This window comes from Coffea eugenioides, chromosome 8 (assembly GCF_003713205.1).
Source record: "Coffea eugenioides isolate CCC68of chromosome 8, Ceug_1.0, whole genome shotgun sequence".
Lineage (NCBI taxonomy): Eukaryota > Viridiplantae > Streptophyta > Magnoliopsida > Gentianales > Rubiaceae > Coffea > Coffea eugenioides.
The window spans coordinates 12,714,625-12,786,713 of NC_040042.1; the positions used below are offsets into that span (position 1 = coordinate 12,714,625).

The following is a 72,089-nucleotide window of genomic DNA, read 5'->3' on the forward strand; positions in this document are numbered from 1 at the left end:
ATTTCAACCACAAACTCAAAATATAATCCATCAAACCATCTCTTTTAGCCATCACAAGTCACTAATTCACCATTATTGGAAACCCACAATGAATCTTAATACACACCAACCTTGATACCTCCAAAAGATAGTAGCTTAGTGGGTTCCTTCTCCAAATAACTCCCACCAAGACCTTGGAATCTCCTTAGTAACAACTTTTATGGAGTTGATTTGCAATTCCATCCGGTTTAAAACTCACGATTAAAGTAAGAAATTGGAGTGAAAGATGAAGGTTTTTCTCTCTCTCGTTGCTCTCCCCAGTTTCAGCCATGAGAAGGAAGAACATGGCTTGATTTTTGGTCAAATTTTGGTTTTAGTAAAGTTAAGGTAAGACTGGTCAAAAGTCCAATAGTGCAATAGATGGTGACACTTGTCACCTTTTTTTGATTTAAAACTTATCTTTTTTGTCTCTCTTCCCATCAAATAATCTAAAACATTGTAAAAATAATATCACTTGAATACAAAATTCCAACAAGTTGTCAAAAATATAATGCATTTACCACACTTGCGGATCCCACGTCCAAAATACGCTTTTAATTTCTCAAAAACTAACCGATACTAGAAAAATCATTTTAAAACTATCTTTGCTCATAAACTTTATCTGGGGAATTTTTCTAATCAAGAAAATGTAGAAAAGGCGGGCGATTAAAAAAAAATAAACCCTAGAAAATTAGAAAATTTTCGGGTTCTCAAACTCATTTTTTTCGGGGCGTCACAATCTCCCCTCCTTAAAAGAATGTCGTCCTCGACATTCCCTCTTGTACCAATCAAGTCGAGACATCCCGCAAGAATCACTAATATTGCAAACCAAACCCACAGTCCGGCATCCTAAACTTCAAGCCTAGCATACACTACAGAGATCTGAAGCCTAAGCTCTGATACCACCTGTGACGACCCCACCTCCCCCTAAGGCGAACCAAAGGGTTCGGCGGGCCGCCTGCCCAGCTCTCGTCGGGACTCAGTCGTTCACTACAATCCTCAAATGAATTACAAGAATAAACCTCAAATATTACAATATAAATCTCCAATATACATCAAATTCTTCAAAAATTACATGTCACAAATGCAGCGGAAACAATTCCCAACGATATATAAAATGATTCCAAATCCAAACTGTACAAGATATATGCCATCCAGCCACGTGAATAAGTACTACAAGCCTTCCTTCGCCTTGAGCCCTGTGGAGGGGAATAAAATATTTTTGGGTTGAGCTAGAAGCTCAGCGAGTAACCAGGAAAATCATTAAACAAATATATTTCACAATAATGCATTTCGATCATTTCGATGATGTCATGATTCAAAGATCAAATGTACGTTTATTGCTCTTGTGAGCTAGTGAAATCATTGCACTTGAACACTCAACGCTCAAATAGATCATTTAACATTAACATTGAGAGGGAGCCCCTTTTTGAGCTCCAGATAAACATGAACATGAACCATAAACAAGGTGGAGACGTTGGTGTCCAGCACAAAACTTTCCCAGAACTCATTGAAGCCAAATCATGTCCCATGAATCCACAATGCCAAGCACGCATGAATATCAATCGAATAAATAAATGCAAGAAACCATTCACAAGTACTTTGGAAATGTTTAGGGTCACTCACACCCAAATGGCTCAGAAATCAATCCATCATGTATCATTGCCTTGCTTCAAACCAAGTCTTAGATCACAAAACTCAATGCAAATATAATTCCTTTAAACGTTCGGAACAGACTTCCCCTAAATTTGCTTACTTTTCCAGCGCATGGCTTCAATGATTTCCTCATTCCAACTCAAGTATACACACCAACTAAAGTTCATCAATAGCCATTCAGGCAAGTCCAAGTATACTAGTACAAGTCAGCTAAGGGAAAAGTCCCGGAAAAATGAAAGTTTAGCTCAAACCCAGAAAAACAGTTTTGGACGTCCATTCTTGCGGTAATGGTATCACCCAGGGCGCCTAAGATTTTGTCGGATGAGTTGCAAACCCACACCGTTTCAAGCCTAAGAGATAGGGCTATAATATTGCAGAAGGTCACTCAACCCAGTTTCGAGTGTAACCAGGTCAAAAATGCAAGAAACTATACCAGAATCACAAAAACAGATTCGCAGAACGCATTCTAGCGGAAACATCATAACTCAGGCTCTACAAGTCCAAATCCAGAAATTCCAAAGCCATCTGAAAGCTAAGAAACAGGGCTACAAATCATTAGAAGACCTCAACAGCCAATTCGAAAGCAATCACAGCCAAAACAACCAATTACAGGCGCAATTCTTACATTCGGGTAAAACCAGAACAGCAATAGTAATTTCGACTTTTCTCACTCTACACAACTCCGATTGACTTGAAATTTTGTAGAAACCTCTAAAATGTCATTCCCTACAACTTTTATGTTTTGAGGTAAGGCCAATTCGGCCTCTATCTAGGACCAAAAATTTCGGACAGAATGAAGAACCAAGAACCCTAATTTTCCAGATTTCTTCCAAAACAGAATTTACTTGCAATCTTCCACTTTTTCCACCTTCTAGAATCATTATATACCATTTCCAATCATCATATATAGCCACACAATCATGTTCATATTAAAACAGAAAAATCCCCAAAAATAATAAAAGTTCATCCATTCAACCACAACTCAAAATATAATCCATCAAACCATCTCTTTAGCCATCACAAGTCACTAATTCACCATTATTGGAAACAAACAATGAATCTTTACACACCATACCTTGATACCTCACAAAAGAAAGAGCTTAGTGGTTCCTTCTCCAAAATAACTCCACCAAGACCTTGGAATCTCCTTAGTAACCAACTTTTTTTATGGAGTGATTTGCAATCCATCGGTTTTAAAACTCAAGATTGAAGTAAGAAATTGAGTGAACAGATGAAGGTTTTTTCCTCTCTCTCTTGCCTCCTCCAAGTTTCAGCCATGAGAAAGGAAAGAATGGCTTTGATTTTTGGTCAAATTTTTGTTTTAGTAAAGTTAAGGTAGAATGTCAAAGTCCAATTAGTGAATAGGATGGTGACCCTTTCCACTTTTGACATTTAAAAACTATCTTTTTGTCTCTCGCATACAAATATATTAACACACTTGTAAAATAATATCACTTAATACAAAATTTTCCAAAAGTTTGTCAAAAATATAATGCATTTTACCACACTTGCGGTCCCACGTCCACAAAATACGCTTTTTAATTTCTCTCAAAAACTAACCGATTACTAGAAAAATCATTTTTAAACCTATCTTTGCTATAAACTTTTTCTGGGGAATTTTTCTAATCAAGAAATGTAAGAAAAGGCGGGCGATTAAAAAAAATAAATCCTAGAAAATTAGAAAATTTTCGGGTTCTCAAACTCATTTTTTTCGGGGCGTCACAATCTCCCTTCCTTAAAAGAATGTTGTCCTCGACATTCCCTCTTGTACCAATCAAGTCGAGACATCCCGCAAGAATCACTAATATTGCAAACCAAACCCACAGTCCGGCATCCTAAACTTCAAGCCTAGGATACACTACAGAGATCTGAAGCCTAAGCTCTGATACCACCTGTGACGACCCCACCTCCCCCTAAGGCGAACCAAAGGGTTCGGCGGGCCGTCTGCCCAACTCTCGCCGGGACTCAGTCGTTCACTACAATCCTCAAATGAATTACAAGAATAAACCTCAAATATTACAATATAAATCTCCAATATACATCAAATTCTCCAAAAATTACATGTCACAAATGCAGCGGAAACAATTCCCAACGATATATAAAATGATTCCAAATCCAAACTGTACAAGATATATGCCATCCAGCCACGTGAATAAGTACTACAAGCCTTCCTTCGCCTTGAGCCCTGTAGAGGGGAATAAAATATTTTTGGGTTGAGCTAGAAGCTCAGCGAGTAACCAGGAAAATCATTAAACAAATATATTTCACAATAATGCATTTCGATCATTTCGATGATGTCATGATTCAAAGATCAAATGTATGTTTATTGCTCTTGTGAGCTAGTGAAATCATTGCACTTGAACACTCAACGCTCAAATAGATCATTTAACATTAACATTGAGAGGGAGCCCCTTTTTGAGCTCCAGATAAACATGAACATGAACCATAAACAAGGTGGAGACGTTGTTGTCCAGCACAAGACTTTCCCAGAACTCATTGAAGCCAAATCATGTCATGAATCCACATGCAAGCACGCATGATATGCAATCGAATAAATAATGCAAGAAACATTTCACAAGTACTTTGGAAATAGTTTAGGGTCACTCACCTCAATGGCTCAGAAATCATCCATCATGTATCATTGCCTTGCTCAAACCCAAGTCTTAGATCACAAACTCAATGCAAACAAATCCTTTAAAAGTTCGGACAGCACTTCCCCTAAATTTGCTTACTTTTCCAGCCGTCATGGCTTCATGATTTTCTCATTCCAACCCAAAGGTACACACACAACAACAAGTTCATCCAATAGCCATTCAGCAAGTTCCAAGTAGTACTAGTACAAGTCAAGCTAGGGAAAAGTCCGGAAATGAAAGTTTAGCTCAAAACCAGAAAAACAGTTTTGACGTCATTTTGCGGTAATGGTATCAAAGGCGCTAAGATTTGTCGGATGAAGGTGCAAACCCACCGTTTCGAAGCTAAGAGATAGGGCTACAATATTGCAGAAGGTCACTCAACCCAGTTTCGAGTGTAACCAGGTCAAAAATGCAAGAAACTATACCAGAATCACAAAAACAGATTCGCAGAACGCATTCTAGCGGAAACATCATAACTCAGGCTCTACAAGTCCAAATCTAGAAATTCAAAAGCCATCTGAAATCTAAGAAACAGGGCTACAAATAATTTGAAGACCTCAATAACTAATTCGAAAGCAATCACAGCCAAAACAACCAATTACAGGCGCAATTCTTACATTCGGGTAAAACCAGAACAGCAATAGTAATTTTGACTTTTCTCACTCTACACAACTCCGATTGACTTGAAATTTTTTAGGAACCTCTAAAATGTCATTCCCTACAACTTTCATGTTTTGAGGTAAGGCCAATTCGGCCTCTATCTAGGACCAAAAATTTCGGACAGAATGAAAAACCAAGAACCCTAATTTTCCAGATTTCTTCCAAAACAGAATTTACTTGCAATCTTCCACTTTTTCCACCTTCTAGAATCATTATATACCATTTTCAATCATCATATATAGCCACACAATCATGTTCATATTAAAACAGAAAAATCCCCAAAAATAATAAAAGTTCATCCATTCAACCACAACTCAAAATATAATCCATCAAACCATCTCTTTAGCCATCACAAGTCACTAATTCACCATTATTGGAAACAAACAATGAATCTTTACACACCATACCTTGATACCTCACAAAAGATAGTAGCTTAGTGGTTCCTTCTCCAAAATAACTCCACCAAGACCTTGGAATCTCCTTAGTAACCAACTTTTATGGAGTGATTTGCAATTCCATCGGTTAAAACTCAAGATTGAAGTAAGAAATTGCAGTGAAAGATGAAGGTTTTTCTCTCTCTCTTGCTCTCCAAGTTTCAGCCATGAGAAGGAAGAAATGGCTTGATTTTTGGTCAAATTTTGGTTTTAGTAAAGTTAAGGTAAGATGGTCAAAAGTCCAATAGTGAATAGGATGGTGACATTTGTCACCTTTTGATTTAAAACTTATCTTTTTGTCTCTCCAATACAAATATCTTAACACATTGTAAAATAATATCACTTAATACAAAATTCCAACAAGTTGTCAAAAATATAATGCATTTACCACACTTGCGGGTTTCACGTCCAAAATACGCTTTTAATTTCTCAAAAACTAACCGATACTAGAAAAATCATTTTAAAACTATCTTTGCTCATAAACTTTATCTGGGGAATTTTTCTAATCAAGAAAATGTAGAAAAGGCGGGCGATTAAAAAAAAATAAACCCTAGAAAATTAGAAAATTTTCGGGTTCTCAAACTCATTTTTTTCGGGGCGTCACAGAGTCTCATGTTCAGGTATACATATTCATCTGGATTTTATAAATTCATTAAATCCACTCTTGAAATGGTCTAGAGAGTTCCGTAGCATGTAATTATGCTCTTCACTTCCATGTTATTGTGTAGGTGGAAGTCAATTCACATATCTTGTTATTCATTCGTAGGAACTATTATCGTATAATTTTTCCAATCATGTGCTTGTTGGATATCATCTCAAGTTTTAAATTGAAGAGTATCGTTAACATTGCTTGCATGAATCTTGAGACTATTTTGTTGATATTGTGCATATATCTGATCCCTTATACTAAAAGGAAAATGAATGTGATAATGCAACTCTTAATAGATCTTTCTATGGTAAATGCGGACTAATATTGCTTTAGTAGTTTCTTTATTGAATTACTTATCAATGCTTGGAGATGATATACGTAACTTGTCACACACTTCTATTACCAAGAGTTTGAACTGTTAGTGATTGTATTAAATGTTGACATGGTATGGCAGGGATTATATAATAATTTTTTTCCTTTTTTTATTTAAAAATGGATGTGCTGATTGTCTGATGAGATCATCACAGAAACTTGCTTGCACTTTTTCTCTGGTCTTTATTTATTTTGTGTTATTATTTACATATTTGTTTGGGTTGTTGTTTTTCATTTTTCTCTATTAATATGTGAAAGAAGATGGAATCCCTCTATACTTATGCATGAAAAAAAAAGACACAAATTTACGTGAAAGATATGTGCCATTAATCTTTAATTGTGAGAGTAAAATTTTTGCACTAACTCTGCATAATGCATATAATTTATTTTTAAACTGAAATCATTCATTAACACTTGAAAGAAGCTAAATTGATTGTAACTTGAGATTTGCTTGTGTTGTCCATCACTTACTACTACAACACAAAATCCCTTTCCCTATGACTTCATCTTCAACAGCGATCAAAGTTTTGGGGTAATCATAGTTCCTTTTTCTTCTACCACTTTTGACTTTGATATGTGTTTCCTGTTTTTTTTTAAAGGTCTACACCAAGAAGCTTCTAAGAACTAACAAGGCACTAACTAGAATGGCTGAGTACGTAGAGAATCATTGCAAAAAGGAGGAGAAAATGTAGGTCATAATTGGAAGGCTCCCTATTATGGTGAGGTCTGAGTTATGTTGGATGAATGAAGTCGAAAATGATGATTGCAAATTTGACCATGGTGGATATTTCATTATCAAGGGTGTTGAAATGTGATAACCTCGTTTTGTTCTTGTTGAGTAAAGCGGTTGTAAGTTTGTCTATGCTTGTTGTTCAAAACAGGCAATTTCCCTCCGTGACCAACTATTTGAAATGTTAAATCTAGTTTACCAAATAGTAGAAATGCTAAAATGGATAAATGGTTGTAGTTTTCCTTAAATGTTCAGTGGATTAAAATAATCCTATCCAATTACAAACATTTTATAATTGAAATACAAACAACTAGTTTTTGTCCTCCAACCAAAGTTGACATGGACAACAAGCTGACACTCTATAAACTATCCACGGACACTTTCAGTGTTTCAGTGTTGTTTATAAACTATCCAAAGTTTCAGTGTTGTTTATCTCAAGGATGTAATGCTGACAAGGCTGACACTCTAACACACCTAGACCAACTATAAGTCTTAATTCTCAAGAGCCACTTCCTCACTGATCGTAATCCAGACCCTTCCCAAGTCATCAACCTTAAACCACTCTTACTTTACACTAATTTGTCTGTTATAATTATCTTTTCCTCTTTTTCCCTCTTTTCAGTGAGTCGATTCCATTCTTTTTTTGATAATTTAATTTTTATAAATGACATGGATATCCCATCTAAATCCACCAAATTAACTGGGTTGAAATGGTAGTCCACTTAAAGTCATTAAGTGTTTTTGATCATCCGAATCCATTTTAAGCTTTGTTTGTGTGGATGGATAAGTGGATATGGATTCAAATTGCCACCTCTGTTAAAAAGTCTGAACAAAAGAGTGTATCGAAAGCAAGTGAAAAAGGTGAGATGAAGGTAGCTGCAATTTACAAAATTAATTATTTAAGCTTGTGAAGGGTTGGAACGAGAATCTGTACTACTGCATGGAATGCGGTCATCCTCATTATTGTGGTCGCAACGGATCCTCTGTACCATACCCTGTCTCACACCCTATCCCACCCCTTCTAAACTTGCCAAGTGTCCTATTATAAACCAAATCCTGAAACAACCCAACTCGAACCATGTTTAATTAATTAACCGATTAATCGGGCTGAGAAACTTAATCACTATAACCAAAATCGATTAAAATAAAAACCCAAAAAACAAAATTAAAGATTAAACAAGGCACAAAAAAAAACCCCACAAGGCCACGAAATCAGAATCCCATCAGATTTCACTCCTCCTCAAAAGCTTTATCGCAACGCAGCAGGCCACAGATTTACACTTTCGTCATCTCGGAACTAAAGCCTTTTCTCCTAAACTAAAGCTAGTCTTCAACGGAACAAGGTACGTAGGTGAATTTTCCTTCAAATAAGTACTCTTCATATGCAATGTTTTCTCCCAAATAAGTACTCTTCATATGCAACGAATTGCGTTATTCATGTGCCGCTTCATATGCAACGAATTGCGTTATTCATGTAAACATCAGCACAAGCCTCTGAAGTCAACCTGAAGCCTCTGAACTCAAAGAATGTATGCAAAGGGATTGATGGGTTCCTTCAAATACTTACTCTTTTCCTCAGTCGTTAAGTTTCGGGATTTCTTTTTTTGGGTCTCTGTTGATTGAAGATCTATTTGCTTAAGATGTTTTTTGTTCAAAAATTTTTGTGCTTTTTGTGTTTGTATTGTACCTGTTGATGCGTCTTGTTGCTTTTTATATGTCAAATAAAAGATGAGACATTTGTGGTGGCTTTCACACGGCGCACGATTCCATGTTAACTTGTAAATTTAATTAGGGTCATTGTGTAGATATTCTGCAGAAGCTAGCTCAAGAATCGCAGTGTAGGGCGTGGAATGTTAATCCATTGGCGTAAAAATTCTGAATTTTTTGTCCTGTTTAGTTTTTTTGGGTTGCCTTTTTCTTGTTAAGTTAGATGGTTATGAGATGATCTGTTGGTGTAAACGGATCTCTATGCACTACAATGGTTGGCAGACTATGGCTTACGTTTTCCCATTGCTTTCTCGATCATTGGTTAGTAAGAATTGCCTTTATGGTTTTCCCAGTAATCCATGAATACCAAATCTGACCCTTTGTGTCTAATAAGTTAATTTAGGTGACTAGAATTTTTAGTTTGAAACTTTAATTATGTCTTTCTTCGTGTAATGCATCTTGCAGTGACTAGCATGCAAATTTTTTTTTGCTTTTCATTTCCTGCTTTTGTTCATTTATGAGTGACTTATGCGAACAGAACATTACAGGAATAGCAACATTAAAATAATATGAGTCAAACAATAGTTGTAAACAAGAATAAGTGCAAACCGTATAGTTTTTCCACCGGGATGTGTTGAAGAAGAGTAGGGCAGTAAACCAAGAAACACAATCAAGCTATTTCTCTATACATTAAGTTGGAACAAAAAGGTAAGAAACACTTAAAAGTGCATTAAAGAGGACCTTCAATAGTAAATTCCTGAGTAATGATACTGTACCATAGAATGCATGCATGAATAGACTATGAAGCAAGACCGGTAGCATGAGATCATAAACGATAGATTGAACAGTTGTTAATCATCCAGAAAGGTTATATACACAGTAAATGGACAAAAGTATTCCACTTTATGAAGGAAAAATCTGTCAAGCACAAATTAGACTATAATCTGAAATGCTTTTTCGTAGTCTGAACCGAAGACATGAATTATTTATTTATAGATGGTAATTTATTTAATGACAAAGGAGAAAATATCTATCCAGGCTTTTAACTATTACAAAAACAAATTAAGAATTTGGTTAATAAGAAGAATATTAAATATAGAATCACCAAAGGGGGTAACAAATTATGTATTTGTATTCGGTAATTTGATTTCAATAGTAAAAAAATATGTATACAGACTTATAGGGTATGCATAATAAGTAAGTGGGATGGGCTAAATCCACATCCCTGCATACTAAATTCACACCCTATACTATTATTAGACAATTATGTCCTTAACTTTTATACACTAAATCATCACTCTATAGTATTTAATTATGTCCTTAACAATTCTTCGTGTAATGCATCTTGCAGTGACTAGCATGCAAATTTCTTTCTGCTTTTCATTTCCTGTGGTCCATGATACAGGTCATTTGTTGGGTTTTAGGGGAATATGGAGAATTATTTGCCAACTCATGAAGTCTAATCATGTCATAAATTGGACTTAGGAGATGTTGACTTGCAGGAAATAAATGATAATACCTTACCTCTTTGTATTACTGATGGCAATCTAGGAAATCAAATTTTTCTTCCTTTGGCTATACCAGATGACTTGGTCCCGAAACTTGGCATGGAATTCGATACTGAAATAGCAGCCAAAAATTTTTATCAAAAATATACTAAAGCATCTGGTTTTGGAACTCGATTGAGTAAGGGACATAAAGACAAAAATAGTGATTTGATGTTGGACAGGGTTTTTTGCTACTCTCGTGAAGGAAAAAAGCCAAAAGACAAACGCAATATGATTGTTAAGTGTCCTCGTCCAGAAACAAGATGTGATTGTAGTGCAAGGATGAAAATTAGCTGTAGACAAGGTGGAAAATACCGTGTTGTGCAATTTGTTGCTGAACATAATCATGAGCTATCAACTCCAAGCAAAACTCATTTATTCAGATCTCATAGACACGTGACAATGGCACACGAAGCTGAAATAGATATGGCCCGAAGTTGCGGAATTACACCAAAACAATCGATTGAACTGATGTCGAAACAAGTTGGTGGACGAGAACTAATGTTTCTTATTTATATTAATTTTTTCTAGTATTATACTTTTACAAGTTTATAGCTATTTTTATAATGAAGGGTGGTCTTCTATTTCTTATTTTTTGGGTAGACGTTAGACCCTAACTTCTACCAAGGCTATGATTTGATGTCTTCAAGTTCAATAGCACACTAGTAGCGTCAATGAGTTTTGTCCAAGTAAAAAAAAATCTTGATTAATTACTTAATCTTATATTCATCCTTCATAATCAGGAGTTATTATTCTGGATATGAAATTAGGAGTTATTATTGGCACTTCCGTTGACATTTTTTATTATTTGAGCTAGACAAAAATATTCATCCTTCATGGAGTTCACTATCACTCCCTTGCTATCAAACTGTGATTAAAATGAAATGTAGGGATGTTTTTATATTTTACATGTAGAAAAGTCAAGTGGAGTGAACAATTCTATAAAAGATGACTTTGATAATCTGGTGCAAGTTGATCTACCGAACGAAAAAACTGCTGACAATAACCTTTTTCTGCTTTTCATAATCAGATCATCCAAATTTGATGTATTTAGGGTTGGTATATGTATATGGGATCAAGAATAATGCACTGTATGCACTGTGAAGAGTTTGTCTGCATATATTAGTTTGATAAGTTACACTTATAATTCAATACATTTGCTAACTTAGCATTTGTTTTTTGTAGGCACAAGAACTGGGAAATAATGATGATAGTGATCAACAAGTTGCTAAAGATGAATGATCAGTGCAAAAATCTTGGATGGTGTGAAGTTATACATTTATACACCTCGGAATCTATCTACTATTTTCTTTCTGTTCCCTTGTAGAAGAGGGATCATAGATTTTTATACACATCATTCCATATTTTGTTTTCCTCTTTCTGAGGTTTGAGCACAATGAAATTGATGATTATGCTGCCAAAATTCAAATAGTGCTAAAAGTCGTAGAGAAAATGAACTAGAATGAAAAAATTGCTATACAAAATTTATATTGACGTGCAAGACATAATGAACTAGAATTGCGGAATCAAACCGTAATGTTATGTTTTAAAGCCACAAAAGCAAGCCATGGAGACCAAAGCCAATAATTTTCAACTTTGACATGAAATAACGTCTTAGCTACACTTAATCAGGCAAGGGGAATATCCACAACACCTTCCCAGGTATTTGGGATTTCACTTATCATCTTACAATCAAAGCAAAAGGCTGACGATCGCACACACAATTAACTTGAGTCTGCATAGCTCTAGTCTATTTATTTCCTCTCAAAGATACTGCAACAATATATGCTTAAAACACGCGAACACTGAAGAGAAGCATGCCAACCCCTTATTCAGTAATAGTAGTAGATCGAAATAACATGAACCCCTAGAATGCAATCTCTGAAGCAGAATTTACTTCTGAAGTCTCTAGAATGCAAAAGCAAGACATTGTAAATCAAACCAATCGTAACATGCTCTAGAATGCAATCTCTGAAGCAGAATTTACTTCTGAAGTCTCTAGAATGCAAAAGCAAGACATTGTAAATCAAACCAATCGTAACAAGCTCTAGAATGCAATCTTTGAAGCAGAAACACAAGGAGAGGCTTTGTGCTGGTCAGACACTGCAATACAGCATTGGCATAACAACTGCACAGTAAAATGAAAGAAATCTTGAATATACTTGACAAATAATAAAAAACCCTATGAAATTTGTTTCAGTACATTATTGCATTAAGAGTCTGTACATTTCCTATATCTATAAAATTTTTCTAGATCTATTGATATGTAAAAGCACAAGAAAAGCAGGAAAAATTTTGAAGAAATACCTGTTTCCACAATTTATAAGACCTCTTGGAGACATGTTGAAAACTTCATACTGAAAGAACTTCACAAAATCTTCATACGGAAATAGCATCTGTGAAATAAAAGAAAAAAATATATCCATAAACTTTCATGAATGACTACCCCCAGAATACATCATTTAGATTCATCAATCAAGCAGCTTAAGAACTGGCAAACAAAATCTTTGCTGAAATGTTTCAAACAGATGCATTACTCCTATTTAATATTTTTGCTCTATCTGTTTAAATGATAATAGAACTGCTCCTATAATTCAGACCTTAACTTTCTTATGCTGGTCAGAATTTACTTCTGAAGTCTCTAGTCTCTCAAGTTTTGAAGGCTTCATGAAGCCAATCATCTTCATAATTCCCATGCCAGTAACCCCATTACTTCCTTGTGAAGGGCCAGCATCCTTTGTTCGATTAATTTCTGTTTCATAACCATTTGTTAAGTAAACATCACAGATCAGTAGGGACAAATCAGAAAATGATGCTTCTTTCAGACTTACTAGACTCATAACAATTACTCTTAAGCCTCAGAAGAGAACAGCTAGATACATTTTTTAGGAATAAAACTAAGAACAATTAGATATATCTTTCCAAATCCTTTATTTTAAATCACTGTAATTTTGTTATGCATTCTAGCAAAACTTGTTCAGTAAGAATTATAGAATACCGCAATTAACCGCAGTTTTATATTCTTACAGTATATGCAGATACAAATTACTTGCAAATGTGCTCAAAACCAACACTAAGATCATACCAGTACCAAACAGACTTGCACCGTTTACAACGAGTTGTACTTTGACCAAAGCATCCTGCACAGAGAAACTTTCTGAATTGTTTGGCAAGCATAACACAGGGACAACAGTAGTAGCAGTCATTGCTTCAACTCCAAGAGATTCTTCAGCTGCCTGTTGAGTAAGCAAGCTAACCCTCTTTTTTTTCGTTGACTTGCTCCATTTTCCTAGCAAGATATATGTAACCAGGGGAAGCACAACAAAGACCAGAAACAAAGCTGGTATATCAGTTTCCCTTGGCTCAAGCATGTCCTCACCAAAACAATCATGTCCCGTTTTCCTCTAAAACCTCTTTGGCATGGCAGATCGCACTTAACTATATGTAAGAATTATAGAAACAACACAGAGATTAGCTAAGTAGACAACATCATCAACTTCATCATTCAACTCAATTGACTAATCTGCTGCACATCATTATATAAGTGAGTATCAACCAACCATCACAGTTAAAGGCTATGACAGCTATAATTTGAGAACAGATTTCAGAAAGGAGTCACAATAAATCTGAATGACAGAATAATGGGCTTAGAAAACTGCGGGAAAACAAAGGCAAGAAAAACCTACGGAAAAAATGATTCATGACGCCTAGGCATTTGATCGAACAGGTGGGGAGCTTCATCCAATTGCCCATTGATCACTCATAATCTGAAGTGTGGGCTCCGAAGAATGACCACAAAATTGGGGTTCCCAATGTTTCTCCACGCTATTAGAGATGCGCCAACCTTGGGATGCTTTACTCCTAACCCCTCAAGGTTCCGAGATGGAGCATAACCTGAGTCTGGGTAAAACGTAGGCGATTTTTGTGCTTTCACACGCCCATCAGAATCCCATCAGATTTCCTTCCACTTCGTGACGGAGGACATAACATATGATCATCGGCCGAAATCATGCCACCAGGCATTTGAATTGTGAGTGATCTCTGATGAGCTGATGAGTGATATTTGCGATGAAGCTTTTGAGAAGGAGTGAAATCTGATGGGATTCTGATTTCGTGGCCTTGTGGGGTTTTTTTTTTGTGCCTTGTTTAATCTTTAATTTTATTTTTGATTTTTTATTTTAATCGATTTTGGTTATAGTGATTAAGTTTCTCAGCCCGATTAATCGGTTAATTAATTGAACATGGTTCGATTTGGGTTGTTTCAGGATTTGGTTTATAAAAGGACACTTGGCAAATTTAGAAGAGTGGGATAGGGTGTGAGACAGGGTGTGGTACAGAGGATCCGTTGCGCTATTGTGGTTTACTGGTTCGTATTAAAGTAAAACAGGTATTCTGTTTGTAGAAAGTATTAAGAGCATGCTAAACCTTGCTTGCTCGTATAAGGCTATCTGCTTGTTTTGTTTTTGTTAAATAAACTTTACTAATGTATTTTTTGATTAGAATAGGGTTTTTCTAGTTTCTAATTGTAGACACCAAATTTTTAATTTAATTTTATTTATTATTATTTTTATTTTTAGTTATTATTTATTTTTAGTCTCTTATTTTTATTTTTAAGACATTTTCAATATTAAATTTCAGAAAAAGAAAATTTCCAAAAAAAAATCTTTTTAATCATTTCCTTATTATTATCGTTAATTTAAAAAATTTAAAAAAATTAAATTAAAAAAAGGGAACAAGCTCACGCACCCTGAGATGCACACGATCCAAGCCCCTCCTCAATTTTATATCAGAAAACATGCGTAGAAAAATTCCAGCTCCCTTTCCATTTTTGTTTCCTCCATTTCTTTCTATCATTTTTCTTCACCACTGGATCACTTGATCCATTCCACTTGGCTCTCATCTACCACCCGAGAAGAACCTGGAAAGTGAGAATAATCTAATGGTTGAGGGAGAGGCGTTAAGCTGACATTGTTTATGGACCATTAAGATGAGGTTTAAGGGTTAAAAGGGGATATAAAAGGAAAGCTAAGGGTTCAGGAGAAGGGGGCTAGTGGACGGCTGAAGGAAAGAACGGCGGATGAAAAGAATCTGGGGAACGGCTGGAGAGAGTTGAGGGGGCTGATGGCTAAAATGAACAATCAAGTGACGGCTGAAAAAGAGAAAGCTTTGAGAGTGGGAGAGGGCATGCAAGAGAGAAAACTGGTAGAGAGATTTTCGGTGGTTTGAGAGAGAAAACCAGAAAGAGCTAGAGAGAAAGGAAAGAAAGGGAGCAAGGAGGATCTGTTAGGGAAGGATCTGGGAAGAATCAGAGGAACAAGGGTTGGAAGAGAGATTCGAAAGAGAGAAAGAATGAAAAGCTGCAATTTTTTCAACAAAGGCTGATTATAAGCCATGTTTCAGATCGAATATCTCTTCAGTCTTTGATTATGTCAAGAAATTTTCAAGTTCTGCACCAACTAGGAGGTAAGGGAAGAAGGTTTCGTTCAGAAATCGTTAGCAGAAGACATTGATAAAGCCTTCGAATTTGCCCCCCAAAGACCGCTGCTTAACTTCGCTGGTACGGGTTCGGAGCCGTAACGGGACAACTTCAGCAGCTCTTTCACGGCGTTTCTTGCCCTGATTGCGATTCAAAGAGCTACATCAGGTACTCCTCTACACTGATGCCTTAGTTCCTTTCATCTTCATTTATTTTTGGGTCATGATTTTGAGTTGCTTGTTCGTTGTTATTGTTCGCTCTTCTGTTTCTATTCCGAAGTAACTGGACGAGCATTCTTCCATGTTTCATCCATGTTGTGATCCCTTTGTTAATGTCCATTGCATGCTGGAAGTCAGCCTTTTCAGTCCCATATTTACTTGACGAGTTGTATCGAAGTAGATTAACATAGGAATTATGGAGTTAATATTGCAATTCATGAGCTGATGTCCATTTTTGCTGCTCTTTGACCTGAGTTGCATAGTTTAGGCTTGCAGTGGTGTCTACAAATCCTTTTCCTTACTTCGGTTGCTGGTGTTTTAGCTCGTTTATGGTTCTTGACTTGCTTGCTGATTGATTGGGATGGTCTGTCTACTTTATCACAAGTTTCACTCCTTTCTTTGTTGCATTTCTGGTCCAGTTGCTTTGATTGAGTCTTCTAGGATAGATGATCATGTTAACGGCAATGGTATGAAGTCCTTGTAATTGTTTTTGGTTGTTAAACTAGTAGAAATCTGTTTGAGCTTGTGCACGCCAACACAGTTCGGCTAAAGTAAAAGAAAGCAGCAAAGGAAATTGCAGAAACTCTTCTCTTGCGTGATTTGCATGGAATTTGCATGCAAAATAGCTTTCAAAAATTGCACTTTGCTCCCTTTAGCTCCCATCTATGCCGCAAAGGCCCAATTATGTTCTGATTTCTTGCAATTAAGTCCTTGCTTGCTTAAATTCTTGTTTGTCTTTTATGATTGTTTTGTTAATTAAAGTGGTGCCTTGACCTTTTTATTGTTTTGAAAATAATTTTATCTTTATTTGATTACCATTGCAAGGGAGGTAACCTCTATCCCTTTCATTTTATTTTATTTTTTAATTTCTTTTTTTTCCTACGTGCTCCTACGTGTTTTGTGTGAATATGCATGCTTTAATTCGCTTTTCATTTTTATTAATGGTTTAATTGCTTGCTTCGCTTTCCTTTTATTTTGCTTTCTTTAATTAGCAAGTCATTTGAGGGCATTTGAATCCCAATTTGTAATAGTTAGGATATTATTTTCTAAGTCTTCCCCCCTTAGATTGTATTAGGCATCCCCTTTTGTAATAGATAGGGCTTGTGTGCTATGTGTTTGTGGATGCCTATATGCTATGTGTTTAGTTGCTTTCCCTAGGTTTCTGCATCTAGATAAGCATGCTTATGTGCTACGTGCTATGTGAAACTATGTGCTTTGCATGTCTAGTTGCTTTAATATTATATCTGATTATGTCGATGGAATGTACGTTACCGTGGTTAGTCCAATGCTAGTCATGCTCTTCCCCTCGAGTTCTTACAAGTCCAATGCTTGTGAGAGAACGTTAGTAGAGGGCTAGTCCAATGCTAATAGGGCCGCCCCTCGCTAGTACATACTCGCATGCCTTCACTACATTTCATTCATTTTTTTTTCCTTTTAGTATTTTACACTTTGCATGAACCCTTACCCTCTTTCCACACGGACTTTGCATTTCATTCTAGTTATTAGGGTCATCTGCTTGATTAGGTTAAGGAGTTACTCTTTTGGTAAGAGAAACAGACGAGTATGGCTACACATAGCCTTAGCACGCTTGTTTTCTTTCTAACCAAAAGGCAAATCAAAAGTCACGATTTAGGGTCTCCCCGTACCCGTTTTTTTTGCATTCCTTTAGGGCTCATGCATTGCCAAGGCACATTACCATTTGCACACTCCCACTTTACACTATCACTTTTTCATTATCACTTCACACACTCTCACTTTATACATTCTCACTCCGCACACTACCACTTTACCAACTATTACTTTTCACTCTCACTTCACTTTACACTCTCTCACATCTACACATTTACACTTTTACATACTCATTTGCACACCCGCACCTTACACACTCCCTCATTTGTATACGTGCATACTCATTTGCACCCTTGCACTTTACACACCCATTCACACACTTGCACTTTGCACATTTGCACTTGGCACTCGCTTTTACACTCAAAGACATTTTCGCACACACTCATTTTTTTCTCATGATTATTCGAGCATTCATTTGGATTTATTCGTGACCTCTTTGAGGGTTCACCATTGGCTATCACAATTCATGTGATTAGGACCAATCGAGCCTCAAAAAAGACATTTTGTCCCATTCAAACCAAACATTAGATTTAGGTTTGCATTCATGTTAGACACATCCAAAATGCAATACATCTCTTGGGTAAAATTAGGAAAATTGTCACTAAGTCACGCAACTAACTTAGACTAGGGTAAAAGGGTGCCTTAGACTTCGTCTTTGCCTTCCCTTTTATCAACCGTGACCTCCGAACTCGTCTCTTTGATTTTCGTAGACTAGGAGTCATCTAAAAAGGTTTTACTTTATTTTTTCAAAAACTACTTTTTTTGGGTGACTTGGTACCCCAACTCAATACCAAGTGGCGACTCCTACTTTTCTGTTTAAAAACCTTTTTAGATTATCATTTTGGCCAAACCGTCGCATTTAAATGTCCCATGGCCTTTTCCTTTATTTATCACACTTCACATATTTCACGCACATTTTAAATACCACATCACTGATTTTTGAACACATCACTCGTTTTTTAAAAAAAATGGGGCGCGACAGCTTGACGACTCTACTGGGGACTTCCTAAGTGGGTTCAAGCACTTGATTTAGTTATTCTTTTCCTCTTCTACCCTTTTCATGTATCGCATTTGGATGTTTAGGGTTGCATTTTTTTTTTAGGATTTTTGCATTTTTGCGGGTATCAACTCACTCCCTTACCCATTTGCGTACGATTGATTTGATGGATGGATGGTTTATTTATATGATCCCGCGCTTTGCATTGCATTTGGGTAGGGGGATATTACCCTAGAGTCTCGCGTCGGTTCTTGATCCCTCCCCTAAAAAATAAGAAGCACTTCATACGTGCATGTATAGTTTTATTTACCCTATTTTTTCTTTTTTCCGTGGGCGTTTCCCACACCACCCTGTAGGATTAGGATCGATTTCCTTGGGTAGGCGGATGGTGTGCTCTACGCCCATAGCGATGTCTAAGGGATCACTCAAGCCACCGACCAAAGGCCCTAGGATTGATGACCCTTTGCCTTTAGGTCTGAAGGCTTGGGAACCTGGAGACCTATCGAGTCTAGATGCATTAGTAAGCCAATATCTCATGCATCCATGATAGTTTACCTAGGGTAGAGTCTGCCTTACCTTATAAGGGACACTATTCATGAGAGGAGGGATCCAACCCCTCTTTTCCTTTTATTGCTTTCTTTCTTTGTATTGCTTTGTTACAATGTATTATGTGTATTTGTCTGATTGAACTAACTTTTCTTGGTTTTTGTCTCTATTGTATTCATAAGCCCTAGAAAATAAGAGGTCTGGCATGATTCTTTTTTAGGACCTACCCTTATAGATAGGCTATTGCACGTTTAGAAATTCTGGTATATTTCATTCGTAAATTAATAATGGCATATCATTTTAGGCCTACCCTGACATATAAAGGATTCCTTAGGTCACGTTTTCATTTAAATTGCATATTTTATTGCTTTAATAAACTGGCATCATGCATCCACCTTAGAGGGAATGCATTTAGGAGATCCTGTGTTAGGAATAAGCCACCTCGTGTCTCGGATACTTAATCTAAGGAGACTTGCACGTTTACATTTTGTATCATCCAAAGGGGTAGTGCACGAGGTAAGATAAGATCCGATCCCTTTCGCGAGGATGACATTGAGAAGGATAGAATAATTTTTGGAACATTAGAATATGGGCATCTAACAATCATTTTTTGGCCATTTCAAACATATTTGGTAAAATTCCCTTGCGTGAAAGACAGTAATTTGAAGAAATTCACAAAATAATTCCTCATTGTCGAGACGATAAATAGATCAAGGCCAAATCTTGATTTTAGAAGGTTCGTAGATTAATGCATTGTAATAAATTTTTTGAAACTATCGATGGGTAGATAATTTAATCGATTTTTTTTGAATAAATCATCAATTTCATTCAATTCATTTGATCAATTTACCCTTTTTAGGGTGATCCGGTCGATTTTGAATAAATCATCAATTTCATTCAATTCATTTGACCAATTTACCCTTTTTATGGTGATCCGGTCGATTTTTGAATAAATCATCAATTTCATTCAATTCATTTGACCAATTTATCCTTTTTAGCGTGATCCTGTTGATTTTGAATAAATCATCGCTTTCATTCAATTCATTTGACCAATTTACCCTTTTTAGGGTGATCCGGTCGATTTTGAATAAATCCTCAATTTCATTCAATTCATTTGACCAGTTTACCCTTTTTTAAGGTGATCTAGTCATTTTTGAATAAATCTTCAAGTTCATTCAATCTATTCGATTAAGTGTGTCTATTTTTAGAGCAATCCAGCAAAGTTTATCAATTTCATTCGATCCATTTGACCAATTAGGGTTTCTATGTCAAATTTAGAACTGGAACAGCTAGTTGTTTTTAAGAAAATCACCCATTACATTCATTTCATTTAGATAGATTAGGGTTTCGACCCATGTTAAAAAAAATATCCAATATCAAGTTAGTCAAAATTAAATTGATTTGTACGAATTCCTGTGCCAACCAAAACCATTCCTTCATTTAGAGGTTTCCTGCTGTTCAATTGGTCCAAAATTTTCAAATTACTTTCTAATCAAATGTCAATAAGTTGATCGGATCCATCAAGTATGGTATAGTGCCTACCTCAGAGGATTACATCATGTTAGGCTTACCCTTGGCACTAAAAGGGTCCCTCAATAGGACATGCATCCGATTTTTTTTGGATATTTACTAACTCTTATCTTTTTCTTTTTCTTTATTTTTGTTGGAAGAGCTAAGCGAGGGCTAAATCTAAAGGAAATTCCTTTCAAAATTTTCAGGTAATATTTAAACATAGCTTCTCGTCGAAACCCATCATAACACGATCTCGCAGTCAAGCCCAAAAGAGTCGTGTAAACATGAGTGCACAACCTGAGCCAATGGAGAAAACTCCTACAATAACCCAACCTGAGACTACAAGTTTGGGAGCTCAACTGACTGAGATGATTGCTAGATTCAATGAGATGTCTATGGAGATGGCAGCCCAGAGGCAACTAATCGACCAACTCATCAACAGTGGCGTTCAGCTTGAACCAATACCTGCCAAACAACTTGAGCTTGAACCTCCACCCCCTACCCAAGCTGCTTTCAATCCATCTTTCACTGTTCCACCTCCAATGATTACAAGACCCCAGATCCAGGCTGCCTTCAATCCATCTATCATTGGTCCACTTGAAGAAACCTTTAATTACACTGTTGCAAATCCATCATACTCTTACCCCCTAATCCTTCATTCAATCCTTGTCATGCTCAAATTATACCACCCCAAATTACTTCCAATATTCCCCCTGAGCCATAGACATTATATCAAGCCATTGCAGAGCCTTTCCTATTAGACAACGCTACCCAAGCAAACTAGAGATAGGGGAATCTTCTGCTCATGTTGACATGAAATTGCTCAAGCGCCTCGATCGTTTCGATGAATTCATAAGGAAAAATCAGGGTTTAAGCAAGCAAGGAATGTTGGACTATGATGAGTTTTGCCTTTTTCCTGATGTACAATTGCCTGTGGGGTTCAAAATCCCGAAATTTAACAAGTATGATGGGACAGGTAATTCCAAAACACACCTCCAACTGTTTGCTAACAAGTTGGGAAGACCCGTAGATGACGAGAATCTGCCTCTAAGGCTGTTCCCGGAAAGCCTAGAGGGGGATGCACTCGATTGGTATTCCAATTTGAAACCTGAGGAAGTGAAGACCTGGCTTGACTTGTCTAATGCTTTCGTGAGGCAGTACGTGTACAATTGTGAGCTGGCTCCAACGCGAACCAAACTGGAAGGAATGAAGAGGAGACCATCTGAGGACCACAAAACTTATGCTAAGAGATGGAGGAAAATAGCTGCAAAAGTCGAGCCACCAATGACTGAGGACGAAATTATTCGCACCTTCATTAAGGTACATGATCCTCCGTACTTTGAGGAAATTTTCTGCATGACTGGATGCTCATTTGCTGCTATTGTCAATAAGTTTGAAGAATACGATGACTTCGTAAGAGCTGGAAAGATCGTTAATGTTTCTGCCCTCAAATCGCAATTGGATGCTCTGCAAGGACAAGAGAGTAGTGGGAAAAAGACACCATTCAAAAAGAAAGAGGGGGAAGCTGCCTGTATTTGGGACCGAAACCCTACACCGAGACCTAGATTTCAACACAGCCCAACATATTCACCACCTTATCCCTACTATCCAAGTTCTCACCCTGTCTACAACATCAATATTACCTACCCCGACCTCGCCCAAGTTACGCCAACCCGCCTACAGCCCCTTTCCAAATATTTCAACCAAATTGTCAACAAACTCACCATTGTCCTCCTTATAACCAGAGATTTTCCCCACCAAGCAGGCCCACCTATAACTATCCCCAATCCACTGAAACCTACAATCAAAACCGTACCCGAACATTCACCAACCTAGACAGGCCTTTGGACCAGTTGTATGAGCAGTTGAAGGCTGCCGGTAAAATAGGCGTGATTTCCCCTCTAACTTACCCTTATGGCATGCCTGCTGGGTACAATCCACAAGCTATTTGTGCTTATCATTCGGGAGCACCTGGCCACCCAACCGTCGATTGTAAAGCACTTAAGCACAAAGTCCAAAATATAATCGAGGCAGGGGAAATAGTGCTAAGAAAAAAGGGTGAACAATGACCCAGCATAAGTACAAATCCTTTTCCTGAACACAAGGACACCTTTGAGGCATCCACTTCCAACGAAGAAATTTAAAAATCTTGAAGGAGTTTTGCACAATTGGATTGCCGAGTATCTTCCCTCTCGAAGAGAATTTCGATAAATCTGGGGATTGTCATTTGCTAAAATTCATGAAAATGGTCACTTTTTTGTGTAAATAGTTTTATCAAGTTTAATCAAGTTTTGGCTAAAATAACTTTTTTACATTATCAAGTTCCTGTGTTATTTTTTGAATTTTTCAATAGTGTGCATAGTTACATCTTTTCATCATTTCATTTGGTTGATACCATTTTATATTGGTTGATTGTTTATTGTTTTAATTTCCTTCTAAATTCTTTCAGATGGCTAAAAATAAAATTATTTGACCCTTTGGATATCACTGCCCTGGAATCCGAAGATGGCAATTTCTATATCACTCACGACTTGGAAATTATGGAATCTGAAATTCAAAACGAGAGTGATAATGAGGAAGTATCTGATTCTTTTTCAAAAGTCTTGAACAATAAGAGGAGAAATCCAAACCGAACCTAGAAGAGACGGATATTTTTAATATTGGCACCAAGACTGAGGTCAAAGAAATAAAGATCAATATACATCTGAATGAAAAACAGAAAAAGAAATCCCTTCATTGCGGTTCTAATGGAAGCCAAGTTAGAAGAAGCTGATTGGTTAAAGCAAAGATTTTTAACAATTGGCTCTGATTGATGAAAAGTGTCTGAATGCTATATGTTGTGGCCAATGCTACCAAAAACGCATGGCCTGTGCTTACAACAAAAAGGTCCACCGGTGATCCTTTGAAGAAGAAGATAAAGTGCTAAAGCGAATTTTGCCAATACAAGATGAAGCCAAAGGCAAATTTGCTCCAAACTGGCAAGGCCCATTTGTCGTTCAAAATGTGCTACTAGGTGGAGCATTTATTTTAGTAGAGATGGATGGACAGACATTCCCTCAACCTATCGACTTAGACATGTGTAAGAAGTTCTTTATTTGATTATGCAAATTTCTTTTAGAACTCACGCAAGGGACGAGACAAAAAAGTCAGGCCATCTTCCTTTCCAATCAAAACATTTCATCCCTAGTCATCCCCTTTTAAGCTATCAGAACAATAATTTTTATTTGATAGCCTCTGAGAATTGCAAACCCCACACTGGGGCAAATTTATTTTGAAAGAGAGATGATCAAAAAGAAAAGAAAAACCCCACACTGGGGCAAATTTATTTTGATGAAAGAGAGATGATCAAAAGGGAAAAAAAAACCCCACACTGGGACAAATTTATTTTAAAAGAGAGATGATAAAAAAAAAAGAAAGAAAGAAGAAAGCAAAAACCCCACACTGGGGCAAATTTAGTTTTTTAAAGAAAAATTACAAAAGTGAGGAAAATGCAATGAAGAAAATGCAAAGAGAGAAAATCCAATCAAACCGGGGCAAATTTTCCTCAGTTTCGTTCAAAAAATTGGAAATGATTTCAAAATAATGCAATCTCAGATTATTTCACCCCTCTCGTCAAAAAATTTTCTTTCAAGCCTCAATTTTTCTTGAAAACACCCCACCTGATCGCATTACAAAAGCCCAAAATCCTGGTTTTCGTCACTTACCGTATTTCTATTGGGAAGTTCGCTAATCAATTAGCAAGTGATGTCCATAATGCCTTCACCTAATCTTATAAGGGAAGCGCATTTTACTGATGCCAGCAATTTTCAACTTACATTCCGGAGTTCATCATGGTCGAGATTTTCCATTGTTCTTTAGGTGAAAACCCGAAAGGGCACCTCAAAAAAAAAGAAGAAGAAAAGAACAGAAAAAAAGGAAAAAAGAAGGAAAAAGAAGAAAAAGAAAAAGAAAAGCAAAACAAAAACAAAAAAGGGTGGGGGCAACCTTGGTGAAAATCCGAAAAGGGTGCCAAGGTAGTTTTTGCAGCAAGCAAGCACGAGGAGGAATAGCTGGTGACTCGGTTCATTTGGATTTCTCTTCGTGTCATAATACTTCTGCTAATATTGAATTCCGGAACAAAGATATCCAGAGATTCGAATATGACATTTGTTGGCCAAAAACTGTGTTACTTTGTAAAAAAAATTTTAAAAAATAATAATATATCTTTTCGGCAAGATACATTCTTATGAAGCTCATTTTTTTTCAATTGCTTGTATTCATAGCATTTTGTAGGTTTGAAGCACAGTTGGTGGTATTTGCATTTTTTTTTTGCATAATTCATTTCGGCATGACGTGTGAAATTATCTTACCTGCATCATTTTTAATCATTGAATTTTTATGAATAACAATCCCCATGATTTACTCGAAGCATACTTGGATCCCGTCCACTTTCGGAAATGGTTAAGATCCAGTAAAGCCGGATGCGCAGGTTTTATCATATGGCAAAATGTATATCTGGTTAGCCTAGAAAAGGCCACGGCAAAAGTTGACAAAGACATCAAATGACTCATATTTGCACGATTCTCAAAGGGAAAGGGATCAAATAATGGAGGCAATTTCTTGGTTGTTTCTCTTTTGCAGAAGAGTTTCATACATGGATGAAAACAACCACGCCTTACACTGGAGTCGGTATCGGAAAGAGTTCTCCAGTGAACAAATGCAGACAAGTTCGATCAGAAGGTGCTACAATATGGCATTGCAGAATCAACTATGGACTTAGATTGCAAAAACTCAACCTCTACTGGGGCAAAATTTTGGGCTATTGTCAGATAAGTATACTGGAATGTCCCACGTTTAAATTTCTCGTTTGGGTCAGTCCCATGTTTAAATTCTCGTTCGGGCCAGTCTCATGTTTAAATTTTCGTTCGGGCCAGTCCCATGTTTAAATTCTCGTTCGGGCTAGTCCCATGTTTAAATTATCGTTCGAGTCAGTCCCATGTTTAATTTCTTGTTCGGGTCAGTCCCATGATTAAATTTCTCGTTCGGGTCAGTCCCATGTTTAAATTTTTCGTTCGAGTCAGTCCCATGTTAAATTTCTTGTTCGAGTTAGTCCCGTTTAAATTTCTTGTTCGGGTTAGTCCCGTTTTAAATTTGTTGTTTAAGTCAATCCCATTTTAAATTTATAGGTCGGATCAATCCCGTTTTAAATTTTCCTTCTGGGTCAGTCCCATTTTAAAATTTTGTTAAAGGGGTCAGTCCTTATTTAAAATATGTCAGTCGTTCGAGTAGTTTGCAGCAAAATAACCACAGGTGAGCATTTGGTGTCTACGTCTTTGTCTCGAGTTTCTGAGCATTTAGTGTCTACGTCTTTGTCTCGAGTTTCTTCGAAATTTAGACAAAAATGGGCAAACTATAGACACCAAATTTTTAATTTAGTTTTATTTACTATTATTTTTATTTTTAGTATTATTTATTTTTAGTCTCTTATTTTTATTTTTAAGACATTTTCAGTATTAAATTTCAGAAAAAGAAAATTTCCAAAAAAAAGTCTTTTTAATCATTTCCTTATTATTATCGTTAAATAAAAAAATTAAAAAAATTAAATTAAAAAAAGGGAACAAGCTCACGCACCCTGAGATGCACACGATCCAAGCCCCTCCTCAATTTTATATCAGAAAACATGCGTAGAAAAATTCCAGCTCCCTTTCCATTTTTGTTTCCTCCATTTCTTTCTATCATTTTTCATCACCACCGGATCACTTGATCCATTCCACTTGGCTCTCATCTACCACCCGAGAAGAACCTGGAAAGTGAGAATAATCTAATGGCTGAGGGAGAGGCGTTAAGCTGACATTGTTTATGGACCATTAAGATGAGGTTTAAGGGTTAAAAGGGGATATAAAAGGAAAGCTAAGGGTTCAGGAGAAGAGGGCTAGTGGACGGCTAAAGGAAAGAACGGCGGATGAAAAGAATCTGGGGAATGGCTAGAGAGAGTTGAGGGGGCTGACGGCTAAAAAGAACAATCAAGTGACGGCTGAAAAAGAGAAAGCTTTGAGAGTGGGAGAGGGCGAGCAAGAGAGAAAACTGGTAGAGATTTTCGGTGGTTTGAGAGAGAAAACCAGAAAGAGCTAGAGAGAAAGGAAAGAAAGGGAGCAAGGAGGATCTGTTAGGGAAGGATCTGGGAAGAATCAGAGGAACAAGGGTTGGAAGAGAGAGTCAAAAGAGAGAAAGAATGAAAAGCTGCAATTTTTTCAACAAAGGCTGATTATAAGCCATGTTTCAGATCGAATATCTCTTCAGTCTTTGATTATTTCAAGAAATTTTCAAGTTCTGCACCAACTAGGAGGTAAGGGAAGAAGGTTTCGTTCAGAAATCGTTAGTAGAAGACATTGATAAAGCCTTCGAATTTGCCCCCAAAGACCGCTGCTTGACTTCGCTGGTACGGGTTCGGAACCGCAACGGGACAACTTCAGCAGCTCTTTCACGGCATTTCTTGTCCTGATTTCGATTCAAAAAGGTACATCAGGTACTCCTCTAAACTGATGCCTTAGTTCCTTTCATCTTCATTTATTTTTGGGTCGTGATTTTGAGTTGCATGTTCGTTGTTATTGTTCGCTCTTCTGTTTCTATTTCAAAGTAGCTGGACGAGCACTCTTCCATGTTTCATCCATGTTGTGATCCCTTTGTTAATGTCCATTGCATGTTGGAAGTCAGCCTTTTCAGTCCCATATTTACTTGACGAGTTGTATCGAAGTAGATTAACATAGGAATTATGGAGTTAATATTGCAATTCATGAGCTGATGTCCATTTTTGCTGCTCTTTGACCTGAGTTGAATAGTTTAGGCTTGCAGTGGTGTCGACAAATCCTTTTCCTTACTTCGGTTGTTGGGGTTTTAGCTCGTTTATGGTTCTTGACTTGCTTGCTGAGTGATTGGGATGGTCTGTCTACTTTATCACAAGTTTCACTCCTTTCTTTGTTGCATTTCTGGTCCAGTTGCTTTGATTGAGTCTTCTAGGATAGATGATCGTGTTAACGGCAATGGTATGAAGTCCTTGTAATTGTGTTTGGTTGTTAAACTAGTAGAAATCTGTTTGAGCTTGTGCACGCCAACACAGTTTGGCTAAAGTAAAAGAAAGCAGCAAAGGAAATTGCAGAAACTCTTCTCTTGCGTGATTTGCATGCAAAATAGCTTTCAAAAATTGCACTTTGCTCCCTTTAGCTCCCATCTATGCCGCAAAGGCCCAATTATGTTCTGATTTCTTGCAATTAAGTCCTTGCTTGCTTAAATTCTTGTTCGTCTTTTATGATTGTTTTGTTAATTAAAGTGGTGCCTTGACCTTTTATTGTTTTGAAAATAATTTTCTCTTCATTTGATTACCATTGCAAGGGAGGTAACCTCTATCCCTTTAATTTTATTTTATTTTTTAATTTCTTTTTTTCCTACGTGCTCCTACGTGTTTTGTGTGAATATGCATGCTTTAATTCGCTTTTCATTTTTATTAATGGTTTAATTGCTTGCTTCGCTTTCCTTTTATTTTGCTTTCTTTAATTAGCAAGTCATTTGAGGGCATTTGAATCCCAATTTGTAATAGTTAGGATATTATTTTCTAAGTCTTCCCCCCTTAGATTGTATTAGGCATCCCCTTTTGTAATTGTAGGGCTTGTATGTTATGTGTTTGTGGGTGCCTATATGCTATGTGTTTAGTTGCTTTCCCTAGGTTTCTGCATCTAGATAAGCATGCTTATGTGCTACGTGCTATGTGAAATTATGTGCTTTGCATGTCTAGTTGTTTTAATATTATATCTGATTATGTCGATGGAATGTACGTTACCGTGGCTAGTCCAATGCTAGTCATGCTCTTTCCCTCGAGTTCTTACAAGTCCAATGCTTGTGAGAGAACGTTAGTAGAGGGCTAGTCCAATGCTAGACCCAATAGGGCCGCCCCACGCTAGTACATACTCGCATGCCTTCACTACATTTCATTCATTTTTTTTTCCTTTTAGTATTTTACACTTTGCATGAACCCTTACCCTCTTTCCACATTGACTTTGTATTTCATTCTAGTTATTAGGGTCATCTGCTTGATTAGGTTTGGGAGTTACCCTTTTGGTACGAGAAATAGACGAGTATGGCTACACATAGCCTTAGCACGCTTGTTTTCTTTCTAACCAAAAGGCAAATCAAAAGTCACGATTTAGGGTCTCCCCGTACCCGTTTTGCTTGCATTCCTTTAGGGCTCATGCATTGCCAAGGCACATTACCATTTGTACACTCCCACTTTACACTATCACTTTTTCATTATCACTTCACACACTCTCACTTTATACATTCTCACTCCGCACACTACCACTTTACCAACTATCACTTTTCACTCTCACTTCACTTTACACTCTCTCACATCTACACATTTACACTTTTACATACTCATTTGCATACCCGTACCTTACACACTCCCTCATTTGTATACGTGCATACTCATTTGAAACCTTGCACTTTACACACCCATTCACACACTTGCACTTTGCACATTTGCACCTGGCACTCGCTTTTACACTCAAAGACATTTTCGCACACACTCATTTTTTTTCTCATGATTATTCGAGCATTCATTTGCATTTATTCGTGACCTCTTTGAGGGTTCACCATTGGCTATCACAATTCATGTGATTAGGACCAATCGAGGCTCAAAAGAGACATTTTGTCGCATTCAAACCAAACATTAGATTTAGGTTTGCATTCATGTTAGACACATCCAAAATGCAATACATCTCTTGGGTAAAATTAGGAAAATTGTTACTAAGTCACGCAACTAGCTTAGGCTAGGGTAAAAGGGTGCCTTAGACTTCGTCTTTGCCTTCCCTTTTGTCAACCGTGACCTCCGAATTCGTCTCTTTGATTTTCGTAAACTAGGAGTCATCTAAAAAGGTTTTACTTCATTTTTTCAAAAACTAATTTTTTTTGGGTGACTTGGTACACCCCAACTCAATACCAAGTGGCGACTCCTACTTTTCTGTTTAAAAACCTTTTTAGATTATCATTTTGGCCAAACCGTCGCATTTGAAGGTCCTATGGCTTTTTCCTTTATTTCTCACACTTCACATATTTCACGCACATTTTAAATACCACATCACTGATTTTTGAACACATCACTCGTTTTTTAAAAAAAATGGGGTGCGACACTAATGCAATCAAGAAATTAAATTCTACGGACGTACCTAGAATTGTTTCTTGGTCAGGGAAATAGTTAACAAACGTACTGTAACTATCAAGACGGTAAGAAAAATGTGATTGTCATCGCATATTTAGTAAATATAACCTATTTTTAATTAATAAATGAAACAATTATTGCATCGATGAGCAGTTGTATGAATCATTTGTAGAGTTATATCTTTAATAGAGTTTGTTTATTCTTGATTTAAATTTAATTTTCTTTCATTTAATTATTTTAATTTTTGTTGAGTATTTATTTTAATTTCAATCATCCACACCCCTGTCGTGCCCAATTTTTTAATGAAAAATAAAATTAAAAATTACCGGTTTATAAAAATGAGAATAATTTTGATTTATTTTTGAGTGAAAATAAATTTTGATTTTTAGAGAATAATTAAAGAAAAAGGGCCTAAAATTGGATCTAAAAGTGCGACGATTTTGACCCAAAATAATAGTTTAAAAGGGGTTTTTTTAATGAAAAATAGGAGTCGCCACTTGGTATTGAGTTAAGGTGTACCAAATCACCTAAAATGAATTTAGATAAAAATAGAGAAAACCCTTTTTAAACGACTCCAAATTTTTGAAAATCAAAGAAAAGTATTCGAGAGTCACTTTTGAAGAAAGGGAAGGCAATGATAAAATCTAAGTTACCCTTTCAATCTAGCCAAGACTAGTTGCGTGATTTAGTCAAAAATTTTCTTCATTTAATCTAAAAATTTATCATATTTGGATGTCGCTATATGAATGCAAACCTAGACCTAATGGCTATCGGGAGGGTCAATATGTCTCTTCGAAACTTGATTGGTGCAAATCGCATTAATTACGACGCTCAAAAGTGATTTTTTGAAGAGGTCACGAATATACAACAATGAGACTTGAAAAAATAGAAAAAAATATAATATACAAATATACGTGACCTAAGGGAATGCATTATAATGGGTATGGGGAACTAAGATTCGTGATTTTAATTTTTCTTTTAATAGAGGGAATACGAGCGTGCTAAGGTTAGAGAGTCATACTCGTCCATATCCCATATTCGAGGGGCAATTCTTATTTAATCAAGCAAATGATCTAAACTAGTTCTAATTTTCTTAGATGAAATGTAAGTCTAATCTCATGTCTCACACATAGGGATAAGAGAGATATATATATATATATATAGGGAAAATATGGGATAAGGGGTATACATATAGGGGAAATATCATGCAAAAATGGTAAGAATCTTAAAAATGAAAAAAATGCATGAAATGTAATGATTTGTCATACAAACATGTTTTATCGTGTGAACAGTTCCTAAGGATCTAGCGTTGGACTAGCTCATGTCTATAAGTTCTCACTAGCGTTGGACTAGTGAGAAATCGAAACAAAGGGCCACAATTAGCGTTGAACTAGTGTGGTAACATCACACATTAATTATAACTAAACTAATCATATAAAATATAATAAAAGCAAATAAATACATAATATCACATAAAACACGTAGCTCATAAGTATGATATCTAGATGCAAGACCCTAAAAAAATGAGTAACACGTAACACACAAGCATGCAAAACACACAAAGCAAATAGAGACCTAACTATTACATTTGAGGGACCTAACTACAATCTAAAGGGGAAGGAATAAAATAATAAAATAACTACCTTACTATTACATATTCTATCTAAATACATATCTTGAACCCCCTTACTATTCCAATTTGGCATCTAAATGCCTCTCAAATAATCAAACATTAAATTAAAAAATTTTTTAAAAATAAAGTGAATAAATAAATAAAATAAAATAAAAATTCAAAAAATGCAATTACACACATAAAATCACATAGCAGCACATAAGAGAATTTAAAGATAATACAAGAGGATACCTCCCTTTGAAATAGTAGCTAATGGGGGATTGGATTGCCCTATTTAACTCCAAAATTAACAAAAATCATCAATGCACTAATTTAATTAACAAATAAAAGCAATAACATGTAAAGAAATGAAATTGATTAATTAAAACATTCAAATGACAGTAAACAACCTATATTCAAGAAAATTAAGACAAGCAGGGGTTAATTTATAATTATCATAAAGATTAGGGGTCAAAATTAAAGAAAAATAAAGTTTAGGGACCTATTTGCTATTACATTAGAGACTTAGTTTAAAGAAATCAAAGTTTTTAGGGACATAGTATAATTAAGCAAAAGAACATGGACTGTTCTGCAATTTCGTAACCAGATTTCTTGCGCACACAGGCCTTTGGGCCATTTCTCTTATTTCTTTGGGCCGAAAACCCTCCCCAGCCCAACCGAAAACCAAAGCTAAAGGAACGGGCCAGTCAACCATTCTAACCCCAAAATAATCCTGTGACGCCCCCACTTCTCCCTAAGGCGAACCAAAGGGTATCCGCGGGACGCCTGCCTAGCTCTCGCCAGGACTCAAGCAATTCCATTCAAGCTTATTACCGGACCACACAATACGAGTCAATAACTTAGATACAATAAATGCGGAAGCGTTCAAGTTTAATAAAAGTCATCCGTTATCCAACCAACACATCGGGTGTTCAACAACCATCATAAATCTCAAATATACATCATGCCCCAAAAGTTACATTCGGATTCCAAAATACAACCCAAAAGCCAAGACATAGTCAAAAGTAATAGAAACCCTAAACAAAAGTGTATCAGGAAGGTTTCTTCGATACCTCGCCAAGTTCAATCCTGTTAAGGAAAACAAATCTACAGGGTGAGCAAAACGCTCGTGAGACCAAGAACACACATGCAGGTACATAGCTCAGGTAACAAGCCCAAGTAACAATTCAAGTAGTAATTTGAAAGTAATTAATAATGCCAACAAAATGTAACCAAAAACAATTCAAAGATATGGTAGCTCTCAAGAGCTAAGTTCCACATTTTGCCGATGTCATTCGTATATCTCCCCGCGATGACTCTCCGTCAACCACTTACTTCTTATCCGTAGTTCATATCCGTAGTTCACCACTTACTTCTTATCCGTCCACCATACACCGCTTTGGGCCCGCACGACATTTATAAGTCGATACTTCACGAGTATGCCAAGCGAGATCTCTCAATAGATCAAGCTTATCATGTGAATCTCGTGGCTCACCGAGGTTCCCGACCAAGCCCATTCCGGCTCGAGTTCCAAGGTTGGCCTATGAGTTTGGGCGTCCCCCATGTATCATGTAAGTGTCGAGGAGATTCACTCCAACGACGTATGCAGTCATAGCATACTATGTCATGTATTCAAGCATTTGACAGGTTTAAACATGCATTTCAGGTCATATAAACCAGGCAAAGCATGTTAGGCATGAGTTATTTGTTTCAAATGAGAACGAGTGCGATTAAGTACACACTCGACTCCTTTTTTTTTTCAAAACCAAATAGGCTAAGCATGTAATTAGGTAAGTCAAGCATGAATCAAGTCTATAGAGTTCAAGTAGTCATACACTTGACACTCACCAAGATATGTAAGCAAGTAGGTTGGATTGAGAGTTCAAACTTCCACGGTAGGGTCCTCTTGGAGGTCCTCGTGCGTGCCTGAGTATCGAATAGTAGACAATTTCTATAAGTCCCCAAGTGGCGAGAAAGATTGAACACGAGTAGGGTTCAGAAATATTTTGAAAATTTCGGTTAAACTTGTCTTTGAAGTTGGAATCTCAAAAGGGTGCAGGACTCGAGTAAAATTGGATTATTATTCTCGAAATCATTGGATGGAAACGAGTACGTGCGAATAAATCTCGAAACAAGTGACCGAAATTGAAAGTGGACTGGCCACGTCACAATCCGGCCAGAATCTGGCCGGATTCAAGGCCGGATTTTAGAAAAATGCTTCCCACGCGGATTTCTTTTGAAATTCCAGAATTCTCGATTTTTGGTAAAATTTTTGAAAAATCATAACTTCTTTTCTACTAGTCAAAAATTGATAAACTTGGTACCGTTGGAATCGTCTTTGAAATTACTAAAAGTTCCTCGACAACACTGTTCCATGAATCTAAATGGAAGGTATTCAAAAATGAGCTTAAAGTTGCTGTTCCAGATCACCCAGAATTGAGCCGGGGTTGGTTTTTTGCTAACTTTGGAAATTCGGCAGAATTCATCGTTGCAAACCAGCCCTTGAAATTTATAGCTCAATTAGAGGTGCAAGTAAGGTTTAGGACAGAATAAGCGGATCGAGAATCGGAGTTTCTTGCACCAAGATATGGTTGCTCAAAGTTGGGAAAAATTCAAGACTGGAGAAGAATTTTCCAGATTTGAACTTCCAACATTGGAAGTTTAGTTAGGTATCGAAACGAACTTGGATTGGTACCAAAATTTTCAGTATTTTACTCTTATATGAAGGGTATCTCTCTATCAAGTTTCACAGAAAAATACCTTCGGGAAGGCAGTCAACAAACCAACTGAAGTTTGGAAAAATTCTTAAGGCAATCTGCCTTTAATCCTTTTCTTTCCAAATCCAATCGTTTGGCTAAGAAAATCCTCCAATCATGATTCATATGTGAAAGGAAAGTCTAAGGGACATTCATGGTACATTTGGTAGGTATTTAACACCAAGAATTTCATTTAGTAAGACCACAACAAGTCTCATCTCAAATCTGTCCAAAACTAAGTTTTTAGCAGTTTTTTCTCAGTCGACTTAACTCAGAATTGAGCATGGGTTACGGCGTTGAAAAATACATTCATAGAGATAAAGATTCTCAGAAGAAAATGTTTCAAAATTTGTCGAACAACCAGCTCGAAATTGAGCCTCAATTTGCTGCCTCTACAAATCATTCCAACAGAATGGAGAAACAGGACAGCTATCTTAAAACGAATGGTTTGGCTCCTACACATAGAATCAGAAGGTACATTTTATACCGTTGGAAAGGTATGGATATCTAGTTTCAAATACCACCAACGGCACTTGATTTCGACTTCAGAGGACAAAGTTATGGTCGAAATACTACTGCTGGACAAGGTTATCCGAAAACAGTTTTCCAGCTTGACTAGTTCACAAATAAATTCATTTGCCCAACCAAACGTTAATGTTTTCCAATGAAAATTTTTACACATCTACTGCAACATATAAACATCAGGTTCAAGCCATTAGATCATCAAAAATTGGCCTTATCATGGCCGAACAAAACAGGGGCAATTTCCGAAATTTTTTTCATGGCCTCAACTTTTGAGTTTCAAACAATAATACTCCATAAATCTATCATTTTAACCACTAAACTACCACTATAAACAGCATCAATCACCATATCAGCCATCAAGACAGAGGTGGGAGTTCATAGAACCCACCTTCCATTTTTTGAACAACAACGACAACCCATATGTAAATTCAAGCTCATAAGTGTAATCCTACTCTTATAAACTAAGTTTAGAGTGTTAGATCACTATATACCTCTTTGGTGCTTCCTTGGTGCTTAAGACCAGAATTTCGGCCCTCCTTGAAGCTCCAAGAAACCGTGAAAGCTCCTCCCTTTTGAAGCTCAAAGTGTTGTCCAAGTGTAGAGATAAGTGTATGTGAAGTTTGGTGTGAATCTATGAAGGTTTGGTGGTGATTTGAGTGAGTTTTTGTAGAGGAAATGTTGAAAGTTTTCGGTTGTTCCCTTGCTGACTGCTAGCCGTCCATGGAGCTTGAAGAAATGATATGTTTTGCTGATTCTATTGCGTACAAGGAACGCTGATCGTCTAATATTTTAAGTACGTAAAAATCAATTGCAACTAGTGCGCCTACGCGCGCATTTTGTGTTCGATTTCTCTTAAATTTATTGTACTAGTGCACTAAACCTCTTGGGCACCTATATTCATATAAATATTATTCATTCTTAATTGTCCCAAAATAATGGTCCAAGGTCCCTCAATTAAGCGCGCACGTGAAAACACGTATATCCAATTTAGGCGCGATAAAAATGAAACTTTCGAGAAATTCTTATAACGATCGTACCACTAACTATCACATGAGTATTTAAACCTAAATTTACCTATTTTAGGACCATTGTATATGTCTCAAATTTTTGAGCTTATTGTACTCCCAATTGGCTAAATTTTTCAGACACGTTTTCACTTTTCCACTAATCAAGCTTTTAAGAAAATAATTTTTGAAACGAGACACTTTAAAAATATAACGAAACGATAAAACTATGTACTTAGGTCTAATAAGGCTAGAAAATATTATTCGTGGCAAAAATTCAAATAAATAATTAATTAAGCCAAAATTAGGGATTTTAAATAATAAAATTTTCGAGTCCTCACATCCTCTCCCCCTTAAGAAATTTCGTCCTCGAAATTTACCTTGATTGGTGAACAGGCCTGGATACTTTTCTCGAATTGCTTCTTCGACCTCCCAAGTTGCTTCCTCCAACCCATGGTTCTTCCAGAGGACTTTTACTAATGGTATCTGTTTATTTCTCAATTCCTTCACCTTCCTATCCAGAAGCTTAACCGGTTTCTCCTCATAAGTTAAGATCTCATCAATCTCAATACTCTCTGGTTGTAAGACATGTGATGGGTCTGGGTGATACCTTTTAAGCATAGATACATGGAACACATTATGAATTCGAGATAAACTCGGCGGTAATTCCAATTTATAGGCTACACTCCCCACACGTTGGATAATCTTGTAAGGTCCTACAAACCTTGGCTATAACTTCTTTCCTTTTCCAGACATCAACCTTGCTTTCAAGGGCGTGATTTTGAGAAATACCAAATCTCCAGCAGTAAATTCCAAATCTTTTCTCCGATTATCGGCATAACTCTTTTGGCGGCTCTGGGCAGCCTGAATTCTCTGACGTACCAACTTTACCTTTTCATTAGCTTCCTCAATCCAAGGTACTGTGGTCGGGTCTAAGATTTTTCGTTCACCTATTTCGTCCCAACAAATTGGAGACCTACATTTCCGACCATAAAGTGCCTCATACGGGGCCATCTGAATAGAAGAGTGGAAACTATTGTTGTAGGCAAATTCCACTAAAGTCAAAAACTTACTCCAATTTTCTCCAAAGTTCAGAACACAAGTCCTTAACATGTCCTCAAGTGTTTGAATTGTCCTCTCCGATTGTCCATCAGTCTGAGGATGATAAGTGGTACTAAAGTTCAACTTAGTCCCCAATACCTCTTGCATCTTTTACCAGAATTTCGAAACAAATCTCAGATCCCTGTCGGACACGATACTCACGGGTATTCCATGCAACCTAATGATCTCATCCAAATACAACCTGGCCAACTTCTCCAACGGGTACTTCATGTTAATCGGCAGAAAATGGGCCGACTTGGTCAATCTATCCACTATTATCCAAATCGCATCATAGTCTCTCTGTGTTCTTGGTAATCCCGATACAAAATCCATAGTGATATTCTCCCATTTCCACTCAGGTATTTCTAGAGGTTGTAAAAGTCCTGATGGTTTCTGATGTTCGGCTTTAATCTGTTGACAAATTAAACATGTTTGGACAAATTGGGTAATTTCCCTCTTCATGTTCTCCCACCAATACAGACTCTTTAGGTTTTGGTACATTTTATTCCCTCCTGGATGTACCGTAAACTTTGATCGGTGTGCCTCTTCTAAGATTTCCTTTCTAAACCCTTCATTCTTTGGCACAACTACCCGATTCCGAAATCTCAACATTTCATCTGACCCCAGATTAAAATCTGTCTTGTCTTCCATTTTAACCTTTTCCGCCCATTTTTGCACTTCCGTGTCCTTTTCTTGAAATTCCTTAATACGTTCCAATAAAGTGGAAGTTACTATAATATTCCCCAAAATTACCTTCCTTCGTTCCAATCGAGGATTCCAGTAGCTCACTTCTTCCAATAATTGAAACTCCTTAATCATCAATCCAGCCATTTGCACTTGACGGCTCAAAGCATTGGCCACTACATTGGCCTTCCCAGGATGGTACTTGATCGTACAGTCATAGTCTTCCAAAAATTTCATCCATCTTCGTTGCCTTAAATTCAGTTCCTTCTGTGAAAATAAGTATTTAAGACTTTTGTGGTCTGTAAAAACCTCAAATGTCACTCCGTACAGATAATGCCTCCATTTCTTCAAAACAAAGACCACAGCTGCTAACTCTAAATCATGAGTCGGGTAATTCCCTTCATGCGGTTTCAACTTCCTAGAGGCATATGCTATCACTTTGTCATTTTGCATCAAAACACATCCCAAACCTTCCTTAGAGGCATCCATGTAAACCACAAAACTATCCTTTCCGTTTGGCAAAGCTAACACAGGTGCCCTTGTTAACCTTCTTTTCAATTCCTAAAAACTTTCCTCACACTTAGGACTCCATATAAACTTCCCATTTTTCTTGGTCAATTCAGTCATGGGTCCAGCAATTTTTAAAAAATCCTGAATGAATCTCCGGTAATACCCTGCTAATCCAATAAAACTCCGAATCTCAGTAGGGTTTTCCGATCGTTTCCATTTCGAAACAGCTTCAACTTTAGCTGGATCCACTTTAATCCCATCCTTAGAAATTATGTGTCTCAAGAAAGTCACTTTTTTTAACCAAAACTCACACTTGCTAAATTTAGCATACAATTGGTGTTCCCTTAAGGTTTACAAAACAACCCTCAAGTGTTTCTCATGGTCTTTCACATTCTTAGAATACACCAATATGTCATCAATAAAGACCACCACAAATTGGTTTAGATAAGGTTTAAAGACCTTATGCATTAAGTCCATAAAAGCAGCAGGAGCATTTGTTAACCCAAATGGCATCACGGCAAATTCAAAATACCCATATCTCGAGTTAAAAGCAGTCTTGGGTATGTCCTTCTCCAAAATTCTCAACTGATAATAACCCTGTATCAAATTCAATTTCGAGAACACTACAGCCCCTTGCAATTGGTCAAATAATTCATCAATGTGGGGCAGTGGGTATTTATTCTTAATTGTAACATCATTCAAGCCTCTATAGTCTATACACAGCCTCAAACTACCGTCTTTTTTCTTAACAAATAAAACTGGAGCTCCCCACGGCGAATCACTTTCCCGTACAAAACCTCGTTCTAACAAATCTTGTAATTACAATTTCAACTCCTTCAATTCGGCTGTGGCCATTCGATATGGCGTCCTAGAAATAGGGGCTACTCCTGGAGTTACATCAATCTTAAAGGCTATTTCCCGTTCCGGGGGTATGGACTCCAATTCTTCAGGAAAAACATCAGGAAAGTCTTTCACTACAGGCATGTCCTCCAAATTCACCTTATCACTAGGGGTGTTAATAAGAAAAGCCAAATATCTTTGAGCTCCTTTACTTAATAATTTTCTAACCCGAATTCCTGAAATAAGTGCAGACGAAGCTAATTTACCCCTTACATCCAATTTCAGGGTTGCTTCTCCTGGAATACGCAACTCCTCAACCTTCGTCCTACAGTCTAGCTGGGTATTATAACGGGTTAACCAATCCATCCCCAAGATTATATCGTATCCCTTAATCGTTAATCCCATCAAATCAGCCAATAATTTTCGTTCCCCAATCCAGACTTCACAATCTTGATACACCAAGTTAGCAATTAGACTTTGATCCCCAATAGGCGTTTTAACCTCAAGATCATATGGTAATTTAATTGGTTTCATGTCTATCCCACTCATGAAATTAGGGTTTACAAAAGAATGTGTAGCACCTGGATCAATTAAAACCCTAGCTAAACGGTGAAAGATTGGAATTGTACCTTCTACCACCTCAGTTGCCTCAGGAACTTGTTGATAATCCAGTGCGTAAACCCTGGCCGGTACTTTCGGTCGACTCCCTCCGGCACTGGTTTGCTTAGAGGCTGACTTTTCTGGTCTTTGGGTATCACCTCCCGTCTTCATTTTGTTCGGACAGTTCGCGAGCTGATGCTCGGTACTACCGCAAGCCAGGCACTTCCCAGACTTCCTCCAACAGTCATTTTCAGAATGGTTGGGTTTTCCGCAGTAACCACACGAAACTTGAGGGGTCACCACTGAACCACTAGAAGGCGCCCTTCTTGCCTGTGTCAGTCTGCTACGACCTCCTCTAGATAAAGCTCCTCTCGAAGGTCCAGCAGTCCTTGGTCCTCCCACTTTTTTTCCCATTTTGGAAGGCTGCACACTTTTACTAGCTTGTCCAGAAGCATGGCTAGAAAAGTTTCTCTTTCTACAGTGGAAGTCTCTCACTTGAAATCTTGCACTCTCAACCCTTTGTGCCTTCTCTAAAGCCTCAGTAAACGTAGAGATTTGGGCTGCGGCCAGGCCCTCTTATATCTCCACATTAAGTCCCTGAACAAACCGTCTAATCCTTTTTCGCTCATTGGTCACCAGTTCGGGAGCGTACTTTGAAAGCTTAGTAAATTTTCTTTCATATTCCGCTACACTAAGAGTTCCCTGTTTCAACTTAATAAATTCATCCTCCCTCTTCTCTTGGATTAAGGGCGGAAGAAACTTTTCATTAAATTCTCTTGTGAAGTTTTTCCAAATCCAAGGGGTTTGAATTCTCTCCCATTTTCCTTTTATCAGATCCCACCAAGCACGGGCTACTCCCTCAAATTGGAAAGCAGCGAAATTCACTCGTCTATCCTCAGTGTAGTCTAAAGCAGCGAAAATGTTGGTCATCCTTTCCAACCAATTCTCCGCCATCTCAGGATCAGATTCGCCAAGAAACTTAGGCGGGTTAAATTTCAAGAACCTCTCTAAGGCTCTATCCTCTCCTCTTCCCTGACCCCCAGGTTGGTTGAACGGTCCAGGGTCTTGTCTATCAGCCAAACGCTCTAGGATATCAGTCATCCTATTAATGGCAGTAGCCACTTGATTACCCTCAATATTTTCCTGACCTTAGATCGGTGCAGTTGCCGATCCCTGGTCACCCGTTTGAGGTTGGGCCTGTCTAGTCCTTCGCCCATGACCTCGACCACGGTCTCGACCACCTCTTAGTCCTTCCATGACCTAGGCGTGCTTAGTGCAAGAATTAAATAAATTATGCAATACAAAATAGAAAGCAGGAACCAATCAAGAAAACATTGGAATTAACAATAATTTAAATTAATTAGCATATCAGTTCATACAATTAGCAAGTCATGGGGTAATCACAAAAATATAGCACATAGGTGCCACAAGAGTACTTTTAGTCACAGAAGACTAAAGTAAAACAAGTGCTTCCAAAAATAAGCCACATAGTCATGCAAAATACAATGGTCTCAGCACTTAGCATCACCCCTGCTAATTCTAACTATACTAGTCAAAAGAGTCAAAAGAGTGGTCAAACTGTCTAGACCTAATCCACAGTAGGACTATCAGGAGGAATCTCCTCCTCTGGATCCTCCTCCTCAGGACTAGGAGTTACCTCCATCGCATCCTCCACTAGCCTAATGGCATCAACTACGATATCGGAAGCCCTACTACGGACCTCTTCTCTCAACCTAGTAAGCTGAGCCCTAGTGCTCCGGAGCTCCTCATTAACCACAGCAGATGTGGCCACCTCGCCCTCAATCACCTCCTCGAGCTCGGCAATCCGCTCACCTTGAGCGCTAACCATCTGTCGAAGCTCGTCCACCTCTGCCTGAAGATCCCTATTAAGATCCACTAGCTGACGACGCTCGTCGTCCAGAGCAAGCACAAGGTGGTTCGGGTAAGCAAAAGTAACCCTACACGCACATCGGGGATATCTGTTAGATGGGGAGTAGCGTACTCGAGCTCCCCCAGCCAAAGCTCGATAGTAGATAGGCCTAGGAGGCGCTATATGACCATTCGCATGGCCATTCCCGTCAGCTGCCGGAAGTCCATTTCCGTTTTCCATCCCTGCAAAATAATAGCACTTTTCGGGTTAGAAATATAAATCGCTATCTAGTTCGGATATCCTGTAATGCATGCTTACCTAATCACTAATTCGTCTCCCAGTATCATTCTTGGTAAAACTAACTTAGTTGCTAGTTGCCCCGAGTATCATTTTAGGTATGACTAAATCATCCCATATCGAGTCTTAAGGGTAGAGTATTTAATATGTTCCCCATATAGATCTCTAATCTAGTGCTCTGATACCAACTGTGACGTCCCCACTTCTCCCTAAGGCGAACCAAAGGGTATCCGCGGGACGCCTGCCTAACTCTCGCCAAGACTCAAGCAATTCCATTCAAACTTATTACCGGACCACACAATACGAGTCAATAACTTAAATACAATAAATGCGGAAGCGTTCATATTTAATAAAAGTCATCCGTTATCCAACCCGCACATCGGGTGTTCAACAACCATCATAAATCCCAAATATACATCATGCTCCAAAAGTAACATTCGGATTCCAAAATACAACCCAAATGCCAAGACATAGTCAAAAGTAATAGAAACCCTAAACAAAAGTGTATCAGGAAGGTTTCTTCGATACCTCGCCAAGTTCAATCCTGTTAAGGAAAACAAATATACAGGGTAAGCAAAACGCTCGTGAGGCCAAGAACACACATGCAGGCACATAGCTCAGGTAACAAACCCAAGTAACAATTCAAGTAATAATTTGAAAGTAATTAATAATGCCAACAAAATGTAACCAAAAATAATTCAAGGATATGGTAGCTCTCAGGAGCTAAGTTTCACATTTTGCCGATGTCATTCGTATATCTCTCCGCGATGACTCTCCGTCAACCGGGTGGATATTTCATATCCGTAATTCACCACTTACTTCTTATCCGTCCACCATACACCGCTTCGGGCCCGCACGACATTTATAAGGCGATACTTCACGAGTATGCCAAGCGAGATCTCTCAATAGATCAAGCTTATCATGTGAATCTCATGGCTCACCGAGGTTCCCGACCAAACCCATGCCGGCTCGAGTTCCAAGGTCGGCCTATGAGTTTAGGCGTCCCCCATGTATCATGTAAGTGTCGAGGAGATTCACTCCAACGACGTATGCAGTCATAACATACTATGTCATGTATTCAAGCATTTGACAGGTTTAAACATGCATTTCAGGTCATATAAACCAGGCAAAGCATGTTAGGCATGAGTCATTTATTTCAAATGAGAACGAGTGCGATTAAGTACACACTCGACTCCTTTTTTTTTCAAAACCAAATAGGCTAAGCATGTAATCAGGTAAGTCAAGCATGAATCAAGTCTATAGAGTTCAAGTAGTCATACACTTGACACTCACCAAGATATGCAAGCAAGTAGGTTGGATTGAGAGTTCAAACTTCCACGGTAGGGTCCTCTTGGAGGTCTTCGTGCGTGCCTGAGTATCGAATAGTAGAGAATTTTTATAAGTCCCCAAGTGGCAAGAAAGATTGAACACGAGTAGGGTTCAGAAATATTTTGAAAATTTCGGTTAAACTTGTCTTTGAAGTTGGATTCTTAAAAGGGTGCAGGACTCGAGTAAAATTGGATTATTATTCTCGAAATCATTGGATGGAAACGAGTACGTGCGAATAAATCTCGAAACGAGTGACCGAAATTGAAAGTGGACTGGCCACGTCACAATCCGGCCGGAATCTGGCCGGATTCAAGGCCGGATTCTAGAAAAATGCTTCTCACGCGGATTTCTTTTGAAATTCCAGAATTCTCGATTTTTAGTAAAATCTTTGAAAAATCATAACTTCTTTTCTACTAATCAAAAATTGATAAACTTGGTACCGTTGGAATCATTTTTGAAATTACTAAAAGTTCCTAGAAGACACTGTTCCATGAATCTAAATGGAAGGTATTCAAAAATGAGCTTAAAGTTGCTGTTCCAGATCACCCAGAATTGAGTCGGGGTTGGTTTTTCGCTAACTTTGGAAATTCGGCAGAATTTACTCGTTGCAAACCAGCCCTTGAAATTTATAGTTCAATTAGAGGTGCAGGTAAGGTTTAGGACAAAAAAGCGGATTGAGAATTGGAGTTTCGAGCACCAAGATATGGTAGCTCAAAGATGGGAAAAATTCAAGACTGGAGAAGAATTTCCAGATTTGAACTTCCAACATTGGAAGTTTAGTTAGGTATCGAAACGAACTTGGATTGGTACCAAAATTGGCAGTATTTTACTATTATATGAAGGGTATCTCTCTATCAAGTTTCACAGAAAAATACCTTCGGGAAGGCAGTCAACGAACCAACTAAAGTTTGGAAAAATTCTTAAGGCAATCTGCCTTTAATCCTTTTCTTTCCAAATCCAATCGTTTGGCTAAGAAAATCCTCCAATCATGATTCATATATGAAAGGAAAGTCTAAGGGACATTCATGGTATATTTGGTAGGTGTTTAACACCAAGAATTTCATTTAGTAAGACCACAACAAGTCTCATCTCAAATCTGTCCAAAACTAAGTTTTTCCAAAACAGAGCAGTGTTCTTGTTTTGATCACAACTCAGTCGACTTAACTCAGAATCGAGCATGGTTTATGGCGTTGGAAAATAAATTCATAGGGCTAAAGATTCTCAGAAGAAAATGTTCCGAAATTTGGCGAACAACCAGCTCGAAATTGAGCCTCAAGTTGCTGCCTCTACAAATCATTCCAACAGAATGGAGAAACAGGACAGCTATCTTAAAACGAATGGTACGGCTCCTACACATGGAATCAGAAGTTTTATTTTATACCGTTGGAAAGGTATGGATGTCTAGTTTCAAATGCCATCAACAGCACTCGATTTTGACGTCGGAGGACAAAGTTATGGTCAAAATACTACCGCTGGACAGGATTATCCGAAAACAATTTTCCAGCTTGACTAGTTCACAAATAAATTCATTTGCCCAACCAAACGTTAATGTTTTCCAATGAAAATTTTTACACATCTACTACAACCTATAAACATCAGGTTCAAGCCATTAGATCATCAAAAATTGGCCTTATCATGGCCGAACAAAACAGGGGCAGTTTCTGAAATTTTTGTCATGGCCTCAACTTTTGAGTTTCCAACAATAATACTCCATAAATCTATCATTTTAACCACTAAACTACCACTATAAACAGCATCAATCACCTTATCAGCCATCAAGACAGAGGTGGGAGTTCATAGAGCCCACCTTTCATTTTTTCAACAACAACAACAACCCATATGCAAATTCAAGCTCATAAGTGTAATCCTACTCTTATAAACTAAGTTTAGAGTGTTAGATTACTATATACCTCCTTGGTGCTTAAGACCAGAATTTCGGCCCTCCTTGAAGCTCCAAGAAACCGTGAAAGCTCCTCCCTTTTGAAGCTCAAGGTGTTGTCGAAGTGTAGAGCTAAGTGTATGTGAAGTTTGATGTGAATCTATGAAGGTTTGGTGGTGATTTGAGTGAGTTTTTGTAGAGGAAATGTTGAAAGTTTTCGGTTGCTCCCTTGCTGACTGCTAGCCGTCCATGGAGCTTGAAGAAATGATATGTTTTGCTGATTCTATTGCGTACAAGGAACGCTGATCGTCTAATATTTTAAGTACGTAAAAATAAATTGCAACTAGTGCGCCTACGCGCGCATTTTGTGTTCGATTTCTCTTAAGTTTATTGCACTAGTGCACTAAACCTCTAGGGCACCTATATTCATATAAATATTATTCATTCTTAATTGTTCCAAAATAATGGTCCAAGGTCCCTCAATTAAGCGCGCACGTGAAAACACGTATATCCAATTTAGGCGCGATAAAAATGAAACCTTCGAGAAATTCTTATAACGATCGTACCACTAACTATCACATGAGTATTTAAATCTAAATTTACCTATTTTAGGACCATTGTATATGTCTCAAATTTTTAAGTTTATTGTACTCCCAATTGGCTAAAGTTTTCAGACACGTTTTCACTTTTCTACTAATCAAGCTTTTAAGAAAATAATTTTTGAAACGAGACACTTTAAAAAATATAACGAAACGATAAAACTATGTACTTAGGTCTAATAAGGCTAGAAAATATTATTCGTAGCAAAAATCTAAATAAATAATTAATTAAGCCAAAATTAGGGATTTTAAATATTAAAATTTTCGAGTCCTCACAAATCCAACAAACTGATGGGCTTTAACCCTCTAGCCCAAGACAAACCCAAAGAAAAAAATACCTAACTCAATTCCAAATGACCCAAACAACTAATCAAATCCAATTCCCCTTTTATTTTACCAAAACCCAACAAACTAATGGGTGAACTAAAAATGTTAAAGTCTAATTTCATCCCAAAATCCAGAATTAATTAACTAAAAAGCACACTTAAAACATAGAAAAGAAGATTTAAGCTTAAAAGGGGTCCTGGAAGAAACCGCCACTTGGTTTGCTTAAATTTAACTCGGACGCCAGCGTGAATCATGGTAGGGCCACGGGTGGTGGACTGCTGCGTGATTGTCAGGGGAAATTGATTTTTGCTTTTTACAAAGAATTCGGAGAACAGGATGTGTTGGAGGCAGAAAGTATGGCATTACTGTTTAGTCTACAGTTGTGTTTACAAAGGGGGTTTCGTCCTTCGTTGGTAGAGGTGGATTCCAAGGCCTTGGTGCAGTTGGTTGTCTCTGGGGTAATTGCTAAGTGGCTATTATGTAATATTTTGAGGAAAGTTAGAGGTCTTCTGGAGGGCTTTTCGGCCTCCATCTCACATATTTTCCGTGAGGCAAACTCACCTGCAGATAGGTTAGCGGCTATTGGGGCAATAGGTGTACGGGTTTATGACCATGTTCAACAACTGCCGGCGATCGTTCGGGCTTCTCTTATTCTTGACTCGCGTGGGGTGTCGGGTGTTCGATGGTTAAATGAGAAGGGATAGGTTGTGCACTAAGTGTAGACTTAAATTTGGGGAGGTTGATCCCTCTACCATTTTGTAATTTTTGTTTGCAATAAAACTTGGGGCTGTCATCCCTCCCCCGTGTACGGGGTTTGCTAAAAAAAAAAAAAGCTTAAAAGGGGTAAAAATGATTTATTTGCAGAAGTTTTTGGGCTGTAGTGGGATTATCTGGGAGTTGGGGGGTTAAAATGAAATTTTTAAAAAATTCATGCAACAACCCACGATGCATCTTCTTCATTCTTTCTACTGCAACTTTCCTTCGCAACTTTCTTTTCTTTTAGTTGACCAACTACCCGAAGCCAACATGAGGCTAACAAGATCATGCAATTCATGGGCTTTATCTCCATCATCCAACATCAAAGATTCACCAACAAAACAAGAAATATTTGGCAAGGAAATCATCCAAAACTCAGCATAGGAAAGGGAGAAGAATAGCTCATCAAACCAGCAACACAAATTTGATTGTTCATGTATCACGGGTTTAAATCTTTGTAAGACACGTGTTAAATCAGCAAGGACATGAGTTATGGTTACCTGACTGCCTTATAGGGTTGAAATCGGAAACGGAAATCTGTAGGAAGATGAGCAAGTTCCACCAAATATGAAAACCCAGGTTGCAGCTTTCAAGAATGATGAGGACAGCAGGTTTGGACTCGAATTCGATGATGTTCTAACGGTTTTTTCAATAAATGATCAGCACAAAACTTCCTCCCCAAACACCGTAGATTATCCAGAAAAAAAAACTTCTCAAAATAAGCACTTATGAGTTCGGAAAATGGCCGGGAAGGTCCCTGAATCTCCAACCCTGGCTCACCATTTTGCAAAAAAATTCTGCCCTTCCTTTTTTCTTGTTTTCCCTCTTTTTCTTTGCTGTTTTTCTCTCCCTTCGATTTCTCCGCCGCCCATCTTCTCTATCCCCTCCCCTCTCTCTTTGGCTGCGTTTTTGGATCCCTTTTATAGGCATCAAATACCCAAAACCCTCACCTCAAAAGTGAAGATGAAGGTTGGTTTTTTCCCAAAATTTTGAGCCATTAGATGGCATTTCTTCTAGAAAAATTTTGATAGAGATAAAAGGAATGAGCTGGCAAAGGGTTGGGGAAGAGGAAAAAACAAAAACGAGTGGAAATAAAGGCCAAAAATGGCCTCTGCAATTTTGCTTCTATACTGTCCATGTCTTCTGGAACGAAGCCATGGTGGATGATTGCGCACGTGCATTACACGCGCACGTGAATCTGCAATCTTTTTTTTTTTTTAAATTGATCTTTTCTTTCTTCCCCATTTTTTTTGTTTTTCTTTCTTTCTCTTTCTTTTCTTTCCAATGAATTAATTAATAAACAAAATCAACTAAAATAAAATAAATATACCAAAATTTTGGTGTCTACAGCTTGCTCCTCTTTGTCTGGATTTCGAAAAAACTCGAGACAAAGACGTAGACACCAAATACTTACCTATAGTTATTCTACTACGACCTGACACAAGCAAACATAAAAGGGCAGTGGGATAAAACCCAATCCTGCCGAGGTTGGCGGGATAAAATCCAAGCCCAACGAGATATAAACGGTCAGTGAGATAAAATCCAATCCTGTCGGGGTTGGTGGGATAAAATCCGATCCCAACGAGGTATAAACGGTCAGTGGAATAGAACCCAATCCTGCCAAGGTTGAACATCGATGGAAATTACATTGCCAAGAAGGGGGTAGAAGGGTGCTTGGCGGACACTGAGACTCATCAACATGAAATTAAATTGCCAAGAAGGAGGTAAAAGGGTGCGCGGCGGACGCTGAGACTCACCAGGAAATTAAATTGCCAAAAAGAGTGCGTGGTGGACGCTGAGACTCACCAGCAGAAAATTAAATTGCCAAGAAGGGGGTAGAAAGGTGCGCGATGGACGCTGAAACTCACCAACAAGAAATTAAATTGTCAAGACGATGGTAGAAGGGTGCGCGGCGGACGCTGAGACTCACCAACAATAAAATTAAATTGCCAAGAAGGGGGTAGAAGGGTGCGCGGTGGACGCTGAGACTCACCAATAGAAAATTAAATTTGATTTTTTGATTTGTCAAGAAGAGGTAGAAGGGTGCGTGACGGATGTTGAGACTCACCAACAGTAAATTAAATTACCAAGAAAGGGTGTACAGCGGATACTGAGACTCACCAACAGAAAATTAAATTTGATTTTTTTTATCAGGAGAATCTTTTCAAAAAATTTGCCCCAGTTTCAACCAATTATTGTGCAATCGATCATTCATTTTGCATTATGGCATTGTTGCTCCTCTTTAAAACTTTGACTCACATCTCTTCCTCGGTCCGAACCATGCATATTCAATTCTTGGGTGACACGCCACATTTATATAAAAAATTTGCCCCAATTTTGTTATTTGAAATATGTATGGACCTGCAAGAGAAAGAACAAATAATGCCACCACCATTCGACCTGTCTACCTTTCAAAAAACGTGTAAACATGAGTATTTTGATGTTTTTTTCTCGATGCTGTAAAACCCCACCTTATACCGCAAACCACATCCAGGCTGCCTTAGCTTCCAATGCTAACTCAATATGAAAATTTATATATATACACTTTCGATAAACCGTGGAGATTATTATTTGATAAAATCCAATGAGACAAATGAAACCATGCACCACCTAAAAATTTGCTTTTATACAAAATGATAAAAGTTAATGTAATGCAAAAAAATAACCATCCATTGTATTGAAAGAAAAATAATCTTAGAGAGATGAATCACAATCTATGTTTGACGACCAAAATACTTTGGCCTCTAACAAATTGTCCCGTTTGACCCTTTGGATATCGTCCATCGGGAATTCAATGCCGGCAGAAAAATCATAATGTGAAGAGGAATTCAAATGAACTGAATCGCCAGTTATAACCTTCTTCACTTTCCTTGGGAAACCCTATCTTAATGCCCTTTCGGGTTTTCACTAAAACTACCCTCACCTTTTTATTTTCTTTTCATCAATTTTCTCTCTTCTTCTTTTCCCTGATTTTCCTTTCTTTCTTCTTTTTCCCCTTCTTTTTGCTCTTCTTCTTCTTCTTTTTTTTTCTTTTTGATAATGATCTCTTTTCCCTTTTAAAGGTGTCTTTGTGAATTTTCACCTAACAAGCAGTGTCAACCTCAAACTTAATCAATTCAAAAATACATATAAAATTTTTCTGGCATCAGTATATGAACATCATGTACCAATTAATTAGAAAATTTCTTGACAGAAATATTGCAAAAAACAAAAGTCAGAACTTTTGGCTTTTGTAATGGGGTCTGTTGAGGTACTTAGAAAAGTTAAGAATTGAAGGCGGATTTCAAAAGTGGTTTAAATAATCTGAAATCGCATTATTGCGCCAACCCTATTTTAGAGTTAAATCAAAACTTGCCCCAGTTTATTCTCAACTAAGGTTCTCTTCTCTTTCATTTTCCTCTCTTTTTTCTTCTGTCATTCCATTCATCTTTTGAAATTTTTCAAAATTTGCCCCAATTTATTTTTAACTGAGATTTTCTTTTGTTCATTTCCTTTTCTTTCAACATTCCTTCAAGAATTAAATTTGCCCCAGTGTGGGCTTTTTTCCTTTTCTTTTTCAAAACTAAATTTGTCCCATTGTGGGGTTCACGACTCTCAGGGGTTGACAAGCGAAATGATCCATTCTGCAAGTTCAAAAAGGAACACTAAGGATAAAATATCTCAATGGAAAAGGAAGAGGGCCCGACTTTTATTCTGTTCCTTACATTAACTCTGAAAGGAAACTTTTATTAATGTGAAATTTTGACTATATCTGAATTAATCGACTGAGGGAAACTATCGTCAAACCATATCTGTGAAACTAAGTGCACCGCCAGGCAATACTTTTTTGACAATAAAAGAACCTTGTCAATTTGGGGCAAACTCTTCTTTTGGCTTCATCTTGCACCGACAAAAGCTACCTCAACGTTTTGTCTTCTCGTTTGAATAGTCATGATTTGACCCTTTTGTGGTAAGCACGGGTCAATCCTTTTGGTAATATTAACCACGATAGACTGCATTTAGCTGCTTCTCATCAAGTGACCCCTGATTTTTATTTCCTTAATCTTCATCCCAATTCGGTTTGAGTTTCTCTTTATACCATTCGGGCCTCTTTCAAACATTTTCGGATGTCTCTTCGCTACTGCTCTAATTTTGAAATCCAAATTCACATTCGTGAGATATCGAGATTGCTGCCATCAAATTTCAGAACAGTGATATCCAAAAGGTTAGAGGATTTTATTCTTGGCCATCTGAAAAAAATGCGTAAGTAACACAGCATATATAAAACTATATATTTTATTGAATTTCAAGATAAAAATCAAACTTAATAGCATGTTACTTGTTAAACAAAACGTGTCTTCAAAAGCCACTTGATTCAAAACTATTTACAAAATTATATTTAAACAAAAGACACACGCATGAATGATTTTCATTGATTTTAACCAAAGACAACTCCCTAAATTTATCAAAACTCCCTTCAAGAAGGAGGAATCTCACTAAGTCGGGATTTTCAAATTTTCTCATTAAGGGTAAATATATGAAAAACTGGAAGCGGGGTAGGTGAAAGTCTCTTCGGGTATGTATGCAAAGGACGGTGCAAAGGTAACTTGGGTATGGGATAGAGGAGGTGGTTGGTGTTCTATTTCAGGTTGGCTGATAGGCATGGTTGGTGTTCAATCATATGATTCCTCACTGGTTGCTAGCATACCCAACCCAGGTGGTTGGTGTTCAATCATATGCCTTTGGATTGTCATTTTCACGCTCAATTCATTGAATTTATTTAACATCTCACTCAATTGAACTCCCAAATTTGCAGTGTCGGCTGTTGGTGTCATTGCAGACCTATTGGATGATTCAGGATGTGTACTCATACTTACACTATTTCTCGAAACTCAACTACGTGATCGTGTAATGATGGGGTTTCTTTGTGTAGCTATATTTGCAATTACTTGAAAATTTAGAAAAAATCCTATTTAGATTCCCTTCTTGGTTAACTGCTGACAAAAAGGAAAAAAGAAAAAGACACGAGTTAGTAAAAATCAAGGTAATTCGGATGCATGTCCTATTGGGGAGCCCTTTTATGCCAAGGGTAGGTCTAGAATGAGAATGCAATCCTCTAAGGTAGGCACATACAATACCTGATGAATCCAATCAACTTATTGATATTCGAGTGAAAAGCAATTTGAAAAATTTGATCAATTGGAGTGACAAGAGACATTTGTCCTAATAAAATGATAACAAAGTCCGAATGGATTGATTACTGGATTAACACCTAAAGTGATGTGTGAAAGAGCCTACCTTAGATTAAAAACCCTAAAAGAGAATAAGCGGGTCAAATAGATTGGATGAAATTGATGATTTATTCACAAATTGGCCGGATCACCCTAAAAATGGGTAAACTGGTCAAATGGACTGAAATTGATGATTTATTCAAAAATTGACTGAATCGCCCTAAAAATGGGTAAATTAGGCAAATGGATTGAAATTGTTGATTTATTCAAAATTGACTGGATCATCCTAAAAATGGTAAACTGATCAAATAAATTGAATGAAATTGATGATTTATTCAAAATTGACTAGATCACCCTAAAAATGGGTAAACTGATCAAATGAATTGAATAAGATTGATTATTTATTCAAAATTGACTGGATTGTCCTAAAAATGAGTAAATTGGTCAAATGAATTGAATGAAATAGATGATTTATTCAAAATCGATTGAATTGTCTACCCATCGATAGTTTCAAAAAATTCATTGCGATGCATTAGTCTATGAGTCTTCTAAAATCAAGATTTGGCATCAACATATTTACCATCTCAACAATGAGGAATTATTTGTGAATGTCTTTAAATTAATGTTCTTTACGCAAGGAATTTTTACCAATTCTGATAAAATGGCCAAAAGATGATTGTTAGATGCTCATATTCTAATGTGCAAAAGTTGCTCTATTATTATGAAAAGATCAGATCCTACCTTACCTTCTGCACTACCCCTTTGGATGGTACAAGAAATGTAAATGTGCAAGTCTTATTGGGTTACATATCCGAAACACAAGGTGGCTTATTCCTAACACGGGATTCCCTATGTGGCATTCCCTCTAAAGTTTATGCATGATGCCAATTTATCAAAACAATTAAATATGCAATTTGAAATGAAAATATGACCTAATGGGACCCTTTGTATGCCGGGTGGGCCTAAAATGATGTATAATTATTAACCTACAAATGCAATATATTGCAATTTAAACGTGCAATAACCTATCTAAGATGGTAGGTTCTAAAAGAGTATCATGCCAGAACTCTTATTTCGAAGGTTTATGAATGCAATAGAATAAGAAACAAAGAAAGGTTGACACATAACACATCGGAGCAAACAAAAATAATATGAAAAATAGAAGGTAATTAAAGAAAGAAGGGTGTAATCCCTCCCTTCGTACCTAGTGTTCCTAATTGGGTAGCTTGACTCTATCCTAGGTAATTTCTAATATGGACGCATGAGGTTGGGCTCACTAATGCATCTAGATTCGATAAGGTTTCAGGCTCCCAAACCTTCAGATCAAGAGACAAAGGATCATCAATCCCAAGGCCTTTGGTCGGTGGCTTGAGTGATCTCTTAAACATCGCTATGGCCGCAGAGCACACCATCCACCTACCTAAGAAAATCGATCCTAATCCTACAAGGCAATGTGGGATGGCACCCACGAGAAAAAATAAAAATAGGGTAAAAGTAATGCATGCAAGTATGAGGTACTTCCTTTCGAGGAGAGGAATTAAAATACACGTGAAGGCTCTATGGTGTTACTCCCCCTACCCAAGATGCAAGCGCGATAAATATAAATAAATAAAAATAAATAAACAAATGATCGCATACGCGGATATCGAGAGACGATTGCGCGTGTGAAAATGCCAAAACCCTAAAAAGGAGGAAAAAGAAAAAGTAAAAGAAAAATACAACCTAAACATCCTAATGTCATAGGTAGAAAGGTTAGCAAAAGAAAAGGATTGACTAAATCAAATATTCGGACTCTCTAAACGTCTCCAGTGGAGTCGTCAAACTGTCGCGCCCCATTTTTTAATAAAAAATAAAATTAAAAATTATGGGTTTATAAAAATAAATTTTGATTTATTTTTGAGTGAAAATGAATTTTGATTTTTAGAGAATAATTAAAGAAAAGGGGCCTAAAATGGGACTTAAAAGTGCGATGATTTTGACCCAAAATAATAGTTTAAAAGGGATTTTTTAATGAAAAATAAGAGTCGCCACTCGGTATTGAGTTAAGGTGTACCAAATCACCTAAAATGAATTTTAGATAAAAATAGAGAAAACCCTTTTTAAACGACTCCAAATTTTCGAAAATCAGATAAAAGTATTCGAAAGTCACGTTTGAAGAAAGGGAAGGCAATGATAAAATCTAAGTCACCCTTTCAACCTAACCAAGACTAGTTGCGTGATTTAGTCAAAAATTTTCTTAATTTAATCTAAAAATTTATCACATTTGGATGTCGTTATATGAATGCAAACCTAAACCTAATGCCTATCGGGAGGGTCAATATGTCTTTTCGAAACTTGATTGGTGCAAATCGCATTAATTGTGACGCCCAAAAATGATTCTTTGAAGAGGTCACGAATATGCAACAATGAGACTTGAAAAAATGAAAAAAGTTGTAATATACAAATATATGTGACCTAAGGGAATGCATCATAATGGGTACGGAGAACTAAGATTCGTGATCTCAATTTTTCCTTTAATAGAGGGAATACGAGCGTGCTAAGGTTAGAGAGCCATACTTGTCCATATCCCATATTTGAGGGGTAATTCTTATTTAATCAAGCAAATGATCTAACCTAATTCTAATTTTCTTAAATGAAATGCAAGTCTAATGTCATGTCTCACACATAGGTCACGAATATACAACAATGAGACTTGAAAAAATGAAAAAAGTTGTAATATACAAATATACGTGACCTAAGGGAATGCATCATAATGGGTACGGAGAACTAAGATTCGTGATCTCAATTTTTCCTTTAATAGAGGGAATACGAGCGTGCCAAGGTTAGAGAACCATACTCGTCCATATCCCATATTTGAGGGGTAATTCTTATTTAATCAAGCAAATGATCTAACCTAATTCTAATTTTCTTAAATGAAATGCAAGTCTAATATCATGTCTCACATATAGGGATAAGGGATATATATATAGGAAAAATATGGGATAAGGGATATACATATAGGGGAAATATCATGCAAAAATGGTAAGGATCCTAAAAATGGGAAAAAAATGCATGAAATGTAGTGATTTATCACACAAACATGTTTTATAGTGTGAACGGTTCCTAAAGGTCTAGCGTTGGACTAACCCATATCTATAAGTTTTCACTAGCGTTAAACTAGTGAAAAATCGGAACAAAGGGCCACAACTAGCGTTGGAATAGTGTGGTGACGTCACACATTGATTATAGCTAAACTAATCATATAAAACATAATAAAAGCAAGTATACATAATATCACATAAAACACATAGCACATAGGCATGATATATAGATGTAAGACCCTAAGAAAGCGAATAACGCGTAACACACAAGCATGCAAAACGCACAAAGCAAATAAAGCAAATAGAGACCTAACTATTATATTTGGGGACCTAACTACAATCTAAAGGGGAAGGAATAAAATAATAAAATAACTACCTAACTAATACATATTCTATCTAAATACATATCTTGAACCCCCTAACTATTACAATTTGGCATCTAAATGCCTCTCAAATAATCAAACATTAAATTATACAAAATTAAAAACAAATAAAGTGAATAAATAAATAAATAAAATAAAAAATTCAAAAAAACATGTAATTACACATATAAAATCACATAGGAGCACATAAGAGGATTTAAAGATAACACAAGAGGATGCCTCCCTTTGAAGTAGTAGCTAATAGGGGATTGGATTGCCCTACTTAACTCCAAAATTAACAAAAAATCATCATGGCACCAATTTAATTTTTTTTTCCGGCTAACCCCGTATACGGGGGTGGGCGCCACTCCAATATTTATTCAGAAGTCCAACAATGTGCGGTGGACAAGGCTGACATTCTGCCAGTAACATAATAGCTCTACGCAACCTATGCCAAGCGTACATAAGGCATCTGTAACTTATCTAGGCGGGCTAACCCCTTTATATACTCCGGGATTTTAGAAGGAGAAAATCTCTGACAAACATGTGTGGCACTTGCTAGATTTGCAAGGGCATCTGCAACTGCATTTACTTCCCTATAGGTGTGAGTAAAAGTAATCTGCCGGCCCAGGGCTATGGCTTTGATGCACGAGATAGTACTCCATAGCTTCCAAGGAACGCTTCCATTGCCAGTCACCATGCGCACCAAGACTTGAGAATCCATTTCGACGTGCAACCAGTGAAATCCAGCAGAAACACGCATGCCCTCTAGCAGCGCCAAGGCCTCTGCTTCCATATTTGTCATTGACCCCAAAAACGTTGAGAACCCGCTCAGGATGGTACCATCTGAATCACATAGCACCCCTCCAGCTCCTGACGGTCCGGGATTTCCTAGGGACGAGCCATCAATATTGAGCTTCACATACCCGCTTGGCGGCATGACCCATGTGACCCTGCGCGGGAGCCTTTGTCTCCTCCGTGTCATGCTAAGCAACAACCCGGATTGCACCAACTCCCTGTCGTCGTGCGCCATCTGGACGAAAGGGTGGGATTGGGAAATGCTGAGTAGCAAAGCCTGTATGTTCCGACAAACCTGTGTTGGCGTCAACCTAACACCCTCGTACATTGCCACGTTCCTAGCCTTCCACAGTCCTCAACTTATGATTGATGGCAGTACCCTACATAATTCACCTCGAGCGGTACTTTGAGATTTATGAAGCCACCATTGCTGCAAACGGCAAACGACACCATTGGAGGGCTGAATAGGTATCCGAAGGACCCTGGAGAAGAAATTCCACAAGGCACCAATTTAATTAACAAATAAAAGCAATAACATGTAAAGAAATAAAATTGATTAATTAAAACTTTTAAATGAAAGTAAACAACCTATATTCAAAAAAATTAAGACAAGCAGGGACCTAATTAAAAAAAGAAAGTTTTAGGGGTCAATTTGTAATTATCATAAAGATTAGGGGTCAAACTTAAAGAAAAATAAATTTAGGGACCTATTTGCAATTACATTTGGGACTTAATTGAAAGAAATAAAAGTTTTATGGAATAGTATAATTAAGCAAAAGTATAAGGACTGTTCTGCAATTGCATATCTAGATTTCTTCAGCAAACAGGCCTCTGGGCCATTTCTCTTATTTCTTTGGGCCGAAAACCCTCCCCAGACCAACCGAAAACCAAAGCCAAAAGAGTGGGCCAGTCAACCATTCTAACCCCAAAATAATCCAACAAACTGATCGGCTTTAACCCTCTAACCCAAGACAAATCCAAAGAAGAAAAATACCTAATATAGACACCAAAATTTCAAGTTTTATTATTATTATTTATTCTTCCTTTTATTTGATTTAATTTGATTTTGTTTTATTTTATTAAATTCACAAAGTGATAGTTAGTTGTATTGTTATCATTTTCCCTTTTAAAATATTTTGTATTAAATTTCCAGAAAAAGAAAATTAACCTTTTGATCTTTGCAAATTCGTTTATTTCAAATAAAATCAAAAAAGAATTTACCACTTTAGCTACTTTAACTTTTACCCTTGAAGAGTAAAAAGAAAGTAAAAAAAGGTAAATAAAAGTAAAAGTAAAAAAATAAAGCTTGGTGGAGGCCATGCAAAAGGGTTAAGTGTGATGGTTAGACATGAGACAAGTGTCTCTATTTTTCTTTTGATACCACAACATCTATAAGATAGGTGGTTAGGACACTTGGAAGCCTAGGAAAATTTGAGAAAAAAACCAAAACAAAAGGAAAAGGAAAACAAAAGAGAAAAAGGGGTTTCGGGCAAAAATGGGGAGAAGGAGGAAAACAGAAAAAGAAAGAAACGAGAGGGAGGTTTTCGACTAGGAAAAGAAGAAAGTTGGGAGGAAAGAGGAAAACCGAGAAAGGAAGGAGGGGAGATTGAGAGAGGTGACTGAAACTGAAAAATCTAGAACCAAGAGAGGAGTTGGGGAAGAGAGCTTTGGGCAGTGGAAGAAAAGCAAGAAGGAAAGGAAGAAAGAAAAGCTACGAGGAAGGAAGAAAAAAAATCAAGAAGAAAAGAGGGTTGGAAGGGAGAGGGGCTGTGGGAAAAGGAAGGAACAAAAAAAAGGGAAAAACTGAACAAGAGAAAGATGGAGCTTCGTGGGGGCTAGGTTGGGAGGAAAAGCAAGAAAACAGAAAGAAAAAGGGCAAAGGAGGGTTTTGGCTGAGGAAGAAAGAAAAAGGGTTTCAGGAGAAAGAAAAGAAAAAAGAAGGCAGAGCTGCGCGCAACAAAGAGAAAGAAAAGGAAGAGTGATTGAGAGAGGGAAGAGAGATTGGGAGAAGGGATGGCTAAAGAACAGAGGAAGAAAGGGGGAAAATCTAGGAGAGAGCTTCGAGTAGAGGAGTAAACAGGCGGGAAAGGGAGGAAGAGTTTCAGGAGAGAAACAGGAAAAGAAGAAAGAAAAGACGGATTTTGGAGCTGAGAAGAAGGAAGGAAAAATCTGGAAAGGGTCAGAAAGGAAGGTCAGGAAAGAAAACGAGAGAAAAAGGAGAGAGAAAACTGCAGAAAAGTTTTCCAGAAACTGAGCCAAGGTTGGCGAAGAGGCCTTCTTCTTGGCCAAATTCTGATCTTGTTCTTGCTCCTTTAGGATTTATTTCTGTTTCTACATTTTATACGTTGGTAAAGCTACAAATTTTGTTCAGAAAACATCTCGAAATAACTGTACGCGATAAAATTTCAAGTCTGAAAAAAAAATAAAAAATATACACGACAAATGTGTAAGATATAAATTTAAAAAAATATGTGAGTACAATCTCTGGGATTTTCTCGGACTTGTAGAGAGTTCCCCTCAATTTTCCTCTATGAACGCCAATCCAAGGGCTTCGCAGCTTGTTCTTGGATCCACCACCGGTTCCTTCAAATCTTGAGATGGAAGATTCGAAGAACTTGAAAGATATTTTGAAGACTCAAGTCTTGATATATGGGAGACTTGAAGAGCTTGAAGACCTGGACCTTTCGTGGCTTGGAGTTTCAATGCTTGAGCGTATGAGATGCCTCTGGATGTCTCTGTGTATCCTTGATTTGGTTGAGAGATCCCTATTTATAGCTGTAGCAAGAGGTTGATGTTGAAGACCTGTGTACCACTTTACTTGTCTTGCAAGACGTGCAGTCATATTAGGATTGTGCTAGTCAAATATTATCTCTTCATTTTATATTTATTAATAAAGAGATAAGTAATTCCTCGATTGGCCAAACTCGTGGGGACACGTGATGTGGCGCCGTTTGACTGGACAAGCTATTGCAGTATATATCTACTTGGATTAAACAACTTTAAATATTATCCCTTTAATAAGAAATAAATACTTAGATATTTATCCATGTGACATGATATGATTTGGTTGGTGGAAATATCCCTACAATTTGAATTGATTTGGAACACCTCACCTTGACACATGGCAAAATATAATGGGGCATTTAATAACCAATTTTTCCAAGTGTACATAACATATGGCAATATCCGATTGGATAGAAATAAGCCACAAAAAATAATTTATAGACCAATGGTAATTTTAAGAATTAATTAAAATTCCATCGTCTACAAATGCCCCCTCGAAACTTGTTTGTGAAGAGTAAAACTTGAACGAACAAGCTTCGATTTTATAATCAATTTGTTTAAGTGAAATACGTTGATATTCTCCCTTCACTTGTTATTTAAGGCAACCGAACTCTATGCTCCCTTTCACTGCAAAAAAATAATAATAAATGATGGCCACCAACTTTAATTATGGACATTTGTCCTCAAGAAAGCCCAATATATTGATACGTGGGACATTGCATATTGTATGCTTGATCATTCACGAGCAAGGCATTTCAAAAAAAATGAAATCATAGGAATCCAATTGATCTTCCATGCATATTGTTTATCAATCACCCACGGAACTCCACCGCTTCCAAACTTCAAGACCACTTCTCCTTGTCGGCCTCGTGAACTTGAGCGGTAAATCATCAAAAACTCCTCTAATATGACTAGGACTCTTGAATCAACAACTTCCATTCCTTGTTAGTCTCAAAGTTCAAGCGATCTAGAAGTCCGAAACCAACTGCAATGGAGCCCATCATCAGCGCGGAGCCAATCTCCCCAAAACTTAAAGGACTTCGCGAGGAATTGTTTTTCTTCGACCAAAAGACTTTCAACTGATAAAGAGACCTAATTCTATTCGAAGTACAGCAACGGTCCTACTCATTTTCCCTAGGATTTAGGATCCATTCTGCACTATAAATAGCTAAGTCCCGGCCGCCAGTTCCTTAATAATAGAGAACTTGAACGAGTTTTATTCTTTGTTTCATCGGATTATCGCCAGTGTGGCTGTTGCTATTACTGCAGCTGCTTGCTTGTTCATCCAAACACGACTGCCACTGCTTAGTATCAACCATTATTGCTACTACCAAATTAGCGCCTACCCACCATTGTGTTCTGACAACACCGTCTTCTGTCTACTAGGTACCCAAAGCTCTACTTCCAGTACTTTATTGTTTGAAAGAAACTTCAGCAATGGCTTTTGCATGCTTATTTTGATTCACCCTTGGTGACTCAAATGTGATTGGTACTTGAAATTTGCATCTTATGCATGTTACATGCGGAACTAGTAGGATAACATGGCTTTCTAGTCATCTTGCGGCACGGTTCCAATTTATTTCAAATCCAATATTTAGCATCATACCTGATCTGCTTGTTTCCCCATCGTGCATTCAAGAGTTTGGTTTCAACATTGTAGACTAGTTCCTTCGTGTAGCCTTCTTGATAAACACCTTTGTCAAGGCATTTATGAATTAGTTGAATCGGAGGTACATATACTATGCGTTGTATACTTTTTTCTTTTCTTTTTTTTTTGCAAGATACTAAGCATCACTTGTATCCTCTTCTTTATTGATTTCGCATGAAGCTTTCCACTGCAAGAATCGATTATATTATGGCCGCCAATCATCTCTTTTAGCTGCCCAAAGACCCTTTTTCAGCACTTAACTATTAGAAGAAACTTTCGGCAATAGACTTTACGCGTTTACTTTGATGCATCCTCGATTTGTGTGTCTAATTGTGATAATACTTTGGACAATATCACCATGGTCGATACTTTTATATTTGCATGCATTGTCCATAGCGATTCTTCGTTCATGATTGTTCTTCGAATACCCGTACCTTTGTTAAGTGGCTCGCTAATAGTCATTTTTATCGTGTTTGTTTCCAAAACCAGCTTCCAACGACAGATCTCCAAGGGGAAAACTAACCTCAGAGGAGCTTAATAAGGGGCTACCAGTGAGGTAATCCGGCTATCAAAACTTATAAGGAAAGAAAAGAAAAAAAATTCCTTTTGATTGACTTTGAAAAATCTTCACAAGGTCTTAGCATCCATGCAAATTAAAGAATACGCTACACCATTATCACATATTGCATTGACGGACGAATGGGGCGGATCTCAATCAAAGAGCTTGTCGCTATATGTCCATAAACCAGCCATTGGCATGTTCGCTGAATCTTTTATATCTCTTGAAGGATGCTTCCACCTTGAAGATTGGACTAGCAAGTGGACTAAGGAAGTGGTGGCACCATCGACTTTCTCCACTACGTCGAGGGAGGAGGAAGTGGTCGTATTAAACTCGTCGCTTCACAATAGAGATCCAGAAATAGCCAAATTCACGCTTCCGTTCGTGGGATTCAATATAGACAAAACTACATGGAAGATCCTCTCGTCCTTCTTTGGCAAGGCGAGCTTCACTTCTCATTATTGGGAATGCGAGGACATCCTCGGAAGGTATAAAGAGGTACTCACACGTACTGGCATATTTGAAACTGTCTATGCATCGAGATACTCCTACGACCGTTGTGAAAATATCTTGCGAGCCTTCTTCAAACATTGGTGCCCCTCGACAAACACACTTCATATACCCGTTAGGGAGTTGTCCATCACCCTTTGGAACCTTTATCGACTTGGTGGCCTTTCAATCGATGGCTCGTTCTTTGATGAAATTGTTCCTTCGGCACAGGAGCTTCTCACTCGTGACAAAGAAGGGAAGTCACTTCTCCCTGAAAGTTGCAGGCATCTCTTCTCCGCTTACTACCATCTTTGGACGAACGATCAGGGAGTCTGGATAAAAGATTGGATCCGCTTCTAGTTCAAAGGGGAGGCTAGGTATAGGGCTCCTCCGAACAAGGCTAATAGAAGGAAGACCATGTCTAAATCGAAAATGACTTACAACCCTTCTGGAAGCATAGGGCCACACGACCTTGCTGATACGAAGGACTTTGACGTCCCTTTCAACACACTGGATGTCCCAAGGTCTTTAAGAAAGGAAACCTATATTGCGGCATTCATAGCGTGTTGGATTTGCAAGTTTCTTTTGCCAAGCAAAAGGTTGATCGTATTCGCCCAAGTGTCTTCAAGGTTGCATGCTTAATGGCCACAGGGAAAAGATTTTGCTTTGCAATTCCTGTTCTTGCGAGCATATACCATGGGTTGAGGGAGATCGTCCACGCCCCTAACCTTGGAAAATGTAAGCTAACTTTTTCAATCCATTACGTATATGTTTGGATTGGCCAATATTTCGATGTATATTATGAAAAAAATCAAGTGAGTAGCCACCACGCGCGCATGACAAGATTTAGTGGCGAGAAAATAGCAATATTTTATGGTCGATTAGAAGCTGAGGAAATTTTCAAAGAAGTGAATCCTTTGATGCTTCCCATATTGTGTTGGATTGGGAATGACAAAAAAGTGTTGATCGACGATAGATCCTTATCATCAAGACTTACGAGCTACTTCATTAGTCAACGCTCTTGCCATTTAACTCTACGTAAGGACAATTCTTTCATTATTGAAAAATATAATCCTTGCAGGTTTAGCAGACAATTCGATTTCTGTCAGGACATTCTTAACAACTTGAAAGAGATCACTCATACTTATACTTTGGGTGAGGCTATTCAACTATGGGATTCCTCAATTCGCACGCAGACGCGATCTCGGATGACTATACCCACGCACAAGAAGTATCCATTGATCACAAAAGACTATGACGTCTAGTGGTCGACTCGTTCAAATAGTGTCTCTTCAATTTCCTTTAAATTCACCGTTAAGATCTCTCAGCAATCATCGAAGAAGGGTAAGGTTACCTCTGCCAACGAGTCAGTGCATCATAATGGAGCTATAGAGATTGTAACGGGTCTTACCTCATCCACCTTACGGAAAAACAAAATTATTAGCAGTTCCTCGAAAAATATTGTCACAAAAATAAGTCTTCCAAGGACTCTCGACAGGCCATCAAAGAGGCGCAACCAGTGATTCCAGCAAAGAAGACGCCGCCCAAAGTTTCAAAATCCTTATCGGTGACTCGTACAGAAGAAAATGTCGAAATTAAAACGGTGGACGATCGTGATTCTATCAAGGCTATAGAAAAGAAAGGGACTCAAGTTCAGGGCATCAGATCTACCCAAGGAGAGCCCATTCGTTGGCGAGTGGTAGTAGTAATCAAGACCGTCATTGGAACCGATCAAAGAAGAGGACATCTTCTGATTTGGAGGAGGTTTCCTTTATACCACCGTTGGTTGGAGTGTCATCATTTAAGGTAATCATCTCGCTATATTTTTTTTCTTTTTTTTTTGTAACTTTTTTTTTCAGCCCCCATTTCTTGAATTCCTTCATGAAGATGTTGGTAATGATTCACCACCCGAACTCGAAGCTGATGATATAATTTTAAATAACAAAAGTGACGAAGTAGCTATCAGTACTCCAAAATAATTTGCCCCCAATGGAGGTACCTCGTCAATGTGTAAGAAGGAGTTAATTGGTTCGCACGAGATCCGAAAGAGACCTAAACCAGCACTGATTTCAGAATTTCATGGGCAATAATTGATCCAAGCGCATCGAAGGAGATACTTGCAGAGTTTGTGGATGAATTTTCGCGGGCAGATTCTTAACACTCATATTGAGCAAATCTCTTCTTTAAAAGAGTGCGCAGAGGAAATCATTGCAGAAATCACAAGAACGGATCCTACCAATGGTCTCCCTTTAAAGGATTTCTTGATAGAATTGTTTGCCAAGGTATAGGCATATGATATTTTGACATTTTTGTCATGAAAAAAGATGAGTAAAGAAACACTTGCAGAATTCATTTTCAAAGTGACCGCCCAATTCGGGAGAGTTAAGGCGAATGAAGAAGAACTAACTCGTCATCTGCAAAGTCTTGAAGAAAAGTTGCAGTCCATTGAAGACAGGAAGGAAGTTCTGCAACAGGAACTTATCAATTTGGAGAAACAAGGTCTGGAAATCAGCTCAACTGTCAATCAAAAGCATGAAACTTTCAAAGAGATCCAGACTGAAATAACCCGAGCACATGATGAGCTCTCTTCTATTGAAAGTACCAGCATCTTGATTGATGACGTAGCGAAAGAACTTGAAGACATGAAGTCTGCACTTGAATCATGCAAGATAGCTGTAGTGGACTACAAATTTGATATTTAGACTTTTCACCATGTCTTTTTTCTGAACTTTTTTCTTTTTTTTCCTGTAATGAAATTTTCCTTTTTTATGAATAATAAAATGCTTTTCATTTCTTATCTCTTATTATATATTTTTTTTTTTCTAAGAGAAAAGAACTTTTAAATTTAGCATTTTATTTCAAAGAAAAAGAGACGTTTTTTTTTTTGCAAAGAAAGAGGGTTTGGTTTAGGAGGTGTAACTGAACTTAAAAGTTACCTTCCAAACTGCCTACGTATCCTAACAAGAGAATCAAATCACACGTAGTTCCTGCCGTTCACATTTTAACCTCATACGAGCCAAGAGTATCTATTTGTTTACCACCTTAGACTTGGTGGAGTGTTTTAGCAGTTTAACCACATACAACACTATTGGTGGTTATCATCCACAGTTTTAGCTCATGCGGGCCAGGAGTATCGCGCGGTTCCGATTACGCATAGTACCTTTTAGGTACTTATCATTGATGGGGCCAACCCTTAATCCATCCTCAGTAACCAACTTGTATGAGCCATTTGTATACACTTCTCGAACAACATATGAACCATTCTATTTAGGAGTAAACTTTCTTTGTCCGCCATGAGTGAGAATGATCGGTCTCCGAACAGCGAGTACTAACTATCTAATCTGGAAAGAGCGTGGCCGGACATGTTTATTGAATGCTTTTAAAAGATGGGCTTGATAGCACTCAATTCATTGTTGAGTTTCCAATCTCTTTTCGTCAAGTGCTTCTAACTCTTCAAGGTGAAGACGAACATTATCTTCTTCACTGAGCCCTTTTTGAATCGCAATTCTTAGCGAAGGTATTTGACACTCAAGTGGAAGAACAGCTTCAACACCGTAAACAAGCGTGTATGGGGTCGCTTGCGTGGGAGTTCGAAAAGTAGTTCGGTATGCCCAAAGTGCTTCTCCAATTCGAAAATGCCAATCCCTTTTCGATTTATCCACAATTTTCTTCAACAGATTATATAAGGTCTTGTTGAATGCTTCAATGAGTCCATTTGTGGCAGTGTAGTACATGGACGAATTGTATTGTTTGAAATGAAACTTTTCGCAAAACTTGTTCATTGTTACATTGCCAAAAGACTTACCATTATCGGTGATGATATAACACGAAACTCCATACCGATAAATGATGTGCGAGCGAATGAAATCTACTACATTCTCCTTTTATACCTCTCTTAGATGAACCGCTTCGACCCATTTTGAGAAATAATCCGTTGCCGCTAAGATGAAAATGTGTCCTCCAGAGGATTTTGGGAGTGGTACAACTATATCCAAACCCCAAGTATCGAGCGGCCAAGAAGCCACAGTTGGATGCAATGGTTCAGGAAGTTGACGGATGAAATTGCCATGAAATTGACAAGTTTGACATTTTCTAGCAAAATCGATACAGCCCTTTACCATCGTTGGCCAGTAGTATCCCATTCTCTTAATGCGAAAATATAATTTTGAGATAGATTGGTGAGTACCACATATCCTAGAGTGAGCCTTCTCCATTGCTTGCATGACTTCATCTTCTCCAAGACATCGTAGAAATACCCCATCGAATGATCTTCGGTAAAGCGTCCCTTTGTAGTAGATGAAACGTGGCACTCGACGACGTATATCAACCCTTTTCTTGGGATCTTCTGGCAACTTCCCATGATTAAGGTAATCAATGATGAGGTGACGCCAATCCTCCTTTTCGATCTCATGAACAAAAATATGATAAGCATTTTTTTCCTCACACCATCTTCTTCATCAAACGTTGGGAGTATGACCCAACTTTTACATATTGAAATTTGATTTTGATGAGAAGGTAGAGTGATCATGAACGCCAACCTTGCCAAAGAGTCGGCTTGTTGGTTGAAATTCCTAGAGATATGTTCTATAGTGACATTATCTAAATATCCCATGAGTTGTCTTGCATACTTATAATATAGGATTAATTCAGGTTTCTTGACACCATAAATACCAAGAAATTAATTTACCACTAATTTGGAATCACCATAGACCCTAAGATGCAACTGCTTCATTTCTACGGCAGTTTCCAAACCGAGAATCAATGCCTGATATTCGGCCACATTATTTGAACACCGACGTGTTAAAATTAAAGAGTATGGTAATATATCTGATTCAGGAGTATAAAAGATAACTCCTGCACCAGCTCCGTCACGGTGCGCGGCTCCATCGAAATACATCGATCACAGGGATTCGACCATAAACACTTCTTTATCGGGGAGTTCATCAGTCAATTCCCACTCGGCAGGTATGGGATGATCGGCTAAAAAGTCTGCCAATATTTGTCCTTTGACAGCCTTCACAGGTACATAAATAATTTCAAATTATTGAAACTTGAGGTACCATCTCACGAGCCGATCAGACAGTACAGGTTTTGCCATGACATATTTAATGAGATTAGACTTAGATATGAGTCGAATAGTGTGTGTTTGAAAATAATGTTTCAACTTCTAAATGACAAATATAAGTGCCAAACACAACTTCTCGATGGGTGAGTAATTCAACTCATTAGAAGTCATCATCCGACTCAAGTAATACAGCACATTCTCTTTACCTTCATCATTTTCTTGAGCAAGTAAGGCCCCAACCGACCGTTCTTGAGCGGAAATATAGATAATCAATGATTTTCCTGGAATGGACGCAGCCAACACTGGGGGATTCATGAGGTACGTTTTGATACTTGTAAAAGCATTCCTACACGATTCATCCCACTCGAAGGGCACCCCTTTCTTCATCATTGACTGAAGGGTTGGCATCGTCAGGCCAAATTAGAGATAAACCTCCGGATATAAGCCAACTTCCCTTAAAGGCTCTTTAATTTATGAATATTTTGCGGTTCAGACATGTTCACAATGGCATCAATTTTAGATCGATCGACCTCTATCCTCCGTTGATGAACGATGAAACCAAGAAACTTGCTAGAAATTACTTCGAATGCGCACTTCAAAGGATTCATCTTCAGTTGGTATTTTCGAAGGCTTTGGAAAACTCTTCGAAGGTCTTGAATATGATTCTCTCACTTTTTTGATTTCACTACAAGGTCATCAACGTAGCACTCCACATTTCTATGGAGCATATCATCAAAATTTCTTTGCATTGCCCTTTGTATGTCGTTCCAGCGTTTTTCAAGCCAAACGGCATTACTTTATAGCAATAAATTTCCTTGGGGGTGCGAAAGCCGGTGAACTCCTCATTCTCGAGCGCCATGCGTATTTGATTGTAACCAGACGATCCATCGAGAAAAGATAGTGCTTCATGCCCGATTGTAGCATCTACCGTCAATTCTGTGATGGGGAGTGAAAAATCATTTTTGGGGCAAGCCTCATTTAAGTCTCAAAAATCAACACAATTTTGAATTTGCCCATTCTTCTTCCTTACAGGGACGATGCTTGAAATTCATGTTGGCTATTTTACTTCTCGTATGAATCCAGTTTCAATTAATCTATTTATCTCATTTTCTATCAAAGGAATCAATTCGGGTCGAAAACGTCTCTGAGTTTGCTTGACAGGTTTTGTTCCTCGCTTGACCGACAAGTTATGAACAGCGACCCTTGGATCCAAATCAGGTATTTTTGAGTAATTCCAGGCAAAGACCTCCTTGAACTCGAGCAGCAAATCAACATACTCTTTCTCTTCTTCAGGAGTTATACAAGAACTTATGTAAATTGGGTGAGGGTCGTCACTTGTGCCAAAATTAATCTCTTTTAGCGCATCGACTGTATTTTTTACTCCATGTTCAAATTCAGCGGGAGCATCATCTGCATCTCCTTCTCCTTTTTCAGGATCACTGATCGTAATATGATGGCAAGAAGCAATACTTTCCGGATCCTGTTCTTCAAGGATGGTTTCGATCCTTGCATTAAACAAGTCTCCATAATGCATAAAGAAATTGGAAACTCTTTTTCTCGTACCATTCATCTTTATTAGAGTAAGATTTTCTTTCTTGACAACTTGGTACCCTTGTTTTTTGCTGTCCAATTTCTCATAGACGGGCGATTTCAAATTTTTCGGCTGCGGGTCGAGTCTGTCGAACACAGAAGTACGCTTTGACTTATTTTTCAATCTGTCGAAAACATAACTCTTTCGGCTTGTGACCTCCATTTCTTCGTTCACATAATTACAACTTGCCCTTTTGATCATTATACGAACAGGAGAGGACGGTTGATAACCAAGACCCATCGATGAATTCTCAACGTTATAGCCTCTTTCTTTCAACATTTTCTGCGTAGGTGTCAATCCGTAAGTCTTCTCGCCAGTTACTTCAGGAGGGAGTTTGTCCAATGCATTCTTCTCATTGGGGTTATAAGCCGTTTTAGCAAGAAGTTTATATGCGTTTGGATCAAAACCTTCTTGAATCCGATTAGTTGGTAGTGAGTAATGTTCTACTGCCGGTTCTTCTTTAGGACAGACAAACCCTTGCAAGGTCATTTTTTCACTTTTAACAGGCTCTATTTTGGTGAGTGAAACATTTAATGTGTCATTCCTGACAAAAGAAGTTTGACCTTCTTCTCTCTTTGATCTTGGAATATAACGTAAAATGGGTACTTTGGAATCTTGACTTTCTTCCCTTGTTGACTCTTTTCCTTTTGTTTCTTTTTGAAGATAAAATTTGGCATCGACAAAGTGAGTCTCGGCTTCCGTGAAAGGTTTATCATCGGTAGTAACTTTTCTAACTATACCGTCTCGACAATATTTGAAATATTGATGAAGATTAGATGGTATAATTTCATTCTCATGAATCCAGGGTCTTCCCAGGAGCATGTTATAAGAGGTTCTGGTGTCAATAATATGAAATAACGCACTCGAAAACAACTCACTAATGAGCAATTCAAACCTTATGAGACCAATCACTCTTTGCCCCCCTTGGTTGAATCCTTGGATCATGAGGCGGCTCTGGGAGAGTTCATCGTTTGATATTCCTAGTTCTTTCATAGCACGTACGGACATGATATTGACAGCAGATCCCCCATCAATGAGTATTCGATTCATCTTCTATTCTCGGACATATGCACTAACAAACAAGGGTCGATTGTGGGTTTTGAAATCAACTATTAAATCGTCATCATAAAAAATGATAGCCATTGCACAATCCACCGGTGATTTATCATCTACTTTGAGTTTTTTCTCAACTTCAGTGCTAATTTGTACGACTTGAGGATTTTCAGCTTTGACGACATTACAAGAAGTAGAATTATCATCATCGTCACTTAAATACCCCTTGGGTATAAATTCTTTCAGTGCTACAGGTTGTCGAACCTCTCGAAAGAGCGGATGATTTGAAGAGGCTGGTGGTACAGCCATTTTTTTTGTTTCTTTATTGCATTTCGTTGTTTCATTGTCACTTCAACTTTTGTCGAACGAATGCTTTTCGAAAAAATATACTTTCTTATTTTTGGCTTGCAAGTCTCCTTTCGAGTGACTAAAGTCCATCATTCGTTGTCATCTTCAATAATGTCTTCAATTGAGGATTTTTCAAACTCCTTAAACAAAGCACTGCTTGATGTGGATAAAACTTCTATCGGATAACACACAAATCTAAACATTATTGTTGTTTGGTTTAACGATACTTTATCCTCCTCAAGAAGAATTTTTCCTTAACGGGCTTGTGACAACCCCACCTCACCCTAAGACGAACCAAAGGATTCGACGGACCGCCTGCCCAACTCTCACCGGGATTCAGTCATACCTCTATCGAAATCGGAATAAAACTACGAGAATCAAAACAAAATGGAAGGGCCGCTACCACGCCACAATCCAACCAAGTACAAGTAAACTTTGTTTGCCATTAAAGAATGTACATTCCCGAATACATATGTCACATAAACATAAGGAAACACTTTAAAATATACATATTAGTAAGTTTACAAATCCAAAATAAAACATTGTATTAAGATACATTTAGGGTTTTCAAATTGTCGAGGAGCTATATCAAGAGAACAAAAGAATTTCTAACTAACTCAACTCATTCTTCAAAATATTGAAGTTCCAAAAGATGATTCCCTATAAGAAAAATAAGGATAACGGAACGGTGTGAACTAAAAACTCAATAAGGTACCAACAGTATAAACTGTAGAATCAGTAGAATTCACGAAAAGTACTTTCGAGGCACATATTCACATCAAATACGAGAAATGAATGAACATCACAATGTAAAGGATACAGGTGGCTCTCAGGAGCCAAATCCCCGTTGCTATACTTGATCCAGCCTCGTTGACCCTCCGTCAACGTTCAAATAATGGACCCAATCCAGTAGAACACCATTTTAACGCCAAAATCCCGTTCACCAAACATACCCCTTACCGGGCCCGAACGCCAAACAGGAACAGGAATGGTAATACTCGAGTATACCAGAATCAAGAGTCATAATACCCAAAGATTTTCCAGGAACAGGTACTCATGGACTGTCAATTACCTCGACCAAGCCCTTGCTAACTCGATTTAATTAACTCCCCATGAGGTTGAATTCAAGTTTAACAGGAAGATCGTTGGACACACTTCCAAACGATCTCATAACAAGTGCAAGTAACAAAGTTCAAGTACATAACAAGTACAAGTAATAGATTCCAGTTCATCCAGTACAAGCAAGAGAACGAGTGTGATAAATTACACCCTCGTCTCATAAAAAATAAACAGTCAGGAAAGACATTCAAATAGCAATTTGCAAGTACAGAAAACCAGTTTAGCAATAATTTAGGAGAGTGGTGCACTCACCAGTTCAAGTACAGATATTTCAAAAGTTTTCACGCCAAAGTGGCTTTAATAGCCAAGAAATCCTAAAAGAACCAAAGTAAAACAATTGAAGGTTCCACATCCAAAATCAAGTAAACGGAATGCACAAGTGAGGTTCGACTACATGTCGTACGCCTTTCCAGGTTAAGTACTAGTACAAAAGAATAAAATATGACTTTTGAGCAAAAAGAATAACAGTTGATCCTAGGGTTACAAATAACTCCCAAAACCCATCATTTTTACCAAGATCAACTCAACTTGAAGAAATCGCGTAGCCCTAAAATTTTGGGCAGCATACCCTCTGTATTTACCTATTTTTCAGCCATTTATGGCTTCATTATTTTCCTCAATCAATCCCAAAATCATACACAATATAAATTCATCACAACAGCCGTTCAATAGACTCAAAGTCATTCAAGTACAAGATTTAGCTAGAAAAATGACCAAAAATGAGTTTTAAGCTAAGAAACCAAAAAAACAGATTCACCGCTACTTAGTTTGTCGGACATAACCGAAACTACGCTTATTGGATTGAAGTGCAAGTTATACTGTTTCGAAGCTAAGACAGAGGGTTATAACTTTGATGAAGACTACTTAGTCCAGTTCATAGTGTAGTTAGGTCAAAATTGTAATATACCATACTAGAATCGCACAAACAGATTAGCTAACTGTATTATGGTAAAATGACCATAACTCAGGCTACCGAAGTCCAATTGAGGTGTTTCTAGGGCCGTTGGAAACCTAAAACACAGCACTACAACTTTTGTGTTTTGGCCAAATTCTAATTCGGTAAGGATCAGGGTGAAAAGTCTCGGTCAGATTGGGTGAAGTGTCAACTCTGTCCACCGGACTCGACCTAGGGCAGTCTGGGGGTATTTCTATCTTTTTATAGCCTACGAAGCTTGGATTGGACTAAACATTTACAGGCAACTATAAAACATCATTTCCTACAACTTTCATGTTTTAACCTAAGGCTGATTCGGCCTCCAACCTAGCCAAACACAACCGGACAGAACAGGGGTTAATTGAAACCCTAATATGGAATTTTCG

At 37.7% G+C, this 72,089-nt stretch overlaps 2 protein-coding genes across 2 annotated transcripts; both read right to left on the bottom strand.

Annotated features, from left to right (window-relative positions):
• Positions 1 to 12,404: 12,404 nt before the first annotated feature.
• On the bottom strand, positions 12,405 to 13,777 carry LOC113780280 (ubiquitin carboxyl-terminal hydrolase 15-like). Its single transcript, XM_027326095.1, has 4 exons — positions 13,492 to 13,777; positions 13,007 to 13,158; positions 12,714 to 12,802; positions 12,405 to 12,534 (listed from the first exon to the last, which is right to left on the bottom strand). Exons 1-4 carry the CDS (start codon positions 13,775 to 13,777, stop codon positions 12,405 to 12,407), a joined length of 657 nt encoding a protein of 218 aa, XP_027181896.1.
• Positions 13,778 to 67,715: 53,938 nt separating this feature from the next.
• LOC113780281 lies at positions 67,716 to 69,299 on the bottom strand. The gene has a single exon (XM_027326096.1). The coding sequence runs from the start codon at positions 69,297 to 69,299 to the stop codon at positions 67,716 to 67,718; it is 1,584 nt and encodes a 527-aa protein (XP_027181897.1).
• Positions 69,300 to 72,089: the final 2,790 nt, after the last annotated feature.

Coding starts and splice junctions, on each gene's coding strand:
- LOC113780280 (XM_027326095.1), bottom strand. CDS start 13,777: ATGCTTGAGCCAAGGGAAACTGATATACCAGCTTTGTTTCTGGTCTTT. Junction 13,159..13,491: donor TGCAAGTCTGTTTGGTACTG/GTATGATCTTAG, acceptor GTTATGAAACAG/AAATTAATCGAACAAAGGAT. Junction 12,535..12,713: donor CTTATAAATTGTGGAAACAG/GTATTTCTTCAA, acceptor TTTACTGTGCAG/TTGTTATGCCAATGCTGTAT.
- LOC113780281 (XM_027326096.1), bottom strand. CDS start 69,299: ATGAATCGAATACTCATTGATGGGGGATCTGCTGTCAATATCATGTCC.